The sequence below is a fragment of the Curcuma longa genome, chromosome 18, assembly GCF_044706935.1.
Source record: "Curcuma longa cultivar G26 ecotype Majalengka, Jawa Barat chromosome 18, ITB_CL_G26_1.1, whole genome shotgun sequence".
Lineage (NCBI taxonomy): Eukaryota > Viridiplantae > Streptophyta > Magnoliopsida > Zingiberales > Zingiberaceae > Curcuma > Curcuma longa.
The window spans coordinates 3,648,324-3,717,373 of NC_133878.1; the positions used below are offsets into that span (position 1 = coordinate 3,648,324).

At 37.0% G+C, this 69,050-nt stretch overlaps 2 protein-coding genes and 1 pseudogene across 4 annotated transcripts; 1 reads left to right on the top strand and 2 right to left on the bottom strand.

The window, feature by feature from the left end:
• Positions 1-29,625: 29,625 nt before the first annotated feature.
• On the top strand, positions 29,626-31,544 carry LOC141812371 (5-amino-6-(5-phospho-D-ribitylamino)uracil phosphatase, chloroplastic). Of its 2 annotated transcripts, none has more exons than XM_074700399.1 (2): positions 29,626-29,748; positions 30,034-31,544. In XM_074700399.1, exon 2 carries the CDS (start codon positions 30,120-30,122, stop codon positions 31,218-31,220), a length of 1,101 nt encoding a protein of 366 aa, XP_074556500.1. In that variant the 5' UTR covers positions 29,626-29,748; positions 30,034-30,119; the 3' UTR covers positions 31,221-31,544. The 2 variants fall into 2 exon arrangements, with proteins under 2 accessions (XP_074556500.1, XP_074556501.1); XM_074700400.1 differs by having other exon boundaries at positions 29,629-29,748; positions 29,908-31,544.
• A 1,936-nt stretch (positions 31,545-33,480) lies between these two features.
• Positions 33,481-42,084, bottom strand: LOC141812066 (signal peptide peptidase-like 1). Of its 2 annotated transcripts, none has more exons than XM_074700119.1 (4): positions 41,787-42,084; positions 40,665-41,608; positions 33,860-34,060; positions 33,481-33,701 (listed from the first exon to the last, which is right to left on the bottom strand). In XM_074700119.1, the coding sequence occupies exons 2-4, from the start codon at positions 41,463-41,465 to the stop codon at positions 33,585-33,587; spliced, it is 1,119 nt and encodes a 372-aa protein (XP_074556220.1). In that variant the 5' UTR covers positions 41,466-41,608; positions 41,787-42,084; the 3' UTR covers positions 33,481-33,584. The 2 variants fall into 2 exon arrangements, with proteins under 2 accessions (XP_074556220.1, XP_074556221.1); XM_074700120.1 differs by having other exon boundaries at positions 40,665-41,701.
• A 20,183-nt stretch (positions 42,085-62,267) lies between these two features.
• Positions 62,268-63,385, bottom strand: LOC141812111 (uncharacterized; annotated as a pseudogene).
• Between the last annotated feature and the right edge of the window lie 5,665 nt (positions 63,386-69,050).

Here is a 69,050-nt window from a genome sequence, read left to right on the forward strand (position 1 = left end):
CTAAAATGATTAAAGGAATCAGTCAACTAATGGTGGATCCAATCAATTGATCGGTGACAAATGAGTTACGCAACAAGTGAAGATTGAAGAGGTTGAAGGCTATATATAAAGGGAAGTAAAGTGATGCTTTGAAGGTTGGAAAATTAGTGATTCATTAGATATTATTGAGTCTCTCCTTGTAATTCTTTAAACTTTTCTCTCTAAGCTTTTTGTATGAAGTTTCTTCACCTCTGGAAGTTATATACAAAGGAGAAAAATAGTGAGTTTCTAGGAGTAACTCACCGACGAGTCATAGACCATGGAGTAGGAACGAGGGTTCCAAACTACTTTATATGCCCATGCTACTATCTAGTGATATTCTTTATGTTTTCATTTTTGTTGCTAATCTTGTTTATGTGACTTTACTAAGGTTGTAGGAAGAGTAGAAAGAATTGTACAATCGCTAATCACCCCTCTCTAACTATCCAACCATCTATTGCAACTGGTCCCAGCAATTCCTTCATGCTCCAATCTTACTAGAGAGTCATCTGCATCCCTTTAAACTAATTGAGGTCCTAACAGTCACACCCCATAACATCAGCGATTTGCATGTTCTCAAATAAATGTTTTAAATGGGGCTATCTAAATAGATAAGTACTACAAGCAAAGTCCTCCCATTTATACTCCATAGTCCAGCATGCAAATCTCTAAAAGGTTCTCCAATGTTTTGATGGTTGAGTGTTCTTTGTTATGTGAAAATGGTATTGAAAATTTTATACCCCATAACTCTTTGCAAATTCAACCAAAATGTCACCATTGAATGAGATCTTGTTTGCAAATGATACTGAGGGGCATCCTATATTTCTCTGCAATATAACCAAATAATCGATTGAGGGAATGCATCTTGGAAAGGGTAGAAGATAGGCCAATCTATTCAAACGAATGACTATCATCCAAATGGAATCATGTCACTTTTGGGGCCTTGGAAGACCAATAGTAACATCCATAGGACTATGTTTTTGTTCCTACTCTCGAATCTCGATCTTCCGCAACAACTCTCTAGCATTCTACCTTACTCTACCGACACAAAACATTGAGCCACAAATTAGCATCTCCTTCATGCCTCTCCAATAATAGAACCACTTAAGGTTCATGTACATTCAAATACTTCTTGTTCCCAATGCATGGCAAACTGAGAGCCACCACTCCCAAATACTCTCTGTAATCGTAGCCTTGTAGTTTATATTTTGCGTTGTTGTGATGCATTTCACTTTATACATATGTGGTTTGCAACCTATGGGTCATTATGTTAAATGTTAGACTACGGTGGCTGTGTGGGCCTTTGCTCATGTAGTTTAGTAGTTTACAACACATTGTATTCTTGAGTGCCTGGGTAGGCCTTATGTTAAACTATATTCAGGAAAAGTTAAATTATTACAGCAGAAATACTGTCGAAATTTTTTTAACGGCCGTCTCTTGGGACGTGACAGTATCCTTATCTTCAGGTGAAATATTGACTACCAATCAGCAGATCAAGAGATGTCCGTTCGATTTCGATGGTCATGGTCATATCCTCACGGTGGATCTTCAGGTGTTGGTATGGTGGAGTTTGATATTATTCTTGGTATGGACTGGTTAGCCACTTATTATGCTACAGTATATTGTTGAGCTAGAGTGGTTATCTTCCGACCTCCCGATCAACCCGCATGGGAATTCATAGGTACCAAAATTGATGGAATATCCATTATTTCGGCAATACAAGCATAGAGAATGCTAGATGAAGGTTGCCAAGGTTATTTACTATTCTTGAAGAAAGCAGAGAAAGATAGTATTTTTAGTATTTTCAATGTTCGATTCGTCCGCGATTATCAGGATATTTTCTCGAACGAGCTTCCTGGCTTGCCACCTCCTTGGTAGGTCCTATAACGTATGGCACCGAAGGAGTTAGAAGAACTTAAGATCCAACTACAAGAGTTATTGGACAGGGTTTTATTCGTCCTAGTGTATCGCCATGGGTAGCCCCAGTCCTATTTATGAGAAAGAAGGACAGATCCATGAGGTTGTGCATTGATTATCGTCAGTTGAATGTAGTGACAATTAAGAATAAATACCCTTTGCCACGTATTGATGATTTGTTTGATTAGTTGAAGGGCTCCTGCGTGTACTCTAAGATTGACTTAAGATTTGGGTATCATCAATTGAGAGTATGGGACGATGTACAAAAGATAGCTTTCCGTACTCGCTATGGACACTGTGAATTCTTGGTGATGTAATTCAGACTCACCAATTGATGTGAACCCAAAGAGAAAAATCTCAAGAACCCACAACGAATTGAAGAAAAAAAGAAGGAAAGTCTAAATTGATAAGAAAGATGAATAGAACCTCAACCCGATACTTAAGAAAGTCGAACCTTGGTATAGATGAAGAGGGAAGACGCCACAACCTTGGGATGGAGGTTGATAAGTCTTTGAACGCCACAAGGAGATGTCTTGATAAGTTCTAGTTCAATGAAGAATCAACAAGTGAGAGCCTCACCATGCTTTAAATTGAAAATATGCCAAAAGATACATTTGTGGCCGTCACCCACTTTATTTATAGCTATAGGGTGACCTAAAAACCTTAAAAGGCCAAAAGGAAGCCCATTTAGTAAAGGCTTATGTAGACTATTTAGCCATTTTAAGCTTATGGCATCATTACAACCCAAATAAAGCTAGAAATTGAGCCTACATATCTCTACTACATAAACATGAGACTGAGTGACTACTTAAGTCCATCCAAGGCTTGAATTAAGTTGACTAAGCCGTATGACTTGCTCTTGGTCAAACCTTCTTCAATTGCAACTTTGACCTTCACATCTTCAATTAGCACATTAAGTGCTTCCTTCATCTTCTTAGCCTTAGCTCTTGTAATTGGGCCTCCATTGATGCATAATGGATCATCAACAACATCAAGACTTGCTCCAACCGCATTTATAGATCTGATGAATCAGTTTTTTTTTGAGTAACTGGACCGGTTTGTCATAGTCTTTATTGATGACATTTTGATATATTTTCGATTGGAGGAGCATGAGCATCATCTTCGTATTATGCTGGAGACATTACATCTGATTACCTTCTGTGGGATTTCTCGGACATGTGGTGTCTAGCCAAGGTATTTCTGTAGGGCCTCAGAAAATTGAGGCAGTTACTAGTTGGGAGTAGCCATAGTCCGTTCAGGAAGTGCGTAGTTTTCTTAGTTTGATTGGATATTACAGGAGATTTGTAGAGGGTTTTATCGTATTGCTACACCGCTAACTCGTTCGACCAAAAAGGGGATGAAGTTCGCTTGGTCAGAGACTTGCGAGTCCAGTTTTCAAGAGCTTAAGCAACGGTTAGTAAGTGCCCCGATATTGGTGATTTCTTTTGGTGAAGACTGGATTCACACTTTACATTGATGTGTCGTTCTAGGGATTGAGTGCAGTGTTAAAGCAATGTGATCGGGTAGTTGCGTATGCCTCTAGGCAGATGAAGGACCACGAGAGGAATTACCCTGTTCATGATTTAGAGCTTGCATCTATTATCTTCGCACTGAAGATTTGGCGACACTATCTATACGGGATTACGTTCATTTTATCGATCATAAGAGTTTGAAGTATATATTTACTCAGAAGGAGCTAAATTTCAGACAGAGACATTGGATAGAATATCTGAAAGACTATGATTGTACTATTAACTATTACCTAGGGGTGGCTGATGCATTAAGCCGGGAATCTCGTGGGATTCTCGGTCTGATGGAATATCTCGTGGGAGCTAATGTGGTGGCTGATGCATTAAGCCGGGAATCTCGTGGGATTCTGGCTAGTCAGTGGGTAACAATTACTGATTTAGTCCGACAATTTTTTGAGTTGGGATTGGTGGAGCTTGACCAAATTTAGCAAGGAGTGTTGATTTCTATGATGGCGCAGTCACCTATAGTAGAGAAGATCAAGGTGGCACAGGCTAGCGACCAACATATTTAGTTCATCTGTAGTAGGGTGGACTTCGGATAGTAGTTGGGGTTTTCTTGTGACAATGATAGGATACTTCGATTCCGAGGAAGACTCTGTGTTCCAGAGCAACAATCGATAAAGGAGCAGTTATTACAGGAGGCACACCATTCTAGGCTTGTAGTATATCCTGGTGGTACTTGTTGGTGCGGGAAACACCAGATGATCGAACCTTGATTTTGATAATGGCATGAAGTTCAAGTTAAGTGTGTTGTTGGGCTAACAAGTTGATCCAGTGTGCAAGGAGCACAGGTAAAAGTTCTAGTTGAGGCTAGGCTAAAAGCAAAAGTCTTAGTTGTAGGCTAGGCAAAAATAAGTTCTGGTCTGGAGAATCAGACAGAAGACTTGGCAGGTCAAATGCACCAGGTGCAAGTCCATGCAGTGTCAGAGGACCGGGAAATATGGCCAAATTCCAAGCATGTGCGGTCAAGAGGACTAGAGATTTGGTGAAGTCTAGGGTGGTCAGGAGGACCGGGGTATCCTAGCAGCAAATTCCTGGGGGGCAAGTACCAAAGCTGACCAAAAAGTCCAACAAGTCTGGAGAACTTGGTTGGCAAAGTAAGGTAAATTCTCCCGAGAGAAGTGGGTCAGGACGCATTCCCGAAGTGGAATTACAAGCGTCGGTCTAACCCAAGATTTCATTGGAAACTTGAAATTAAGACAAAGAAACAGTTCATAGAACTAATTCTTTAATTTGTTTATTTGTGCTTTTGGAGCTACCTTGTATTAGATTGGAGATGTGAAGTCTTTGACTCTGGGCGACCTTATCCGAGGCTCGAGTCGATAGGATGGTCAAGTCCATCGGAGTGTGGATTCCAGGCGACTTGAGATCGGATAAACGCAGTGGAAGTCGAAGTCTATCAAAACCCTCCACGTCCGTATGGAGTCAACCAGAATGGTGATTCCAGATGACTTGAAAGCTAAGTCAGCCGTGGAGATAGTCGATTGGTGGTCTATCTGGGGCGACCTGAACGAGGTTCCAGTCAACTGGAAGGTCTTATAAAAAACTTTGAACAAGGGCTTCTCAATAACTCATTCAGTGCATTCATGATTAAGTCACGTCAAGCTGACGGCGCCCTGAGCAAACAGCAGCATCTGTCCATCCGTCGTAAAGTTGGAATCGCGCCAGAAAGATGATCCTTGAAGCTCTGGTGTTGGTAACGATTTATTTCTGTTATAGTTATTAATACGATAAAGTTGTGGATTTATCGTTGGGTTTTGTAATCGTTACAACTTTTTTTCATAAGGAAACAAGTTTCTTAGTAAATTGCCTGTACGTAAACGATCACAGATCATGAGCCTTGGAGTAACAGCCTTCGGCTGTGAACCAAGTAAAAACAAACATGTCACTTGTGTTGTTCTTGTGTTGTTTTACTTTACTTTAATTCCACTGCAATCTGATTTACGAGTTATTACGATCGAGATTTCGAAACCGAGGAAAAACCACCTTAAGCGCTATTCACCCCCTCTAGAGCTTATCCGATCCTACAACTGGTATCAGAGCGGGGTTCTCAAATCTAGTGCATCCACTGATCGAGAAGGTTTTTCAATTGATTTCGAATTCTTTCGAGGTTTTTTTCAAATTTTTTTTAAAATTTTTTTTATCTTGCACTACTAATCCAAGACCAAGTCTTGGAACGTATTTTATTTGTCTTTCTGTGTGCTAGAATTATAGATCACTAGGAAGGCTTCAGCCACCACAAGACCACCTCTGTTCTCAGGAGAGGACTTCACCTATTTGAAAGGTAGGATGGAGTACCACCTGAAGACTCAAATCTGAATAGTCATCCAGACGGGATTCATAATCCCGACTGACAATGATGGTCTACCACAGACTTGCGAGAGGTGGGACACATCCACAAGGAAAAAGATCGAGGCAGATGCAAAAGCCACACAAACTCCACAATGCAGACTGACCAAGGAGGAACTGAACAAAGTCAGATCATTCATCAGCACAAAAGACCTGTGGAACAAATTGATTAAACTCCACGAAGGCACATCGGACACCAAGGTAAGTAAAAGGGATTTGTTAATGAATAAGTTATATAATATCAAGATGATGGAAGGGGAGTCGGCAAGTGCACTACATGCCCAAATCCCGGACATCCTCAATGTCACGACCCAAGAGATAGCCATCCAAAAAATTTCGACAGCACCTCCCTAGTATCCCTGATAATTCCCTGAATACAAACATATAATAAGGCCCACACGACCTATCCATACTACAAAATATGGATTTATACATCTAAACAAAAGTAAAAGTGACCGACACGACCACTTACACATCCTACATAAGCATAGCAAATAGAAATTTTAATCCTACTCAACTACTAGCGAATAAACTCGATAATAGAGAAAATCCGAAATTATGCATGCAAAAATGTAACAAGTACAACTATGAATCATGAATTAGAAACATGCTAAGTTTCAAAATACCAATACGAAATTAGAAAATCCGATAGTGCAGAAAGTAAACAAACTATACATATAGGATCACATGTACTACAATACATCCACACACAAATATCAAAATCCTCGTCGTGAGATGGCATAGCTGGCAGATCTCTGGCCTCGTCTATAAGCTCCTACCTGATATCTGGGAAGACAGAAAAATCCCAGTGTCCAAAGATATGAGTACAAATACTCAGTGGGTAATACAGAAAGAAAGTGCATGACGAAGTAAATAGCAAGAGTATAGATACATACCAAAGGTCAACAAGGTATCAATAAAATCTCTGCAGGTAATAAACAGCTAAAATAGGTCTCATGTAATGTCATATGAGTGACATGTCACACAAAGTGCAAACAAACAGGAGTCAAACAAAGATACAATCAAGACACGGTATACGAATAGTCCATACATATATATCATGCACATGATGCACATATGCATGATGCAGCTGCCACACTCACTATAGCACTCAAGCAATCATCTGAGTCTGAGGGTGTCCGGCATCGGGGGATCAATACTCCGCTGGCCTACAACAAAGTAGTTCGGTGATCCAAATCAGGAGATCAGTGCTCCGCGCCCTACAATCAAGTAGTCATGTGATCCAGAAGTAGCTATGATAAGCTACGTATCCTATAGCTGATATTTGTCCTCTAATACTCATCCCCGACGTACCAACCATGTACTCTCCGAGTACCACCCCTATTCGGTGTCGAGGTAAATCATCGACTCAGCTGCATACTGCCATACAGCCACCATCACCGCGATGGAAATAGGGTATGATAACCACGTATATAGATATATCACTAAAAGCCATCTACCATCACAATAGACCCACAAGGGATTTACAATCGTTTATCATGCATCATGATGAGATGCTCAAATCATAGTAATCAGCATCTACCATACTAATCAATAAGCGTAGGTATAAGTCATAATGATCTCAGGTATCATAAGAAAAGAATCATACCAATAATGATCACAGATGTCATATCAAGGATAGAAACAACAGTCAAGAATAATAATCCAAGATCAACAGACATAAGGTCAAGCATGATATGAACATGAGTAACATAAGCAGTATACAAATAATAGTCAGGAATAGAATCAATGTATCAAACTACAAGAACTATCAAAGAATCATGCACTGGAAATGGAAAAGAACTGTATTGACCAAATACAGTAAATTACCCACCTGATATATCGCAAGTCCACAATAGAACCCCCAGAAAATATACTCCGAGTATAACAAGACCAATCAAGTCAAGGTCCTGTAATAAATGACAAATAATAAACAATATTCCTAAATACCATGATATACAATAGAACCCTAATCAAATCAAAGGTTAGTTTAATCCTATCTAATCAACCTAATTTGGATTAGATCAAACTACCCATTAGGTTTCTATTAACACGAGTTAGTTACTTAATTAATTATTCATATTAACCCATTAACACAATTAATCTTAGGTTTAATCAAACCTAAGATAACCAACCAACCATTAACCAACTTAATCATAGATCAAATCCTAACTAAATAGAATAAACCTAATCGGATTTAAACCTTACCTCCAAATCAGATCCTTTGTGCCCTAGATCAACTTTGACTCTTCCTCTTCTTTTTCTTCCCTTGCAGCCGAAACCCAAAGGAAGTCCACTGAGCAAAGCACAATCCAATAGCTTGCATGAACTCGACACACCAAGACCAGATCAAACACCTCTCAACAGAACCAACAACATCGGCCTGAACAGATCAAGAAATCAGCATTCTTAATCAATCTGTAACCAATTCATCTTTACGAAACTTCACAGAACAAGAATTCAGATCTAGGATAAGAACTTACCTCAAGGATCACTTAATCATGCTCTAGAATCTTCCTCAGTTCGGATCCCTAGCTCGACCTGAGCAAGCGGTCGGCCTAGATTCTTCTTCAACATTCGAAACCAAGAAATCCCACCGACTGACTAAAACCAACTCAAGCTTCTGAAGAATCATGGATCCATCTCAAAGCCCTATAACAAGATCCGACTCCAGAAAACAAATGAAACCAAAACCTAACTTAATCTTACCGATCTCCTTTCTTGTTTCCGTTTCTTCCAACGAACCCGCTGCTCCATCGTCGCCTCCACACCCGATCCGAGCTTCCTCCGACACGAACCGAGCTTCAGATGGAAGACTCCCGCCTCCGGTGGCCTCCCTTGTCATCGACACCGTCGAAGCAGCTGAGATCCGAGCATGATTGGCTGGATTGGGAACGAAGAAGAGGAAGCAGAGGAGTCTCGCGTGAGAACAGGGGAACGAATCGTGCAAGAGAAGGAGGAGTCACGGCTTTATGGCTTCTTATTGGGTTTCTTGGCTTAACGGGTTTGGTTAGATCCAATAAGTTTGGCTCCAATACCCTATTAGCCATTTAACCCATTAATTAATTTAATCTTTTAAATAACCATGTTTAATTAATTAATAGCTAGGTTTATTTATTAGGCTAAGAGGGTTAGCTTAATTTGGGTTCACTTAACCAGCTTAAGGACTAATTATATTTAAGGTTAATTTATTTATGAATTACCCCCTAATATTCGGTATTTTACACTCACCGTCTTACACTCAATCAGTCAAAAGATCGAGAATCGGGACATAATCGGGTACGCGCTGAAAGCGTTCTCTAGGAACACTTTGTGGGCATATACGGTGGATGCTTATAAGGCCCTCCAGGGGCCTTTTAAAAATTAAATTAGATAAACTCTTTTCTAAATTTGAATTATACGAACAGTCTAACGTTGAAATGGAAGAGAAGGGTATTGCTATTCTTGTAGGGACAAGTAAAGAAAAGAAGGCAAAAAAGACGATCGAAGACTCAAACTCATTTGGCTCTGAAATAAACGACGAAGTCACATCAGAGCTCGTGAACCTAGTAAGGAAGATGATCTAGAAAAATGTGGAGTACAGAAGTCGGAGGTGAAGAAGCAGGTGAACAAGACAAATAGTCCAACTTCAACAGACAAAAAGGAGCTTAGATGCTACAGATGCAACCGAAAGGGTCACTTTAAGGCTTACTACCCGAACCAAAAGAACGACCATCAAATGAATCTTAGTTAATTTAACAACAACCTTAACACTTAATTATAACCATTCCAACCAATTAACTCCTAAACTAGATCAAACCCAACCAACCATACAATCCAACAGTCTCACTCATTTTATAACATCCCAATCAAAACAAGAAAAGGAAACTCACCTTGCTGCCGAACCCAAGGGAGCCCCTTCAAGCTTAGATCTGATCTGTTCTTTAAATCTAGATTTCACTCTTCTTCTTCTTGCTTACGATCAGAATCGAGGAATATTTCACTCTGACCAGATCTGAGTTGATGCAAAGAATCTTAATAAGATTCAATTTACGAAGCCAAGAATAGTAATAACCCAACCCTTGCCTTACCTATTTGCCGCTGGCCAACTCCAACCTCTGTCTAAGCGAATCAACCCTTCTCAACGAGCTATGGAACGAACAAGCAAGATCCAGATTAAAGAAGAATCAACCTTCGGCTCCTTCTTCTCCCTTACTGCCGATACCAACAAAACTCCAATCGGATCGGAACGCAACAACCAGCTGTGGGAAAGAATTCGATCAACAACTTAAAGAGATTCAATGAATTCACAAGAACCCTAGAAATCCACTTACCGATCTCTGTTTCTTCTTCACGGCGAGACCGAATTCAACAGCGATCTCACCGACCGGCCATCCCAACTCAAGATCCAAGATCTGGAAACAGAAACCCCTAGATTTAAACTCAAAACCAAGTATAAACCGAAACCTAGCTTCGATTCTTACCGATCGGCCTCTTTTCCTTCCGATTCGCTGCCGCCGATCCGCCTTTGCCTCACGAATCAGCCCACTGCCGACGAGGAATCAAACCCCAACTCCAGATCTGGTCGCCGGCTTCTCCTTCACTCAAGCTCCAGCGTCGGCTGGACTCCTTCGGCGTCGACGGCGGAGGCTCCAAGCTGCGGTTGCGTCGGAGGCGAGCGAACAGAGGCGAAGCAGAGAAGTTGGTTCGCGATCGGGAATGGGAGTTTCGGCGACTGTGGCTTTCTTATAGGATTTTTCTTAACGGGTCGGGTCTCCTTTACTGGGTCCGGATCCTAAACCCATTAATGCTAACGGGTCGGTATTTTACAAGTGAGATTAGCTGCTTAGTAAATCAAGGAGTTTAAAACGTGCTAGTCTTAACAAAATCGATGACGTCCGTGCTTATCAATTCATCAACTAGGGATAATTTCAATATATTCATAATTGCATATGTAGAGATGCTCACTAGTTGTGATCTAATCATAAATTCTCTTATGCTATGAATTGTATTGCAGACATTCAGTAAATGAGTTTAACATCTAATCAAACACATAGAAAATGTATTCTCAAATAGTGAATTGCTATTATCTAATAAATAGTATAACCATAAGACGATTATCTTAGAATATCTCTCAAATATAACAGACTCTCCCTTGGCCTAAGATCAACCGTCATAGTATTCAATACCATGTGCCTCTATGTGTTCCTCAAACTCACTTTGAGGTAGAGATTAAAGGATCCGCATGGTTTCTTTCGATGGAAATCTTCTCAATTTGTATTTCTCTTCTACTAATGATCTCTCTGATTAAATGATAATGCTAAAGCACATATTTGGATAAATGATGAGACCTAGATTCCATTGCTTGCATGATTGCTTCATTATTATCGCAGTACACAGGTAATGCTTCAACAATGGTTGGAACTACTCTAAGTTCAGTGATGAACTTCCTGATCCAAATCGTTTCCTTTACTGCTTCATAAGCTGCAATGGTATCTTATTTGGAACTCTTCCAAATTATTACGCCATAATTTAAAGTGAATATGTATCTAGACTGTGACATGGAGTGATCCTTGTTTGTCTGGTAGCTGACATCAATATACTCGCGTATATCCATATCACTATCTCCATATACCAAGAACATATTCTTGTTTGTCTGACTCGCTGTTTGTTCCAGTTGGTTCATCTCGAGATGGAAGTGCTATGAAACTTGTGTTAGCTTCTTCTTTTGAGTCTTCGGATGATGACTCATCCCAAGTTGCTTTAAGCGCCTTCTTTTTGGACTTGCGCTCTTTGTTCTGGTTAGGGCATTCGGACCTGAAGTGCCCTTTTTCCTTGCATCAAAAGTAAACTTTATTTTGTTTGTTGGTGGTTTGTTGGAGTTGGCTTTCTGCACCACCTTCTTTATTTCTGATCTTTTCAGTCCGTGCTTCTTCCTTAGCATCTTCCAAACTAGGTTTACTAGATTGGTTGTGACTTCATCATTGCTCTCCGATTTTGGCGATTCATCATATTCTTCTTCAACTTATTTTTTGGACCTTTTCTCTTTGATTGGTCCTGCAATAAGAGTTATATCTTTCTCTTCCATAATGGCGTTAGTCTGCTCATGTAACTTAAATTTTGAAAATAACTCATCAAGTTTAATTTTTGAAAGGTCCCTGGAAACCTTGTAAACATCAACCATAGACGCTCACAAAGTGTTCCTAGGGAACGCTTTCAGTGCGTACCTGATCACATCTCGATTTTCAATGGGTTGTCCAATTGCATGCAACCCATTTAGCAGATCTTGGATACGCGTGTGCAATCCACTCACGGATTCTCCTTCATCATTTTGATGTTGTACAGTTTGTTGATGAGGAGATCACGCTTGCTGACCTTCGTGTCGAATGTTCTTTCATGAAGTTTTATGAGCTTATCCCTTAGATCTTTCGCATTGATGAACAGATTGACTCTGTTCAATTCTTTTTTGGTCAACCCACATTGTAGTGTTTGGGTTGCCTTAGTGTCGGCTTTAATTTTCCTCTTGGTGGTCGCATCCTATTTTTTCCAAGACTGTGGAAGACCATCATTATCAGTTGGGATTGTAAATCCTGTTTGGATGATGATCCACATGCATGTCCACCTGAGTCTTTAGGTGGTACTCCATTTTACCTTTTTAATAGATGAAGTCCTTTCCAGAGAACAGAGGTAGCCTTACAGTGTTATATCCTTCCTGATGGGCCATTTAAATCTTGCACACAATAAAAAAATGAAATGTACCAAGACTTGTTCTTGTATTAGTAGTGCAGGAGAAAATAGAATGAATTTTAAAAAATATATAAAAATTAAAAAACTTGCTCGACTAGTGGTTGCACTATGTTCGAGCGCCCCTTGCTCTGATACCAATTATAGGATCATTGAGAGCGCTAAGAGGGGGTGAATAACGCTTTCGTAACATTTTTAAATTTCATAAAATGTTCATAAATCTCTTACAATCAGAGAAGCATAGAAATGCAGCAAAATAATAAGAGACACAAAGAAAGAGCACACCGATATTTACTTGGTTCATAGCCATAGACTGCTACTCTAAGGTCTACAATCAAATGACCATTTTCTACGGGCAATCAACTATATAACTCCCCTCTTACGAAAGGGAGTTAGCAATTATAAAATCTAAGATCGGTAATAATGATACCGTCCTAATGAAAATTAAGTACAAAACACAATTACTGAAGGAGTAAAGATGCCAACTTCCTGTGTAGCTCTTCGACGTTATGACGACGTTTCTAGTTGATGCTTCGCGTACAGACGGTGGTCCCTTGTCTGTAGAATGATGCTCCAAGGGGTCTCCTTCGAGGCTCATTTATTAGGCTTTCCGAGTGCTTGGAAGTCTTTCCAGGCACCTCCACTCTGTCTGTCGATCCATCATCGGCACTGCTAACTCGGCATAGCCAGGCGCATGTATCCCTTTCCAGGCACCTCTATGCTGATGTGGAGGTTCTGGATAAACCTTTGACTCCGCAACGTCTATCTATATTCGGGGCACCTAGAACCGATCTGGGCGCCTGGAAGCTGAGGTGTCCCGACCACTGAGACTCTGTCATCTCACTACTTCGCTGGCCCTGTTCCTCTAATGTCCAATCGCTTGAAACCCATCCAGGCGCCTGGAGTTCGGTCGCCTGGATCCAGATAAGAGCGCCCATAATACAATGTTCCAACCCCTCCTTTCATGCATTATAAGTTAGCACAAAAGCAAAAGATAATAGGAAAGTAAAAGAGTTTCACAACTATTTTGGTCTTGACTTCAGATTTTTAGTAAAATCCTGGGTTAGACTGACGCCTACTGTTCTTCTTACTGGGAATGCGTCCTCACCCACTCTGCTCGTAAAAATTTACTTATTATCAACCAAGTCCTCCAGACTTGATGGACTTCTACTTAGCCTCGATTCTCGGCCCCTAAGATTTTTTCTAGACATCTGGTCCTCTGACCTGCCTAGACTTTCACTGTTAGACATTTGGTCCACCTGATCTGGCTAGACTTCCACTACTAGATATCTGATCCACCTGACCTGCCTACACTTCCACCTGGTGTACTTAATCTACCAAGTCTCCCTGTCTAGTCCTCCAGATCAGAACTTCCCACCTAACCCTCCAAGTTAGGCCTGCCTAGCCTCCAGCCAGGACTTCCACTGCCTAGTCTCCACTAGGACTTCCATTGTCTAGTATCCACTAGGACTTACCTGTGCCTAGCCTCAATTAGGGCTTTCCTGTGCTACCTGTACACTTAGATCAACTCATTAGTAAACACTACACACTTAACTTGAATCTCTTGTCATTATTAAAACTAAGGTTCGATCATTTGGAGTTCCCTACACCAACAATGAATGTGAGAGAAAAAAGAATGAGAAGAATAATGAATGTGAGAGAAAAAAGAATGAGAAGCAAAAAGAGTGTGAGAAAAGAAAATGTGAGGATGAGAGGAGTGGGAAAAAAATGAAAAAGAAAAAGAAGAAAATTTTCAAGAGGAAGAAAGGAAAAAAAAGATGCTTTGATGCAAAAGAAAGAAATTTTAAAAGAGTTTTTCATTCTCAATAACCAATGATTTTACTTTTGTACAATTATATTTGTTTCAACACTAATAATCTTAACCCTACTTTGCTTAGGGTTGTTAACTCTCTTTTGCAAGAATTTGATGATATACTTTATGATGGACACCAAATTGATTTCATTCAAGAAGCAACAATTCTTAATCACCAGGCTTATTGGAGCAACTCCAAGGAGATAAAAGAGCTTAAAAAATAACTTAAAGAGTTGATTAGAAAAGGAGTTATCAATAAGATTACGGTAAAGTATCATCATCCTATTTCTAGATTAGATGATAAGTATTAATGAATCATATCTTGCATGCCTATATTGAAAAGTTTGTTCTAGTATATTTTAATGATATTTGGATTTTTCAACTTGTTTGTGAAATGAAAGCTCTATGCTAACATTGAAAAATATTTTTTTTTTGCACTAGCCAAATTATGTTTCATTGTAATAGTGTTAGTGCTAAGGGAATAGTGGTTGATAAAGAAACATTAAGGATATTTGTGAATTGACAATACCAAAAACCATAACAAAAGTATGTATCTTTTATGGGTTGGCTAATTTCTAAAGGAGGTTGGTTAAAAGCTTTAGTACATTATCTACACCCTTGAATGAAGTTGCTTATAATGTTGAGTTTTATTGGGATCACGAGCAAGATTTTGATTTCAATTTGCTTAAGGAGAGGTTCTGTTTTGCATCATTAGCACTATTTGATCTTGCTAAAACTTTTAAAATTGTATGTGATGCTTCAAGAATAGATATTGGAGTTGTGCTAATGCAAGAAGGCCAATAGCACTACTTGATCTTGCTAAAACTTTTAAAATTGTATGTGATGCTTCAAGAATAGATATTGGAGTTGTGTTAATGCAAGAAGGCCAATATTTTTCTTATCATAGTGGAAAGCTCAATGGAGCAACTTTGAATTATCCAAATTATGACAAGAAGATGTATGCTTTGATGAATATATACCTTGGAAACTTGACAATATTACTTAAGACCCAAAGAGTGTTTCACAGTGATCTTTGAACCTAAGGGTTGGGTTTGTGTTCATATGAGAAAGAATAGGTCTCAGGCTAAACATCATACTAAGTTGCATCCACAAGGAGATAACCCATTTAAAATCATTGCTCGAATCAGTGATAGTGCCTACAAGCTTGACTTGTCAGGTGAGTATATTGTGAGTGCTACATTTATGTTTATGATCTTTCTCCATTTTGATGTAGGTGATGAAGATTCAAAGATCAATCCTTTTGAGGAGAGGGGGAATGATGGATTCAAAGATGGAGGACAAGTTGCAGCCCAATAAGCTAAGGATAGAGAAAGAGAAAAGGTCGTGGAAATATAGGAGCATCCCACTCTAGATCTTCTTGATGATCCATTACACATTAATGGAGGCCCAATTACAAGGAATAAGGTTAAAATTATGAAGAAGCATTTAATGGGCTAATTGAAGATGTAAATGTCAAAACTACAATTGAAGCAGATTTATAAAGAGAAAGTCATACGGCTTAGTCAACCTAATAAGTCTTAGATGAGTTTAATTCTCTTAAGTTCCATTTCTATGTGATAGAGATAAGTTTAATTTGTAGGCTTAATTTCTACCTTTATTTGGATTGTAATGATATATTAAGTCCAAACTATCTATGTAGTCTACATAAGCCTTTACTAAATGAGTTTTCTTTTGGACTTTTAGGATTTTTTAAGGACTATGTAGGGATCGAGAGAGGGGTGAATCTCGATCGCTTACTTCATGCTCATTTAATCATTATTTTGTTTCTAATCAAATTAGTAGTAGTAGAATAATAATAACAAGAACAATAGAAAGACTCGTGGAATTTACTTGGTTCCCAATACTCCAAGGTTGGTAATCCAAGGCCTATGTACAAAAGATGTTCATCCACTAGTGGTCTCCTTTCCAGAACTTCTTCGGAGGTAGAGAAACTAGTCTTATAGTTCAAGTACATGTACAAAAGATAGAGAACATAAATACAATGCTTATAAAAATAAAGACAAACTCTTCAAGTCAATCTGTAAGTCATTAGCATCACATGCCCTTCCTAGAGCTTCCTGGTTGTAGAGCTTCGCAACACGTTTTCTTCTAGCACAGAGTAGTAGAGGAGAAGAGAATTATTGTCCTGGATCTATTCCCGAGACCTTCTTTTATAAGGCTTTTTTTATCTACTAATAAGCCTTATTAGTATACCGATCTTAGATAAAACTTGATCCAAAGATCGAGCTCTTCACGATCTCATCTTATCAAGTTTATTGGTCTACTGATCCTTAAGATTGGTCTACCGAACCCATGTGACACCTCATCGATCCAGGTTTGGACTTGAACCTAGTCAGTCGAACCTCGATCGATCTACCGATCCTTGGGAGCGGTCTACCCAACTGGCTTGGGTCCAATTCTACCCGAGTCAAATTTGGTTCATTCTGGACTTAGTCCAACTGTGTCTAATTTACGTCTGTCTACTTCCTCAATCTTGTTTCCAGCTCTAGGTTTCTTCAAAATAAGCATACAACAAACATGCAACCTAGCGTACTCTTGTAGTCTGTCTAACCTACTAGGCTTATCTAATTCTTACCCTGTAAGTCTGACCTACTAGACTTCTTGCTTGAAGTTCCTCCAATACTTTACCACCTAGGGCTCACTCCCCTAAGATCACAAACCTAAGCCTATAGGTGTACCTGACCTACTAGGTTTGTATCACCACCTAAGGTGACCTTGTTAGGATTTTCCTTTGTCAAATATCCAGTCAAGACTAGTCTCTCGATAGACTTCTTACCCTTACCAAGCCTCTAGTCACCTTGACGCACTTGAACTTTTTCATACCTAACCTCTAGTTAGGACTAGTCACTTGGTAGATATCTCACCCTTGCCAAGTCTCTAGTCACCTTGACTCATTTGGATTTTCTGTTGCCTAACCTCCAATTAGGACTAGTCACTTGATAGACTTCTCACCTTTGTCTAACTTCCAGTTAAGACTTCCTTTATTAGTCATCTGGTCCTGACTAGACTTCACCTTGCTAGTCATCTAATCAACTTCGACCTGACTAGATTTCACTCACTTTCAAATATCAAGTTTTATTTAGAACAAACCTTGGTCAAACTGATCAGACTTATATATATTGTCAAACATCAAAACCCTAGAGGATAATTACACCAACAATCTCTCACTTTTTGATGTTTGATAATTTTCTTAAGTTAAGTATGGGTTATAAGGGTTTCATGACAATGAGAGGTTCACTAGAGCTCACTAAAGTCTTCATCTTTCCCTTTGTCATTCATCCAAAAAAATTTACTTAAGGTTCACCTTAGGCTTTGCACCAACAATTTAAAAGATTTTTCTATAGTCAAAATTTAGTGCCTAATCCTTTCTTTCTTGAAAGATCATAGTAGATTATTTTTGAAAATGTCCTTTTTGAAATTACCTTTCAAAATATTTTCAAAAACATTTGTCAGAGGATTTTTTAAAAATTATTATCAAATGTTTTATAAATTTTTATTTTTAAAGTAATTTTTGTAAGATAATTTTTAAAGAATAATTTTAAAATAATTTTAAAAGTATTTGTTAAAGCACAATTTAACACATTTTCAAATGAATTTTTAAAGAATTATTTTGATTATTTTTCTAAAAAAATGTTTCTCAATTTTAGCAAAACTTGATTTTCAATGTATTTTTTAAAAAAAAATCCTTTTTAAATATGATCTTTGAATAAGGGCATCCCCTTAATCTAACATTCTCTTAGGACATCTTTACTAACCACAAGGACTATCTGCTTATGTGTCTTAAGGTCTAGAAGTTAAGTGTTGACCTAAGGGTTTTATATCTATATGTTGGTTAACGAGCATGATTTTCAAATATATATATATATATATATATATATATATATATATATATATAATACACCCAGTCATGCATAAATTTTAATTAAATATCAAGTATTTAAAAATATTTTTAAGAAATTATTAATTTATAATTTTTGAAAACCTTTTTGGAAATTTTTTAATTTAATAGTTCTTATTATCTCACTCATTCTATTGTCTTAATACATGGAATACAAGGTTGTCTTATGAGTTTTGTGAGATAATTTATTAGTTTTACTTGATTTAAAAGTTGAGTTTGAGATGGGAGATTGTTTGACTTTTTGTTAGATTCAAATTTAACCATCAGTTTGTTAAGTGCATACTTGAAAAATCGACTTCCACGTCGTAGTGAGGCAAGGACCTTCTCGGTTATCGAAGCAACGATCACTTCTTTAGACAAAGTATTTTTAAAAAATTATACACTTAACCTACTTCTTGAAAAACCTTGGTTTAACTAGTTTATGATGCAATAAAGTAGCCCCAATTAGTTCCTCATAGTAGATTCAACCAAGTTGCATATTTCTTATTCAACTCGGACACAGACTAAATCTCCCTAACATAATATCATCGCATCCCGTCCTAATACTATACGGTTAAATCTCAAACAAACTTTTTTATATCTAACTGTTCTAGATTAAACAAGAAATTAAAGCTAGCATATATGACATAACATGACATAAATAGACAGTGAATAATTAAGCATATGCATGTTTATAGTAAATATGCATAGGTCAATCAAGATAAACAATTATAAATTGATTTATTATAATACATAAAAATTTTAATTTGATATATTTCATGTGAACTCATGAATGTGTCAATCCATTTTGATTTATATTAATTTTATTATTTTATTATGTATAATTTTATTAATTAATTTCATAATTATAAGGTACGTAGTTATAACATGGTTTTTTAATTTTAAAATTTAATTTTAGATTTTTTTTTAGAATTTAGATTTATTTTATTAAAATTTATAGATTTATTTTCTTAAATTTTAACATTTAATTTTAAATTTTTTAGATTTATTTTTAAATATTTAAAAGTATTCATTATTTCATAATTGAATGATAATTTATTATAATTAGTTTGATAAATTTTATTTAAATTTAAATTTTTATTATTTATCTTTGAATTAGTAATTTTAGTATTTAAAAATTTATTTACTAAATTTTTAAATTTTAATTTAAGTTTTAAAAATTTTTTAGATTTAATTTAAGATTTGATTTATTGAGAGATTAGAATTTATCTGTTTGAAATTTTATCTTTTAAATTTATAAAATTTTATTTTGAATTAAAATTTAAATTTACCCTTTTATTTTTTGATAAATTATTTTTTAAATTTATCTTTTTAATATTTATAATTTTTTAATTTTTTGGATTACATTTTATCTCATTAAGATTTGAGTTTATATTTTTAAAATTATCTTGATTATTTAATTTTAAATTATTTAAATTAATTGAATTTGAGTTACTTGTATTAGATTTATTCTCTGTTTACTAAATCTATGTTTAAAATTTTTAAATTAATATTTTTATAAATTAAATTATTTTTTAAATTATCTAACTTATCAAATATTTGAACTTTTCAAATAGATATTTATTTATTAAATAATTATTTAATTCTAAACTTAGCATGTGAATCACTATCAAATTTATTGTAAGGGAAATCTAATTTATCAAGCATAAAGGTGTTTTCATAAACTGCAAAACATACTAATTGGAATGATAACCCCTAATTTTAACTTTTTCTCCATCTTCTTCTTTGAACATTGATTAATGTTGTGTCTGGATTTTTGGCACTTAAATCAAGTGATGTGCTCTTTGTTCCTTTGGGCTCTTGGCATCAATTGCTCCTTTGCCATCGATAGTATCATACGAATCTTATAAATAGAGCACTTATTTTTTTAATGTCATCTCTCCTTTTACTTGAAACAAATAATATAAAATTTCAAAATTGAAATTAAATTCATATCTTCTCCCCCTCAACCTAGCTTCCTTGCTCCCATAGTAGTTAGTCCTATTGAGAGATGGTCAACTCTGATACCAATTATAGAATCATGTAGGGATCAAGAGAGGAGGGGTGAATCTTGATCGCTCGCTTCATGCTCGTTTCGTCATTCTTTTGTTTCTAATCAAATTAGTAGCAACATAATAATAATAACAAGAACAACAGAAAGATTTACAGGATTTGCTTAGTTCCCAACCTCCCAAGGTTGGTACTCCAAGGTCTATATATGAGAAGCGCCTGCCCACTAGTGGCCTCCTTTTCAAAACTTTTTTGAAGACGAAAAAATCCATCTTACCATTCAAGTACAAGCACAAAAGATAGAGAACGTAAATACAATGCTTATAAAAATAAAGACAAACTCTTCAAGTTGATCTGTAAGTCCTAAGTGTCACGCGCCCTTCCTGGAGCTTCCCCGATTACAGAGTTTTGCAACACATTTTCTTTGAGCACATAGAAGTAGAAGAGAAGAGAATTATTGTCCTGGATCTGTCCTCGAAGCTTTCTTTTATAAGGCTTTTTGGGTCTACTGATAAGCCTTTTCAATATACGGATCCTGGATCAAACTTGATCTAAAGACTGAGCTCTTTACAATCTCGTGATCTCATCTTATCAGTTTATCGGTCTACCGATCCTTTGGATCAGTCTACCGAACCCAGGTGCCACATCATTGATCCAAGTCTAGACCCGAACCCGATCAATTGAACCTCGATAAATCTACCGATCCTTGGGATCGGTCTATCGAACCCAGATGCCACCTCATAGATCCAGGTTCGGACCTGAACCCTGTCAACTAAACCTCGATCGATCTATTAGTCCTTGAGATCGGTCTATCAAATCGGCTTGGGCCCAGTTCAACCTGAGTCAAGATTGATTCACTCCGGACTTGATCTAGTTTGCATATGTTTGTTTCCTCATTCTTACTTCCAGCTACAGATTCCTGCAAGATAAGCATACAATAACAAACAAGCAACCTATCCTATTCTTATTGTTTGTCTAACCTACTAAGTTTATCTAAACCTTACCCTATAAGTTTGACCTACTAGGCTTCTTTCTTAGAGTTCCTCTAAGACTTTACTACCTTGGGCTCACTCCCCTAGGATCATAAACCTAACCTTGTAGGTGTACCTAACCTACTAGGTTTGTCTCACCACCTAAGGTCACCACCCCCTTAGGATTTTCCTTTGCCAAATATTCAGTTACACTTAACCTGCTTGGACTTACTTTTGTCTAACCTCTAGTTAAAACTAGTAACTCAGTAGACTTCTTATTAGAATCGATTCAGTGCATTGCATGTGTTTACATGTTTCATAAACGTGTGCAATGAAAGAAAATACAATAATTAAACCTAATTATTACAACACTCGCAACACATGCATGCTGGATACAACAGGTACATGACATAACTAAAATTTAAAATTTTTACATAATAATAATTTATTTTAAGCATACCTGGCAGATGTCGTGGAATGAGGTTGGCATCAATCGAGCGGCTCTATCAAAGCTCCACTTCTACTAATAATCCATGCCAAATTTTTGTCTAAACGGCTTCCAAAGCCACGAGTCGCGTCACCATCTTCGGTACTAGCTGATGATCGATAACGATCGATTTGAAAGAAAATCCTAATAATCAAAACACGCAACAATATTTATCACGATAGATTTTCAAAGTTTTCTAACTATCATCGATAATCGTATTTTTAGTGTAGTTTTCAGTGGTCAATCTTTGACCGTCGAATTAGGGCAAATAGTCATAACCTTTCTGACGAAGATGAAACATTCCTTGATCGCTTCACATGCTCCTTGAGGCAAACCCCGATAGCAAAATTCCACGTTCACTAGGGTTCCACGTTCGTGAGCCATGATTGCGAGCAGCCATCGCGAGCAGCCATCGATCGACGACGAGTTCCTTTTGCCCTGGTGTGGTCATCGGGCTCGAGAGAAGAGGCGCGGGGGAGAGAAAGGGGGCGGTGAACTAGGGTTCTAGTTCATCTTCCTCTAGCGGACGATGCAAGGGTTTAAATCGGGCTCCTCATGACTTTGTTGAGCAATGAAAATGGAGACCGTGTTGCCGGTAGACGTGGGTCGCGAGAAGCTGGAGACGTCGTCATTGACAAATGTGGGATCGCGAGATCCCTTCTAGCGTGCGGGCGTGCGGTGGTTGAGCAAAAATCGAACTAGGAAGAAAGGAAAAAGAATCAGACCGAGGTTATGTTTTTAGGGTTTCGGTTACTAAAGCAAACCGGACCGAGTACCATAGCAAATCGAGTTCAATTTGATTCAAAACTAAATCGTTTAGTTCAATAACCAAACAACCTCTAATTTGATCCAAATCAGTTTTATTCATTTTATCTTCACAAGACAAAGCTCCTCATTGCTTTTGATTTGTTAAAATATCTTCCATCAGGAACCAAACTAAGTTGGCTCATTTCATCTTCATAAGATGAAGTCCATTATTTTTTCTTTGCCTGATCCAATCAGACTTTATTTCTCTCGATCTAAGAATCTAATTCTCAAACTCATTTTAAGTCTTTCAAAGAAACTTTTAGTGCGTGTGACCACTATGTTTCCAATTATGTTGATCATCCGTGATTAATCATTAATTATAGAATGATCATAAGTGACACATAGTAGTACATTATGATCTCCAATTGATCAAAAAATCAACAATTAATTCCAGAACTATTTCTAAACCCTTCAGCAGCTACAATGAAACGTGTCTCGTTCCTTTCACCATCTTATACCCGCTTATTTCAGAATATGATCTATGTGTGTCAGTCCCCACTAGACTTACTATGTCACATCTAGCCTAGGCTTGTTTTCTTGTTTTATGGAGTCAAGTTACTCGTACATGTGCCCAAGAGTGTCATACTCTTGACATGTGATGCTTTGACCAAAGACTTTCAGTAAAAATCCTAATAAGTAGTCGTAGGATATACATCTTTTTTTACAAAGAGCAGTGAATCCTCTGTAGGCTATTCAAACATCTTAGACACTTTGACTTATACTCAATCATCCCGAGTCCACACCTCAGAGATGTTTACTTAAGATGTCAAAATATAAGTCTCCATGACCAATGTGACTTAAATACCGTAAGTTAAAGGAAACTCGCACTTAAGCTGTACTAAGATCTTCATTGATATATGCATAGAACCATATAAAATCTCAAGACAGGTCACTCCAATGAATTAATTACCTTTAACTAGCATTTATATTTAACTCTCAACATCCAATATCTCCGCCTAGTGAGATTGGCTACTTAGTAAATCAAGGAGTTTAAAACGTGTAAGTCTCAATAGAATCGATGACATCCTTGCTCATCAATTCCTTGACTAGGGATAATTTTAATACATTCATAATTGCACATGTAGAGATGCTCACTAGTTGTTATTCAATCACAAATTCTCTCATACTATCAATCGTATTGCAGACATTCAGTAAATAAGTTTAAAATCCAATCAAGCACATATAGAATGTACACTCAAATAGTGAATTATTATTTATCCAATAAATAGTATAACTATAAGGTGATTGTCTTAGGACACCTCTCAAATATAACACTTCTCACCCTTGCCAAACCTCTAGTCACCTTGACCCATTTGGACTTCTCCTTTCCTAACCTTCAACTAAAACTAGTCACTCGATAAACTTCTCACCCTTGTCAAACCTCCAGTCACTTTGACCCACTTGGACTTTCCCTTGTCTAACCTCCAGTTAGGACTAGTCATTCGGTAGACCACCATTCAAGCAATAGAGGGGGTGAATATAGCTCGTTAAACTCTCATTTTAAAACCATTTCTTTTCTTTTAGAAATCAAAGTATGTATGAAATGGAAATAAAAAGTGTAATACACAAATATACGATTTATTTGGTTCACAACCACCGGCTACTACACCAGTGCTCACGATCGTAGATCGCTTACGAGTGAGACAATTCACTATTTTTCTCCTTTTGAAAAACTTTTCGAAGGAGGAGAAAAACCTCTTATAAATGATCAAGTGCAGTAACAATTTATCGCCTTCTAGAATTGAAAGTACGAAAGAGAAAGCAACTAAAGGTTACCTAACAATGATAGATCAAAGTGAAGCTTCGGTTGTCGGAGGAGCACAGTGGAGTAGAAACATTGCTTTTGCACGAAGACGAAGGTTTAAGAGCTTGTATGTTGATTATTTAAAGTCTTTGGTCAACCTTCTTTTATAGGAATTTATTGATCGACTAATCCCTCAATCGATCGACTGATCACCTCGATAAATGGATCCAGATCCATTTGTTCATCGACAGTGCACAAGTTTGATTGACCAGACCTTATCTACAGTCAGATCCTCACAGCTTATCTTCTAACATGTCAATAGCTTGACATTTATCCTCAGCCTCGTCACCTAACATGCTAGCACTTCGATGCTTATCGTTGACCATGCAACCGACCACGTCAGCATCCGAAATCATGTCTAGCCACTTCTTCCGAAGCTTATCCCTTGACACCTCAGATGCTATGTCATCACTTCGAGACTTATCCATCTCATGTCAGCAATTTGAAGCTTATCCTTGTCCACATCAGATGCCATGTCATTTGGATGAATACTTACTCCACGTCATAATACTGTGCCACCTTAGCTTTTGGTTGATGAACCTTACTATTTGGTCACCTGAACTGTTCGGTTGATCGAACTTACCATTCGGTTGCCCGAACCCTGCAAAATAGAGTTAACACAAAAATATAGTATGATATGCAATTTCTAATTAGATAGTTGAACAACTGTCAAATCTCAACTTCATAATCCCAGTAGGATACTTAGTCAGATCGACCCCTAAGTTCGTCCCCTTAAAGATGACACATCCTTACTTGTCTTTCTTTTTAAAAGGACATCTCCACTCCAGGAACTTACCTTTACTTTTGCCTTTTGCTAAACATCCAATTACTCGAATCACTGCAAGGACTTCCTTTGACTCGGTGTCCAATCCTTGCTGACCCATCAAGTCTATCCTGTCTAGATATCTGATCCAATTGACCTATCTGGACTTCTTACCTTGTGCTCAATCTTCTTGATTTGCCAAGTCTTTCATTGCTTAGTATTTGATCAACCTGACCTACTAGGACTTTGTTGCCTAGTATTCGGTCCACTGAACCTACTAAGACTTTCCTGTTAAGTCCTGTACACTTAACCAAGATATCAAATCCACAACTTTAGTATCTAGTCCACCTAATCTATTAGGACTTCCATTGCCTAGTATTTGATCCACCAGACCTACTAGGACACACTTAACGATCCATAATAGCTTAACTTCAAATCATTGTCAACATCAAAACTCAAGTTTGATTATATGGTGTTCTCTGCATCAAATAAGATCTAATTTATACTCATTTGATAGCATATTAAACAACTATGGCTTAACCACTTGATGTTCTAACAAAGAAAAGAAAGACAACTGACAAAGAAAAGAAAGGCAACTGGAGTAGGAAATGGAAGGAGGGATCATTGAAGGAAAGGTCACTAAATAAAGCAAATTAAGAGGAGTAAATAGCTCATAAAAAAACTATTAATGCACTTAAGGGATTGAGGGTCAAGACGAGGTGTACTTTGAAGTGAACTCTAGAGGCAAAAAGAGAAGGATGATAAATTGAAGTAAATTTAGAGAGCTTGGTGAATCGAAATTACCAAGGTTTGGTGCAAGGTGTACACTAGAGTAGCTTGAAGCAAAGTGGACTCATAAGAAAATGGTGAAGGATGACACGTTGTAGTAAGTATGAAAGACTTGGCGCATTTGAGGATCTATATGGTTGAAAACCTAGAGACATGAAAGTTGTGAAAGATTACGAGTGATGTATAATCTTGGACTAAGACTTTTAGGCATCAACACGAGAATGATATGTGTACTTAAGTAGGGGTAGGCTAGCTAGTGGCTCGATAGAGTCTTCAATCAAGGGACAACATGTCTCAATTATAGATTGTGACTTAGCTCAATCCTAAAACTTTGTGTAGGATTATGAGCATGCAAATCTAGTGATGGAGGAATATCAACTCGATTTAATCAACTGGCAGTTGATCTCTTTCAATTGGACTATTCAATTAACTCCATAGTCGACTAAATCAAGGTTTTAATGTAACTAATTTTTATTTAAATAACAATTGATTAAAGGTTCAATCCAGTCAATTAAAGCCCCTACGGATATAGCCGAGTTGGTACTCGAATGGTAGATTTATAACAATGGAGCATGATTCAAATTCCCATGAATACATGTCATTGGCGAAATTAATTCCTCCCACCTAGGAAGTCGTTCGATACTATGATTTACCTTCCTTCCATAAAGCCTTGGAGCGAATACTAGAGGGGTGCCTAAGATGAGGATTATCACCTTTTTTGTAACAATCTAGTTACTTGAAGATTGATGAATAAACTAGTGATATAGTAGTTAGTTTTTCAATGGCTACATCCAGTCAATTAAAAACTTTTAGTCAACTAGAGACCGCACATAATAGACTTGTTATAGTTGTTCTATATAAGCTCTCTGGGAGCTTTGAGCATGCATGGTTCCACAAAATTGTTCTTGATTCTCCTCCAAACAAGGGACTATATTGCTCAAAGATGTCCAAGGGCTTGGAGAAGGTTGAAAGCTTCAATTAAAGTAGGACTACATTGCTCAAAGATGTCCAAGGGCTTAGATAAAGTTTGAAAGCTTCAGTTTAAACTGTTATTGGTCTCTTTTACTTGCGTTTCATTTTCTATATTTGAGAGGAAAGATAAATTGTAAACATCTCAAGGGTTGGGACAAAAAAATTAATTTGCTCCAAGGACTATTATGAAGGTAAAACTTTTGTAAGGGTGACTCGTCAGACAAGTCATGGTTGTAGAGTAAGAGTGGAATCTCTAAACCACATTTAATCATATTGGTAGCATTGTTGGTAGTTACCTTATTCTTGTTTTTGTTGCATGAATAATCGAACATTCATGAGCCAAGAATTTCATATTGGGGAGACGGATATGTCGTCGCTCCTCATTTACCCCCTCATCTGCCCCTCATACATCTACATTTCTTGCACTAAAAAATTAAGAGGGGAAGGCTGCCGTCATCATCCCCTCCCCTAGCTCCATCCTTGATCAAGATTTTTTTTTTAAAAAAAAAATTACTCAACTCTAATAGAATCGTTCTCATTCAATCAATCCTTTGACTAGTTCCTTATTGCCACGTTCTCATTCCGGTCAACTGAAACTTCCAGTAGACTTGAACCTTGGATAAGGTCGTCCGGAGTTAAAGACTTCACCTCTCCAATCTGCATTACAAGTTAGCTCCAAAACATAGATAAACAAATTGAAGAACAGTTCTTTGAACTGTTTCTTGGTCTTAACTTCAGATTTTCAATGAAATCTTGGGTTAGACCGACGCCTATAGTTCCACTTCGGGAATGCGTCCTGACGCACTCCTCTCGGGAGAAATTACCTTACTTGCCAACTAAGTCCTCTAGACTTGTTAGATTTTCTGCTCAACTGTGGTCCTTGGCCCCCAGGAATTTTCTGCTAAAACTCGGTCTTCCTGACTGTCTAGACTTCACCAAATCTCTAGTCCTCCTGACCGTACTCGCTTGGACTTTGGTCATGCTTCTTGGTCCTCCGACACTGCATGGACTTGCACCTGGTGCACCTAACCTACCAAGTTTTCTGCCTGATCCTCCAGACCAGGACTTGCCCTTGCCTAGCATACAACTAGGACTTTTGCTTTTTGCCTAGCCTCAACTAGGACTTTTCCTGTGCTCCCTTGCACACTAGATCAACTTGTTAATCCAACAACACACTTAACTTGAATCTCGTGTCATTATCAAAACCAAAGTTCGATCATCTGGTGCTTCACGCACCAACACTAGAGGGGTGCTTAGGATGAGGATTATCACCTTTTTACAACAATCCAGTTAATTGAAGATTGATGAATAAACTAGTGATATAGTCGTTAGTTTTTCAATGACTACATCCCATCATTAAAAACTTTTTCTAGTCAACTAGAGATCAGATATAATAGACTTGTTGTAGTTGTTCTATATAAGCTCTCTGGGAGCTTTGAGCTTGCATGGTTCCACAGAATTATTCTTCTGAATCTCCTCCAAACAAAGGACCATATTGCTCAAAGATGTCCAAGGGCTTAGAGAAGGTAAAACTTTAGTAAGGGTGACTTGTTAGACAAGTCATGGTTGTAGAGTAAGAGTAGAATCTCTAAACCACGTTTAATCATATTGGTAGCATTGTTGGTATTTGTCTTATTCTTGTTTTTGTTGCATGAATAATCGAACATTCATGAGCCAAGAATTTCATATTGGGGAGACGGATGTGTCGTCACTCCTCATTTACCCTCTCATCCGTCCCTCATTCCTCTACATTTCTTGCACTAAAAAATTGAGAGGGGAAGGCCGCCACCATCGTCCCCTCCCTTCGCTCCATCCTTGATTAAGATTTTTTTTTTTTATTAAGTTGCTCAACTCTAATAGAATCGTTCTCATTCAATCCATCCTTTGACTAGCTTATTACCGCCTTCAAATCTAATTTTAAGAAAATAAAAATAAGATTTACTTTTAAAAATATTATAAATATTTGGAATGGAAATTTGATGATTTTATTATTTGGATAGGGAGTAGTAAAAAGGAATTATAATACAAAATGAATTTTTGATAAATTTTCAAAATAAAATTCTCTTTTAATAATTTGGAGAACATGAACTTCCAAATTATTATAAGCATGTTGAAAAACAAAAGATAAACTTCCACATCATCGGCTTCTAATTATTTCCAATAATAATTAGTTATATGAAGCTTTACGTAAAATTAATGAATTAATACGTTTGTATAAAGAATAAATACAGAACTACGATACAAAGCATTTAAAATATAAATCAAAATTCATTTATATATATTCAAAATTCTCAAATCGATAAATAGTACAACATAGAAGAGTTTGATATGAGCAATTAAAATAAGTATAAATATAAAATATATACATATAAGAAGTTATCGGTCAACTCTATAATATAATATTTTTAACTAAATCTACTACAATTATATTAAAATAAAAATATTTTTAAATAAAAATATATTAAAATATTCTTTTAATATTTTTTTAAAAATAAGATGTATTTTGTGATAATAAAAATAAAAGGCATTTTTCATTTTCGTCCTAATAGTATTATCAAATTTTGGATAAAAAATCATCATGTGCTTTTAATTAATTAATCAATTATGCGTTTAATTCGGCATCACAAGATACGAACGAACGAACGAACGAACTCCACAAGTTCAGATTGCATGTCCTTTTTTTGTACGCCTTCCTTGGCAGGACGCGTGTCGGTCACAGCAACCATATACGACCGTGGCATCCCGTGGACTTTCCAAGCGCATGAATAACCAGAGGACGGCAAGGAATCCCAATCCCCACGTCTCCTTTTGTCCGCCTCCGCTCCTCTTCCCGGCGATCCTGTTCCGCCGCTGCCTGATCGCCCTCCGGAGCTCCCCGCTTCCTTCTATTCGCTCCAGGTAATCGTCTCATCACCTTGGATCTTTCTCTCTCTTGTTTCTTCTTGTCTCGAAAAGTAACCTTGCGGGGCGAATTACTAGGGTTGGTTTTCTTGTTTCCTTTCGGGTTCTTTTTCTAGTTTGTTTGTTTTTTTGATTTATTCCATGTGTTGGAGGTAGATTGAGCCTGGTGATTTGATAATTCATTGATTTGGGCCGTAAGCAAGATTGGAAATTTGCAGTGTGCTTTGGTTTGATAGGGTTAGCATTTGAAGTGTAAAGTAACTGATTGGCTGATTGGATTAGGGTTGGTTTCGGCCCCCAACGATCGCTTGGGTTTCTGGATTATTTGGAAGTAAAAAAAGTTCCTTTTTTTGGAATCTCATTCTACGATGGTTGATACCCTTGGTGCGAGCACATCCCTTGTCGGCCACCATCTGTTTTACCGAAGGCCCTTATCCAATGATATCAACTTGAAACGCCGGGGCAGCTTCTGCCGGCTGCCCGTATCTGAGTTCATGGGGTTGCAATTGTCGGTTGGTCCTTCGAATTCCATTCTGACCGCCAGGCAGAAATGCACACGGTTTGTGGATTCAACCATCAAGTTGCAGGCGATGGAGCTGACAAAGCAAAAGAAACCTTCAAAAGAAAACAAATGGAGGATAGCTCAAGATCTGCCTTACACAAGCAATACAGCAGGCACGAGTAGATTGTGGCCTCCTGCAAACAAGGCCGATAACCCTATGATTCACAATCCATTGCTCCGTCAAGAAAGGATGGGATGTGGCTGGTTCGCTGTTATCTTTGAATGGGAAGGGGTGATTGTCGAAGATGACCCTGAGTTGGAGAAGCAGGCCTGGCTGGTTCTGTCAGAAGAAGAAGGAAGGTCACCTCCACTAGCCTTCATTTTGAAGAGAATTGAGGGAATGAAGAATGAGCAAGCAATCTCTGAGGTTCTTTGCTGGTCACGAGACCCGACTGAGCTTAGACGTTTGGCCTCCCGGAAGGAAGAAATATATCAGAACCTTAAAAATGGCGGATTCTATCAACTTCGATCTGGGTCTCAAGAGTTCATGACTACACTCCTAACCCACAAAATTCCACTTGCGTTGGCATCCACAAGGCCACGAAATGTCCTCCGAGAGGGAATTGAGGCTGTCGGCGTGCAGAGCTTCTTCAATGTGATTGTTGCAGCTGAGGATGTGTACAGAGGAAAACCTGATCCAGAGATGTTCCTATATACCGCACAGCTACTCGGTTTCATACCAGAAAGATGCATTGTGTTTGGGAATTCAAATTCGACTGTGGAGGCAGCGCATGATGCACGGATGAAGTGTGTGGCAGTTGCAAGTAAACACCCAGTCTACGAACTCCGTGCGGCTAACCGTGTAGTGAATCATCTGAGCGAATTATCTGTTGTCGACTTAAAGAAGCTTGCCGACATCGATTGGTATGAAGCAGAAGAACCAGAGGTCGAGATGGAAAGGGAATAATAATCAGGGCATGGCGCATCTCCATTATTAGAAGTATTTTTAGTTGTACAGCTTATACTGCTTATTGTTTCCCTATTCCTGCAGTCAATCCATAATTCTTGATTCAAGTGGGAAATAGGACCTTAGTTCTTAGAATCATACATCATTCTCCTCTCATGTGGATGCCTCCTCCTTAAGACACTGTACATATTAAACCTGAATAAGGAGGGCAAATCATCTGCTGCTGCTCTTCATTGATCTTTACAAATCATCTGCTGGTGAAAATATATACTATCTCCATACTTGCAATGCTGGATTCTTCTAAAGTGATGTATCTTTTGTTGTTGTGTCTCGAGGCTTCCTGTAGCACAGTGTAGGTCTTGAAGGTTTAGATGGGGGAGAATAAAATTTCAATTAAACCGAAATAATCAACTGAATTAGGAAGTTTGGTCAATTTGGAAATTTATTATTTAAAAAAATAGATTATATTGATTTATTTAGTTTGATTTTGATTTTAAAATTTTAAATTAAGTTAAATTGATTAAATTGAATTGGTATCAATGTTGTAAGTAGTTGAATTTTTAAAATCAATTTTATATCGATTTGATTTATTCCATTTTAGTAATAAAATTCTGATATGTTTGATTGGTCCAAAACAAAAAGTTCAATTAATTTGTTCAATTCGAGATTTAATAAATAGTTGTTTATTTTAATTAAAGTCGAGCTGAGCTAAATAAATTGAATCTCAAATAAGATATTTTCAATTAGGGTTGTCTGGGTTATATCAAAGTAAAATTATTATTAAAAAATTTACTTAATTCTAAATCCGAATCACTCGAATAACTAAAAAAAAATTATTTTTTATTATTTTTAAATAATTTTTTTCTTAATATTTAATCGTTATCATATTAATATTCTACTAAAATATCTTAATTTTTAAATTAAAATTTAATTTAATTTTAAAAAATTCTTAAATTTTAAATTCAGATAATATGGATCAAACGGATTCAAACCGATTCAAATTCAATTCAACCCAAAATCTTTCCATCCAAACTCGACTTGAACTTGAAAATCTCCAACTCTAACTCGATAATTTTCGAATTGACTCCGATTGGATTGATAGATTTATTTTTACACCCCTATTTTTAATAGGATTAATATTTACTGGAAAATATACTCAGCCATCTTTCCTATTTTAAAAACACTATTAAACATAGGCATAACGAATAAAACTAGAATCTTAAATTTCAGTGAATATCTAGATTATTATTATATATTTATAAGATATTCTTTCACTATAGTGGAGGTCACGGAGGTAGAAAAAAAACTAGAAAATAATTATAAATTGTACAACAAAAGTACATTTGTACAATGCAGATATTTATTTTAAAATAGGATATGTAAATTTTATTTATTATTGATATTTAACAATTCATATATTTGTATAATTTACAATGTGTTTAGTTAATATAGGATTAATTTTACAAAATCAATTTAGAAAAACATATATAACAAATGAAATATTTTTGCCTAAAATTTTTGGTTCGATATATTTACATTTGTAAACATTTGCTATATTTGAACTTAAATTTATTTAAGTAATCGTCAATAGAATAGAATAAAATAAAATGTCAGGATTATCATTTGTGATAGTACAAAAATTACATAAATTTTCATTTAAAGTCATAAACTAGCAAAAGAATTTTTTTCCTTTTAAGTTCTTTATTTTAAAAATATATATTTTGTTTAATTGTTTCTTAATTTAAAATTTATCTTAATAATTATATATATATAAATTTATTTATTCAATTCAATCATATTCACATTGTTTTTTTTAATTAACACCGAATATCACTCTTAAAATCAACTAATGACTAATTATGAAGATGACCGACTCAATTCTATAAAAAAAATTTATCGATCATCAAAATAAATCTGGAAGGAAACATTCGTAATCTTATTCACGTGGTTGAATATTTATCAGGACACATCTACATCTGAACCGTAATAGAAATTAATGGCTAATTTCACCAACATTATCAAAATGTAACTGTAGGAAAAGGTCAGGATCATGCAAATTTTGAAGCATGTATGTGCTTTTGTTAGATGTGAGTTGTGTATAGATCATGCAAATTGAAATTAAATCGACAACTATCAGTGACTTGTAATAATGAAATAATTAATTTCCATGGATCATAACATCTTCCAATCTAATTGCAAAACAAGACACCATTTAAGCCATCTTAATTAATTTATGCAAGAAGAAAAAGCATTGCTGATATACTAAAATTTCTTAAATAGCTCTCAGGTTAAGCATTTCATCTGTGTTGCTTTAAAACAAATTACAAAAGTTTGGCGATGTAATAAAGACCTAATTGAAAGGATTTAGGGTTCCATCGAGTGGGATTTTTCATTCAAGACTGGGCAAGCTCCATCCCACAGCTCCCACAATTCATACCTTCTCCAAGAAAGGAAAATAACAGGTCCTAAGGTGGATGGCACCTACAATGATGCAACTTGTGAGAAGAGAATGCGTAGGACCTCATACAAACCAACCGGTAATTTGTATTACTTGTTAGAAAGGAAGTAGTATTTGGCTTGTAATCGAAACCCATAAAGATGAAGATTGACATAAAATAATTCTATCTTGTTAAACTTACCAGATAAAGAAGAGCAGGTTGAGGCAATTGGGTCAGTATTCCAGCAGACAAGGCGATAACCAATCCAATTGCATATCCGGAGAGTGCCCACCAAAAATATGTGCTCCTTTTTGTGGATGATTTTTCTAATGGGATAGGGATCTCTCTACTCTTTCTATGATCAAAACAGAGAACCAAAGCTAGAAGCATACCAGGAATAGCCTATCAAAATAAACACATGATTCACCAGATCAATTTTAAAAAATCATGTGAACACGCCAATTTAACTTGTCTAACTTCCAAGCATAGAAAAATTCAATGAAAAAGTGCAATATATTGAAAACCAAGGCCGGGATAGCTTTTGCTTCTCATGCAAAAGCATAAATTCAGGTTTCACCTTACATTATATTAAATTAGGCTCAAAAAAAAAAATTTAAGAAAAACAACTACAGCAATTGTACATGTATGTTGGTAAGAAAATGTAGAACCAATTCATTTTTTTTTCTTGAAGATAACATTACTGTTAAGCAAGGGGTCATCAGTTCACAAATGCATAGCATCTCTATCCAGCAAAAAGAATTTCTGTAAGTCAAGGGGGTTCACGACACAGCATGTATATTACTAAAATATAATTTACAAGGGGAAAAGAAATGGGCAATTTTGCTGGTTCATAAACTTGAAATTAGGCATTACAAATCTTTCTTAGAATTAAGAAAAGACCATCATTAACTAAATATAGCCATAGATGCCGAGATCAAAGATGGAAAGCAATAGTTATGGCAATTTCATGCACAGATGGACAAGGACTGAGTTAGTTTGTATATCTGTTCTGCCAAGTACCATAATGGTAACTAAAGAATCTTCTGAGCTATGCAATTTTAGGTTTATCAGGTTAAGGAAGTAAATTATCCTGCCAAAATTAGATTGCTGATTCTGGGATCAGAGTGAACCATTCCTCCCTGAATTAAGAAATTATTCTGCGGATTGGAAGTTTGGGTCCAAGGACGAGACAAGGACACCTCTAAGTGTTTCTAAGAATAAACTCACACATCATCACCCATCCCTCACCCCTAGTTCTTCAATGCTTATCTTTTATAAACAATTAAAGCAACCCAAGTTTCATATGACTACTAAAGTTCAGAAAAAATTTCTCAAAGCATATGTAGAAAGATTAAATAAGTAAAATAGGAGGAGCAAAATGCATAATAATGTTTATCAAGTCATAGGATTGAAGCAATAAGCTCCGTTCGCATGTTAGATCGCTATCAGCCATATACAGAGTGATTTCATTTCCCAACAAAGTATCCATACCAACAGTCCAAGCAAAGCAAACTAAGGAAATAGCATACACAATTTCAAATAAGGGAATCGAACAATTCTAAGAGAATCATCAACTACTAAGGGAATCAAACAATTTTAAGGGAAACGAATAATTTTAAGGGAATCATCAACTAATAAGGGAATCAAACAATTTTAAGGGAATCATCGACTAACAAAGGAATCCATTCAATTTCAAATGCACCCAAACAATTTTAAACTACACAATTCATTACTTCTTTTAGAAATTGAACCAAACTGAACTTCTAACAGAATAAACCCAATGAAAATTATGCTTCAGTGTGGTTAAAGTTGAAATGACTCCAAATAAATATTGATGTAGCAATCATTATTATTCTGAATTCTGAAATGATAGAATGAAATAAAAATAATTCCATAATATTAATAACAAAATATCAAAATAAGAACTTTTGCTTCAGTCCATTTGGGTTTACCAAAAAAGGACCAAACAAGAACTTTGTTTGGAAGTTCTAAAAGTTAACTGAATCAAAATTAATTAGCATAAAAAAACAATTTAAATTTGATTTGGTTTGATTTTCAATTTGAACAAAATAAGACACCTCAATCAGTTGCCATTGAGATCATATGGATGGTTATTTCAATAGAATGCTTCCTGAACAATGTAATAGCCTGCAACAAATATGTTGATAATGGCACGAATCATTATCTATAAGATACATAATAGTGACAATGAATGTTTAAAATCTTCCAAGCCAGGGTTTCAACCCCTGGCAGACACAAACGCCAAAATACACATTGATATGGAAGATGGAAAGGAAGAGATGGTGTCAGTCGCACCACGAAGGGAAGAAATTTTCATAATGCAGCTGGCACTAACGCCAATGAGGAAGATGAAAATGAAGATGAAGAAGAGATGGTGTGAGTCACACTATGGAGGGAAGTTCTCGTGACATTGATGAAGCCTTGGCATCTCCTATAGTGTCATCTCACATCATGTATCATGTATTGTGACTTGCAAGTCTCGAGTAGAGGAAAGATCATGCAGACGAAACACACTGATGAAGAAGAGTGTTAAGGAAGGCTTGCTAGGAAGAATCTCATTGTGCCGATGTAGTTCTACATCTAAATACAACAGCAGGATGGTAAATCTTAACAGTGCCAGTCGGCACAGTTTGAAGATTTTAATCCACTATGACAATATAAACATCCACTACCACAATTTTGTGCTTTTTCCCCAAATCCCAAATCTTCCACAAAGTCAAGGACAATTGTTATTACAGAAATCTAAGGCTAAAATTGACTAGTAAGTATGCAAACAAACTTAAATATCTGCTATCTCTAATTCTGTTTATCAACCAAGACCTCAATTGCACTTTGTTACTGAAACCAAAATCAGAACCATTCATCATTAATTTCTGAATGTTAACCATTATAGAAAGTGCAATTGAGTCTGCTTTGGTGAAAATATCTTAGCAGATATTTGAAACTTGTAATTGCAAGTTAAGTTTATGGGTCTGTTTCTATTGAGGAATCATCTTAACCAATGAAACAACCAATTAATGCAATTTCCTGGGATGTTAGGAGTCTATGTAGTAGCACAAAACAACAAGTCAAGATTGATTTAGAGAATAGAATTCATTGTGATTTTCTTATGCTGTAGGAATCAATTGTAACAAAAGGTGAAATCCGCCACCCTAGCAGCCTCACATAGTCGGCTCCACAACTATCTATGAGGAGGTAAATCGAGAAGTTGTAGTTGGTCACTGTAGGAGAAGGCATTTTTCTTGGCTTCGCCGAAATTCAACCCTTGTCCATTATAGCAGCATCTGCCCTGCAGTAACCAACTCAACCTTGCCCCGGGGGCTACTGTAGGAATCAAATATCATATGGATAGTCTCTGGAGATTATCACATCTCAGAAATGATGTATCTTTTCAATGGAAAAACATGTCAGCAGAAAGTCTTTCAGGGGGTCTATTTATTTAATGTCAAGGAATGGAAGTGTACTGATTTGGAATCTACTGTTACACTCAAACCTGCTTCTCTCAAAGGCTTGATGATAATTTAAGATTTGTTGTTACAAATGTTTATGGCGCTCTTCAAGATAGCCATAGGAACAGTTTCTATGATGAACCATTGTTTCTTACTTCTCAAGGTTGGATGGTTTGAACCCCGATTTTTCTTTCCAAGGATCATGGAACTCGATTAGAACTGACACATTCATGGTTTTCAATCAGTTTTACAAGGGGAAAATTCAATTTGAGAGACTAAATTACCCTAATGCTCAAGAGGGTGCCATTTCTCCACAAGATTGCAGGCCAATCTCTTTGCAAAATTGTATTGTCAAACTGATTTCTAAAGTACTAGCCACGAGATTGCAAGGTGTCATTAGCAAGCTGGTATTCAACTTCCAATTTGATTTTCTTTATGGGAGAGATACAAGGAATTGTTTTCTTTGGGCATGAAAATCCAAATTTGTCCAATAAACACATCAAAGAGATGGCTATGTTTAAAATAGACTATGAGATGCCTTTGATACAGTAAATTTGTAAAGTCCAATGGACTCTCTTAGCTTTGAGGTTTTATTCACTGCCAAGGAAATCCACTTTTATCTCAACTTTTTATTTTATTCACTGATTGCATTTTTCTCTTTCCTTTCCCAGATCTCAAGGAGTGTTGCATGGAATTTCTACAATTAACGATCAGGTGTGTGATCCCATGTTATTGCAATTTATTGATGATGCACTTATCTTTGCCAGAGCTGGAGGATTCAAGGTAATCTAGACTATTCTATCAGTATCCTCCTTATTCAGTGGATTGCAAATTAATCTTGTCAAATCATCAATATCTTACTTGGGCAAGAATGACAACAAAAAGGCATCACTCACTTAATGTAACTACCTGGATTTTAACATCAACTATCTTGGAGACCAGTTAGGGACTAAACGACTTTTGAAATATTTCTAGAACCTAGTGATCAAAAGGTTTCAACTTGCCTCTGCCATGGAGGGAAACAAGGCTCCTTGTCTATTTGAGGAAGAACCCTATTTAAGTGTTGAGCCACCTTACTTGATATCAAGCAGATATTTTTGTCTTCCCTATATGGGTTCTAAATGAGAAATATAAAATCCATGGGAATTACCCATTGCATTCTGAAGGAACGGCATTGTGCGCGATGTCTAGTCAAATTGGAGGTTGTGACCCGACATTTTCGTAATGATGGAACCAAAAAAATAAAGCCGCTCTGGTCATGGTGATGAAGCATATTGCTACCAAGACAACAGTACCTTCATAAACCTCAATTAAGGAATTCCATTTCAAAACATGCCACTAGTCAGAAGCATCTCCGAACAGATCCTTATATATGGAAAGATGTGGTCTACATCAAAGATTTCTTTCAGACCAGTTTAAGAGTTGAGCTGAGAAATGGATGTTTTACCAGGTCTTGGCTTGATAGGTGGATCAAAAGCTCATTGTTATGTTCAGATTTCAGTGTCTATTTGCAATCTTTCATCAAAAGAGTACTACAGTGGAGAAACACAATTTGCAAGCTGGGGATTACAACCTTCAGTTGATGAGTGAAATTACATAGATCTCCACAAACTGCAAGGCTTAGTTCCAAATTTATACACCATGGGTGGCACAAAGATGACAAAAATTATTTTCACCATTAAATCAGCGGAATAGAATATATATATATATATATATATATATATATATATATATATATATATATATACTTAGCTGAATCCAAAAAGCAGAATCAACACGAGATTTATTGATGAAAAAGAGACTAGGTTCAACAGTAAGGTACCAGCACAAACTAATAGGCCAAGTTTTCACTTTTTCAAGTTGTACTCCATGGAACATCCAGAATGGAAATATACCAGCACATTTCGGGAGTGCCTTGGCAGACAAGTATTGTATCATTCTTTTAAGGCATCAAGTCTAAATGCAATAAGAAATCCTCCTCTTTAATGTTCAATGCATTGTGCCAAGTGTGAATTTGGGTTATTTGGAATTAAATGAACCATCATACCTTTGGTCATTTAACTTCTGATGAAAATCTTCTAAACAGATAGAGTAGGTTCCTGAAATCGTGAAGTCGCAGCCACAGAGCATTGTGCCAGGTGTAAAAATGCACCTCTTTAATGTTCAATGCATTGTGCCAGGTGTGAATTTGGGTTATTTAAAATTAAATGAACCATCATACCTTTGGTCATTTAACTTCTGATGAAATTCTTCAAAACAGATGGTCTAGGTTGCTGAAATTGTGAAGTCACAGTCACAGAGCTCTAAGAACAAGGGGGGAAAATTATTCGTGAGATGTATCTAAGATACAGACAAGTGTGGGATTGGAATGAGTATAAAATTTCATGCTAATGGCAGGAGGTCTTGTTTCTCACACTTTTGACACTATGGAGTTTACCAGGTTGATGTAGAAAGCTGACTAATGTATAAGAATTCATACTTAATCATATCCATAGATATAGATGGTGCCTTTTTCAGAGAAAAAAAAATGCATATGGACTTAAATTCTATGTCTTCAAGTGAGCACATTATCAAGGTAGGTGTTCTTTGGTTTTTTATTGCACTCAAGCCAATCTAGTGATAGTCAATTAGGGTAAACAGTTAGTTAATCAATCAAAGCATGATATTTGCTCCATGATTCGTTATGTTATCCTAGGCAGCAGTCATTTTGGATGTACGTTATTTAGTTTAAACTTTAAACCAGAAAAATGAACCAAATTCAATGTTTTTGGCCAACATAATTTGGTTTGGAAGTCTCCTTACAAGTTTCATTTGATTTGTGGTTTTGTGCATTATTAGTCTCATTTTGATACAAGAAAAATAAGCATCATTTAGTTAATGTTATTTATATTAATCATATCAACCTGAAGAAAAGCAAACTGAACTGAACTGATGGTTGAGTTTGGTCTCTTTGAGTACATTTAGTTTAGGTCAGTTGACATACAGCCCTAACAGTAATTATAAGGAGCATTTTTCTGCTCAGCCTAAAACTAACAATTTTCACTCTAACTACTATTGAAATATCTACTCTTACACTTCAAAGATTCTGCTATTTCTTCTACGAATCTGGGAATGTCAAACATATGTTCAGTGGTGCAGAAACTTGTTAAACCTAATATGAAGTGGAAGAACATAAGAAAACCAATCTATTGTACTGCAATCCTCAATTGTATCAACAATTCGAATTAAATCACACCAATATCGAGCATTCTCCAGTTCTTTCTGTTTCATATTCAGATGTCCAATGTCAAATATCACAAACTTCAGGGTATAAATTATGGTATGTTACAAGATCACAAACACAACATCCTGATCTCAATGGAATATGATTGTGAAACGGAAGAGATTAAAACATGTATAGTGGACTGTTATAACAGAAGGTTTCCAATAACTTAAAGCACTCCAAGTCAAATATCCATCAGAAAAAGCAAACTAGAATATCCAGAGACAGTTATAAAAAGTCGCAGAGTTGTTAAATTGTGAGTGCTATAACATACCATGTCTCCTAAACCCAGCATCATGTATTCCCCGCCACCACTACCAGTGATTATTTGCCCACCCATCAAATTTCTTGGGAACACAAGTTTAACAGGAAGTTCCAGCTTCTTTGTAATTAGCTGTAATCCTGGAAGACTCAAGCTGGTCGCCACCTTGTGTACAGGGTTAGAGGCCTTTTGCGTTGCCACTGAGACCATAACATTTGCACCAAAGAACCTCTCAGAGAAGAAGACCCAGAAAATATCATACAGAAATAAGCATACAAGAAGCAGTGCACAGATTTTAATGTTTGGTAATCGCACATGACTGACAAAAGCAATGCAGATGCAGATCCCCAAAATATTGTTGAGAAGCCAATGCCCTGTAACTAGCCAAGCTGCCACAAGCATTATGCAAAAGAAAAGCAATACACCTTGGCTGCGTGTGAACGACTTGGAACAGCACCTAGAAACCAGAGGATCCATTAACCCAAATTGTGACCTGACATAAGCCATGCAAGGGGAGAGACAGAAGTAGAGAGCGGATGTTGATGCAACAGCCGTGAAGACAGTGATAAGTTGGGATACTGATGAGAATAAATAGAACATCAACAACAAGCTGCAAGAACTAGCAAGAGGTATCATAAGAGCCTGAGATCGGTCCAATGTAATTGACGCCTCTGAAAAATCCAGGTTCCTTTCCATCTCCTTCCCATGATCCAGGGCTCTGGAAGCTGAGGCAAAGGTCACAAAGATCGCAGTCGCAAAGAGGGTAAGTGATGCGGGTTCGAGTAAGTAAGCAAGCTTCCATAGAGACTCCATTTCACATAAAGAATCCAAAGTTCCCTTCTTTATCCGCTTTCACATTCTAAGAGACATCAATCCATGTAGATATACATTGGACAGAAAGCTCAATTGCATATTTAGGGAAAGCGATCTTCCAAAGTTACTTCTCGGTCTCACCGCTGCAATGACATGGAAAGATCTAAAAGTTCTCCAGTAACTTCGAAAGATCGGATTGAGAACTAATTGGAACAAAAAATGTGCACAAATCGATGCTGAAATTATCAAGAAAAACAAGATAGCGAGGGCTTGCTTGCTCTAACCGTAAGGACAAAAAAAAAGGATTCAAGAGGCATGTACCAGCAGATCCACAGAAAGCTAGATCGACCACCAGCGATGATTCGAGTAGGAGGCGAGAGGAGGACTAAAGATGTAATTTAGAATTTTTGGGTTAGGGTTCGTGAAGGGGAAAGGAGTTGGAGCACGATCGGGCTTCGGCCGTCGGCCCGCGGGCAGCGAGACGTCAGCGACTGTTCCGATGACCAATTGCTGAAATGTATTGACTCGTGTTTCCTTTATTGGATTGGGAAGGAAGGATGAGTTGAGGTGCCCGATATTATGACCACGCCTTCCTTCTTCAGCATAAAGGTACATACAGTAGAAGGGAAGGGAAGGGAAACCGAAGAAGAAAAAATTGGCAATTTATCAAAAAGCACATTTTAGATTTAGTATTAAAGAAAGTATCCCTCTGCATGCATGTGATAAATCTCACTCCATCTTCTTGTACACTGATATGTTGTTGCATTTTTAGTCATTTGATTGATATGCAAGGGATCAAATGTCTCTATGACTTATTTACATTATTAGCTAGTCTTTTGTCTATTTAGTGATTGTGAACTCAACATCCCCTTGCAATTATCCTCCATAGATATTTCTTATCATGACAAACAATCTTGACTCTCTTCATCTTGAAGTTTATATTGGAATCTTCTAGCCATGAACACATATCGAACAAATGTAACATAACTTGAAATAACTTCTTTGTGCTTTAGGTAATAATAAGCAACAATTAACCTGATGTCTTGTTTTGTTGATCGACATAGAACGATAGTGGACTAGTATTTGCCTTTGTTTCCCAACCCGCGTAGGTGGTTTTGCGATTTACCTAAATCACGTAGGTGGTTTTGAGATTGTCCAAATCATGTAGTCTAGCATGAGTTTATTTTCCATTTTACCCTTGATCCCATTGACATGATGATGTCACATGCATCCGAAGCACAGACCACTTCGAACTACATTCCAAATTATTTCTCAAAGAAAGCGACCTTCATTCGAACCAAAGGCGACAGTCAGCAAATAGTGCAATATAATTTTTGATGAACAGATCTTTTGTTAAGCGAAAAGTCAAATGGTGAGAAACTGACAAACGTCACAGTACCTAATATTTTTGAACATTGCACTTCTTATTAGAGAAAATGGAGAACGGAGCTGAGGTTAAGATCGTCACTCTGGTGGAGTTTCATATCCAACAAACTTTTAAACTTATTGTACGCAGAAAAAGCAATCGGAGAAAACCTAACAAACATAGCTCCAATGCAGATTCTTCTCCGACGAACAATGTGGTTTATGTCTCCGACGGTCTTCAAGAGGAAACTGCTCCCAACCACATGCCTCCCTCTTGACCATGAAGTTGAAACCGATGAAACCTCGCTCCATGCAATAGTTTTGGCAGTTCTCTATTATTGAATTAGAGCAAATTTCAAGTAAGGTGTTTGCCGCTGGGTGTAAGCAACTGTAAGGTCAACTTGAAAATTTTCAAATACTTATTAAATTTTGTCAACCAACATTTCAGATAATCAATAAATCAGATAGACAACGATAGCATCTCAAATTGCCCTTACCAATATTATAGGATGGGGCATCTTCGCAATATTGCCTAATACTTTTTGTTATTGTAGAAAAATCAATCACAGTAGCAGTAATAGTTAAAATCGTATTGTGGATGAAGTTTTACATTCTAATCAATCACTTGAACAACATGTAAGTTTTCTCTTACTAATCTGTAAATGAATTAATATGATGTATAGATTAATATTATATAAAACCTTACCAATGTGGTTTAGTAAAATATCGATTATTTTGTGTTGTTAATGTTATGCAAATGGACATTATTGTCTGCTCTTTTGTCTTTAAAGTTCCTTAATCAATCAATAAATTGTACGGTTACGAATTTAAAGTTGCTTGTTTGTGAAATGTTAAATTTTAAAATGTGTAACTACAAATTTAAGGACATGTGATGATGTATTAACTTCCTTCAATTAGTTAGTGTGTTATAAAAATATACACATTTAATAGAAGTGATTGTTATTTGTAGTTGCATCAATGCGAGGATCTATTTTCTAATGAATGGCTTTCACGTAAGATGGAATCGATTGATTCACATAAACAAAACTAATATGGTGATGGTACAACAAATATAAATCAGTGATAGTAAGATGTCATCTTCCAATTCTACTAGTGTTGTGGTGAGTACTGAAGAGAGCACGAATATTAGATATAATTTGAAAAAATAAGCTGTTAGTATTAAGGATGTCGTAGGCCAGAATTTGAAACAAATATTTGAAGATACATGGACTCAACTAGAATATTACGATATTAGAATGCTAGCAGAAATTGAAAGGGATATCTCCACTGATAAATTTATAGTGAATTATACGGACTATTCAATAGATCCGCAGTAATCTTCAATGAGTATAATGACCTTGAAGATGCATTTCTATTAGCTAAAGATGCTCATATAATGAACTCAACACTTACTGTGTTGTAAGGGCAAGAACCAAACGAGGGTGATGAATTTTTTATTGGTAAGGTAATGTAAAATTTAATCTATAATAAGTTTAAAAAATTATTTGAAAGAGTAGTGTAATGATTTTTTTTTACATTTTATAATGTAATCTGCACTAAATTGAAGTAGTGATGTAATGTAATTTTTTTAACTTTCATATTTTTCACTCCACTCAATGGCAGTAGTAGTGTCATGGAAATGGTTTAGATAGGATTGTGTTCTTGGTTTTTGGTCGAGCATGCAGCAACATGTTGTTGTTGGTCTTCAACATATCAACATGTTGTTGCTAGTATTTAATATAGGATCGAAGAGAGCACTAGAGGGGGTGAATAGCGCTATCTTGTAGCATTTTCTCAATTTTTGTAAACTCGTCGATTATGCTCGTAAATCAAAGATGAAGTTGCAGCGGAAATAATAATTACAAACACAAGAGACAAAATAGACACAGTTTCTTTTTACTTGGTTCACAGCCACTGGCTGCTACTCCAAGGCCCACGATCTTAATTTGATCGTTTATATATGGGCAATCCACTAATTAACTCCTTCCTTACGAAGAGGAGTTGTAATGATTTACAAAATATCAATACGATAGCAATTCTATTGTACTTTAATGAAAAGCATACAAGTAAATCGTTACCCAGATCACTGGAGGTTGAACAGATGTCCTTCGATGTGAACTCCGACGTTACGATAGCTTCTAGGGTTGTCGTTCGCGTGCAGACTGCCGTCGGCTTATTATGGAATCACTTGAATTATTGTGCAGAAGCCTTCTATCAAAGTTCTTTTATAAGGCTTTCCGGGCACCTGGAATCCCTTTCCGAGTGCTTAGAATCCCTTTCTGAGCGCCTCCATGACGTCCGCTGATCTACCATCGACGTTGTTGACTCAATACTTTTAGTTGCCTAGATTCCCCTTCCAGGCGACTCCATGTTGACGTGGAGGTTCCGGATGAACTTTGATTGCCACTGCAATTATCCGAACCTAGGCGCCTGGAACCAATCCAGTCGCCTAAAAGCTGAGGTGTCCCGACCATTGGGACAACACCACCTCATCGCTTCGCTGGCTTGGTTCGCTAATGTACAATCGCCTGAATTCACAATCCAGGTGCCTGGACCTCCGGTCGCCTAGATCCTGGATAGAGTCGCCCGGAATCAAAGTTTCTGCCTCTCCAATCCTGCATTACAAGTTAGTGCAAAAACCAAAGTTGCAAAAATGGATTAACAGTTTTTGAACTGTTAAGTGGTCTTAACTTTAGATTTCTAGTGAAACTCTAGGTTAGACCAACGTCTACTGTTCCACTCCGAGAATGCGCCCTTACCCACTCCACTCAAAAGAATTTACCTAATTTACCAACAAGTCCTCCAGACTTGTTGAACTTCCTACTTAGTCATGATCCTCGACCCTCAGGATTTGCTGCTAAGCTACCGGTCCTCCTGATCGCCTAGACTTCCACCACGCATTCGGTCCTCCTGACCTGCCTAGATTTCTGTCATGCTTCCAGTCCTCCTGACCTGCCTAGATTTGCACCTGGTGCACTTAACTTTTCTAAGACTTCTGCCTGATCCTCCAAATCAGGATTTGCCTTTACCTATCCTCAACTAAGACTTACTTTGTCTAGCCTCAACTAGGACTTTTCCTGTATTCTCTGCACACTAAATAAGCTTGTCAGTACATGACACACACTTAACTTGAACCTCATGCCATCATCAAAATCAAGGTTTGATCATCTGGTGCTCCCTACACCAACATTTAACATATCAACAATAACATGTCGCTGGTCTCACTTTGATCAGCAACACATTGTTGTTGGTATTTAGAAGAACAGTAACACAGTTTGTTAGTATAAACTAGCTAATGGACCTATCATCAATCTGCTACTTGTATCCTTTATCAGCCGGCAGGTAATTTGCACTTGTAATCAGTTGATGTACCTATCATCAATCTGCTACTTGTAATCTGCACTTAATTGAAGTAGTGATATAATGTATTTTTGTTTTACTTTCATATTCTCCACTCCACTCAATGACAGTAGTAGTAACTTAAAAAACTATCGATTCTTATGTAGCTATTCCTAACTGAATAACATTTTAAAGATGCACTTGTTAAATTTGTCATGAAGAGGCAGTTTATTTACAAAATAAAGTACTCGAGGAAAATCAGAGTTAAAATCATTTGTGATAGAGAAAAATACATATGGGCAATAATTACAAGGGGAGAAATAGAGTTAACTATTACAAATATTTAAGCGAACACCAATGCGGTCTTGGTTAGGAACGACCGATTATCCTACATGCACAACTTCTTTTACAACTTCTTAGATTGAAAGTAATTTTTTATTGCAAATGAATATAAACCCAGAATGATTTAGTGAGAGATAAGAGAACGATTTATAGTAGACATATCATATCGAAAAGCATACAATGCACATTAAAAAGATCTAACAAAGGTGATAAGTGATTTTGGAAAGGATTATGGTGACCTCCCCAGACTTTTACAGGAGCTAAAATATAAAGATCCAGAAACATATGTTGCATTGAAAACAAATGTTGATAAAAAATTCCAATGTTGTTTCTAGGCCTTTGGTGCATGCAAAAGAGTTTTCTAGATACACTTTCATAAACTAATGGGAATTGATGCAACATACTTGAGTAGCAAATATTCAAGCATTTTATTTATAGCCACAATAGTAGATGGTAATGCAAATCTTATGCCAATCGACTTTGCAATTATTGAGGTTGAGTGTGGGTCATCCTAGGAGTCGTTTCTAAATCACCTAAAGATATTTCTTCCAGTTAATCCATCAACTATGACAATAATATCCGACAGATATCGTGGAATATTATCTGCAATGAGTAAAATTTATCCTACTGCTCATCAGGGATTATGTTGCTATCACGTGTCTTGTAATATGGTAATAGACACTCAAAATAGACCTATATTAGGATTGTTTTGGGCTATAATTAGAGCAAATATAATTTTCGAGTATGATCAAATCATGTAGAGGATGTTAGAGAAAGATGCAGACACTTATAGATGGCTGCAAAATGTTGAATCTACAAAATGGGAAAAGACCTATTTTTCTAATAGAAGGTACACAATATTAACCATGAATTATTCTGAAAGTATGAATGCATTGTTCAAAGACACTCGAAAACTCCCAATAATAAGACTGATAAACAACATAGGGAGGAAAGTTGCATAATGGTTTTATAATCATAGGGAGGAAGTGTCTAATTCTACAGGTCCTTTGATGCCATTGATACGAAAGAGATTGAAATTAGGAGAGGAAGAATTATGTATTGTGCAATACATTCACATAGCAGAACAAAAATAGAGATAGTGACTTCTACATCCTCTTATATAGTTGACATGGAGAGTTATAGATGTGATTATGGTGAGTTCCAAATATAAGTCAGGGATTCCTTACTCACACACTATTGTGATGTGTGTGCTCAGAAAAATGGTCCCGTATTCATATTGTGATCAATATATTTTATTTAAAATATGGAAACATACTTATGTGGATCGTATATATCCATGTAAAGATAAAGAATTTTGGCCAGTAGGTGCACAAGATTATACTATCGTACCACTCCGTAGTGTTTTACAATCTGGCAGAAGGAAGAAAGTGAAAATCGAGTCAAAGCACAGCAGAAAGGTAAAAAAATGTGTAGTAGGTGTAAACAATTAGGGCATAATAAAAGATCATGTAAAAACTGTTGGGACCGGTGCGTTCGCTAGAGGGGGGTGAATAGCGATTTTCTTTCTTTCCTGCGAAATCGTTAGCAGAAGCAAAAGAACAAAAACAAAATAAAAGAAGACAATCGCTAACCCGTTCGATTTACTTGATATCCACCTCTACAAGGTGATTAGTCCAAGGATCCACACATACAACACCATTCCACTATGAAAAACATCTCTTTTTCGAAACACGCTTCGAAGGTGGAGAAACTCTTACAAATCAATATCATTGATTTCACTTTTTGTTGTGTTTATTAAATACATTGAGTTGTGTTTTTTTAGGAATGTGAGAAGGTAAATTTATAGTAGTGGTCGACGAGATTGATGAAGTAGGGAAAGAAAAAAGGCGTGGGAGAAGGAACTCAACATAATAAAATTGAAGGTTATTAAAATAAGTTCGGTTTAATGGGACACTTTGGGGTCCAAAAGACCTTAGAAATGCTGCATGAACATTTTCATTGGCCACAGATGAAGCATGATGTGCAGAAATTTTGTTAAAGGTGCATTGTGTGTAGAAAAGAAAATTCTAAGGTATCACCTCTGGACTTTACACTCCTTTGCCTATTCCTGATTCCCCTTGGATTGACTTGTCTATGGATTTTGTTTTAGGACTACCACACACTCAAAAAGGTAAGGACTCCATTTTTGTGGTAGTTGACAGATTTTCCAAGATGGCCCACTTCATACCTTGCCACAAAATGGATGATGCAACGCATGTGGCAGATTTGTTTTTCAAAGAGATGGTAAGACTTCATGGCATGCCTAGGAGCATTGTTTCAGATCGTGACACCAAATTCTTAAGCCATTTTTGGAGGACCTTATGGAACAAGCTAGGAACAAAGCTTCTTTTCTCCACCACATGCTACCCTCAAACTGACGGCCAAACTGAGGTGGTAAATAGGACTCTTTCTACTCTTCTTAGAGCGATTATTAAGAAGAACATTAAGTCTTGGGAAGAATATTTACCTCATGTTGAATTTGCTTATAATAGGGTTGTCCATTCTACTACTCAATTTTCTCCTTTTGAGATTGTTTATGGGTTCAATCCGCTAACACCTCTTGATTTGCTTCCTTTACCTAACACTTCTTCTTTAGTTCACAAGGATGGAAAAGCAAAGGCAAAATATGTGAAGAAGCTTCATAAGCAAGTTAAAGCTCAAATTGAGAAGAAAATGGAGCAATATGCGAATAGAGCCAATAAAGAGAGAAAAAGAGTTGTCCTTGAACCTGGTGATTGGGTGTGGGTTCATATGAGAAAGGAAAGGTTTCCTGCCCAAAGGAAATCAAAGCTTCAACCAAGAGGAGATGGACCATTCCAAGTGTTGGAAAGAATTAATGACAATGTTTACAAAATCGACTTGCCTGGTAAGTATGGTGTTAGTGCAACATTTAATATGGCTAATTTGCGTCCTTTTGATGTAGGTGATGAAGATCTAAATTCGAGGACAAATTCACTTAAAGAAGGAGGGAATGATGTGGACCAAGGAGGGAATACAAGCTTACAAGACAAAGCCAAGGAGGAAGAGGCATTGAAGGGTATTGGAGAACCCATGACAAGATCCAAGACTAAGAGAATGAAGCAAGCTTTGGAAGGCTTAATAATGAAGCTCAAGGAAAAGGAGGATCAATACACAATGGAGGCAACAACTAAATGGATCACATTCCTTCAACTTGAAAGTGAAATTGGGCCAACATAAAGACAAAACTTGAGCCCAAATCTACATGATCCAAGATGCATTCAAGGGCTACAAGTGTCCAATTTTCGTAGGTATTTTTGGGGGAATTTTCTGAAATGATTTTTGATATCTTTTGGTGGGTTTTTAATGCTTTTTGGGAGTTCCTAAGCTAGTATTAGGGAATTGTGGGAAATAAATGTCATGCATGCATGCATGCATGATTAGTGCCTAGTGGGTTTTAGTGGATATTAAAAGCTTAGTGGGAAGTGTGGTAGAGGTTAATGTTTCAACCTCCACTAAGTCTATATATAGGAGAACTCTTGTATGGCTAAGGCATGTTGAGTTTGAATGAAATCAGAGTTTTCTCTGTTGTGAGAGCTTCCTTTGGTTGTTAGGCAAAGAACTAATCTTGATCTTATCAAGGCAACTTATGGCGATCAAAACTCCCATGACTTATCACTCACCTTCTCATCTTTCTTGAGTGTGGCGTCAATATCCTTCCCTACATCTGAATATCAAGGCGATCCGTTCCAAGATGCTTATCAAAACGACTAGAGAACAAAGAAGAAGGCACTAAAATCAACATGGGACAAATCATTGTCAGAAGACTCGGACGAAGAACCAATGACGAGGATCTTCCTTGCACTTCTGGCATGGAACAAACTGACCAAAAGTCACAGTGACTCAGACACCAACGAAAGCCACGGATCTGCATCCGTTTCTGAATGTTCCAATACCACTGTAAGTACTGAACGCTTGTATTCGATAATAATTAGTCTTTCAAAGAAATTAGCGAAATCCTATGCTTTAGTTGAATCGCTCCAAGAAGAGATAGTACTCCTCAAAGAAAAAGTCAACACTGAGTCGTCAACCAAGGCTAACCTAATTGAGAATTAGACTCAAGTTTAACTTAAGAAGGAGAATTCCCAATTAAAGCTTCAAGTTGACGACCTCAGACCATCGCTTGAGAAATTGACGTCTAGGTCTAAGTATTTTGACATGATACTTGGATCTCAGAAAGCTAGATACAACCGATCGGGCATTGGACACAAATCAAAAATAGGTCATTCATAACATTGTTACACAGAACACACAAACCAAATAGACCTAGAGCCCAAGCATGGGTTCCCAAGTCCAACTTGGTTAATCCAGTTGGAACGAATCGATTCTGGGACCCCAAGGATCAAATACATTTGATCCAACCCAACAAGGGTCACGATCCCGGGGGATCCAAATTCAATTGATTGCTCTTTATTTTAGTTTTTTTTCCTTTCTGCATTAGAATAATCTAGGCTAGATAAAAATGAAATATTTGATTAACTCTTGCCAACCTAGTACTAGGGTGGGGTGAGATGATAGTACGTTAGTGAGACTTGGTTTAAGTAGTCAAGTGGGGTAAGGAGTACCTTACTTGGTTTACTTAGCCAGGTTACACTAGCTAAAGCTACCTTGCCACATCCTAGACTAGTTAGACCAAAGTTTTTCCCTATACTAGTTAAACTTATAATTTCTTGAATCAGTTTTGTCTTAGAACGTGGTCGTTGTTTCGATACCCAAGAAGGCCATGTGCCTCGCCACTGCTTGGAAACTATTTCTTGAATTGTAGGTTTAGAAAGTCGAAAGGTTAAATTTGAATCTAACTCAAGGTTAATCAAATAATAGATACCTAAAATAATAAGTAATAAGATAAAATTGAAAAGTTATCTCACAAAAATCTATAGGATTAATTGTTTGATAATTTAGAAATGGGTGAGATGAATTAGGTAAAAAAAATTTAACTTTAACAGGTTTACCTTAAATAATTTTTACCTAATCTAAATAATTTTTACTTAATAACTTTTACTTAAATTAATTTTAATCTCAATAATTTTACTAAATCAATTTTACTTTAATTAATTTTAACTTAAACAAATTTTAAATAATTTTAACTTAAACAATTATACTTAAATTAATTTTATCCTAAAATAATTTTACTTAATTAATTTCAACCTTAAATAAATTTTACCTAGATAATCAAGTTAATATTAAATTGATTTTATACAATATCTACAAAATCCAATCAAGTGTTTCTTTATGTAGGAACATAAGGACCTGGACCAATGGATGTTTGATAGTGGGTGCTCCAGACATATGACTGGAGATCGATCCAAGTTCACCAAACTTAGATTCAAGGACTTAGGATCTGTTGCCTTCGGAAACAACGGTAGACTGAAGGTAATTGGATCTGGTAACATTGAATTAGATTCTAATTTTATTATTAAAAAGGTGCTCTTGGTTGATCAATATCAATTTAATTTATTAAGTATTAGTCAGTTGTGTAACTCTGGTTACACAGTTAGGTTTACAAAGTCTAAGTGTTTAATTGAAACATAGAAAACCCTGAAATTAAATTAATAAGAATTAGAAAGAACAATATCTACAATATTGATCTACCCATCTCCTCAACCAAGTGTCTATTAACACAATAAGAGGAAACTAAGTTGTGGTACAAAAGATTGGTTCACACTCATGTCAGACTTATCTTAAGGATAAGTCAAAATGGACTAGTAAAAGGACTACCAAAATTAATAACCTTAGAAAATGAAATCTGTAATGCTTATCAATAAGGTAAACAAACCAAGTCAACATATAAGGCAACTAGTTAAAATCAAACCAATTCGATTCTTGAACTTCTACATTTAAACCTCCTTGATTCTCATGGGGTTAAGTCACTAAGTAGAAACCTGTACTGCTTGGTAATAATAGACGATTACTCAAGAAGATTTACTTGGGTAAATTCCTAAAAACTAAAGACAAAACGTTTGACAAATTTACAAATCTATGTAAATTACAAGAAAATGAAAAAGATATGAAAATCAAAAGAATTCGTAGTGATCATGGTGGTGAATTTGAAAATGCAAAATTCACCAAATTCTATCAAGATAAAGGATACCACTATAAATTTTCCTGTCCTAGAATCCCACAACAAAATGACATTGTAGAAAGAAAAAATAGAACTTTACAAGAAGCTGCTGGGACTATGTTAAATGAATACAAATTAACCAACAAATTCTAAGTTGAGGCAATAAGTGGTGTCCTAAGGCAATCACCTTATGATTGTATTATTTATCGAATAAATAAAGTTCACTGTTTAAGTGCATATTTTATATGTTTGATTGGATCTTAAACTTGTTTACTGAATGTCCACAATATATTTCATAGCATGAGAGAATTTGTGATTAGATCACAACTTGTGAGTTTCTCTACATGTGTAATTATGAAAGTATTGAAACTATCCCTAGTCGATAAATTGATGAAGACGGACGTAATCAATTCTGTTGAGACTAGCACGTTTATACTCCTTAGTTTACCAGGTAGTAGTTCTCACTAGCTGGAGACATTAGATGTTGAGAGTTAAACGTGAATGCTAGTTAAAAGTAACTAGTTCACTAGAGTAACCTGCCGTGAGACTTCATGTGATTCTTTCTATATGCTAATAAAGATCTCAGTGCAGCTTAAGTGCGAGTTTCCTTAGACTTACGGAATTCAAGTCACCTTGGTCGCGAAAACTTATACTTTGACATCTTAAGTAAGCATCTCTAAGGAGGTGTGGACCCGAGATGATTGGGTATAAATGGAAGTGCTTGAAGGTATTTGAATAGCCCACAGAGGATTCACCGCTCTTTGTAAAAGAGACGTATACCTTACGGCTGGTTGTTTGGATTGTTATTGAAAGTCTTTGGCCAAAGCAACACATATCAAGCATGTGGTATTCTTGGACAAGTGTACGAGTAACTCAAATCCGCATAACAAGGAAGCAAGCTTGGGCTAGGTGTGATATAGTCAGCCTAGCAGGGACTGACAGACACAGACCATGTCCTGAACCAAGCGGGTATAAGACGGTGAAAGAAACGAGACACGTTTCATCAAAGCTGCTGAAAGGTTTAGAAATTGTTCTGAAATGCATTATTGATTTTCCGATTAATTGAGGATCATGATGTACTACTAGGTGCCACTCATGATCGATCCGAAATTAAGGGTTAATTGTGGACGACTAACATAACCAGAAACCTATTGGGTCACATGCAATACAAGTTTCTTGGAAGGACTTAAAATGAGTTTGGAAATTAAATTCTCAGAATAAGAGAAATCCGATTAGATTGAACAAAGGCAAATGATGAATTTCATCTTATGAAGATGAATTAAACAAAATCGGAAATGATCTGGTTGTCGAACTAGACAACCCGATTTTGAACTAAAGATTGAACCAACTTGGTTTGATTCTTGATGCAAGGCATTTTGGCAAAACGGAAGGCATGATGGGTTTCAACTTGAGAAAACGAAACAAATGAAACTTATTTTGGTCAAATCGGAGTTCATTTGGATGTAGAATTAGGCGATTTTGGTTGTGAACCAGTTTGAACCAGACTTGAACCCGGTTCAAGCCGAACCGGGCTTGAACCAATTTAAGGAAAACCCTAACCGATTGATCCCGGTTCAGAAGCACACAGTGCTTCTTCTCAATCCCGCGATTGCTTCAACCAATGTCGTCCGCCCGCGAGCAAAGAAGGCAACCTCACCGTCTAATATGAAGAAAGGAAAGGAATCCTATTCCTTCCCTTATGCTTGCGCATCTCGATTTGTGGATTGCAAGTAAATGGGGAAAGAAATCATGGGAAACCTTCTATGATCGAGTGGTGAAGAAAGAAGGTTTGGCCCTAGGTTTTGGCTTGATCTTCTTTTAAAAAAGGGGTTGCCGGTGGTTGTGAAGGAGGTGAGAAACCTTAGCTTCTTCCTTCTTTGATTCGGTTACTCCTCTGCCCGATCATGCCACATCAGTTCTCTGTTGCTGCCGCCCCTTTTACCCAGTCACAAGAGCTTGAGGTGCCATCTGTTGGCTTACCACCAGCTGTCGGAACTTGCTGGTTGCTGATTGGAGGGCTTCGCCAGAGAGAACTTCATCTTACGGAGCTGCTGCCAGATTTTGTTGTGTACTGCCAGAGTTCACTACTTACTACCGGAGTTCACTGCTCATTTCCTTGCTGCCTAAACTTGCTGATTGCTACCGGAGGCCAAAGTTATGGAAGATACCATCATCATCGGAAGAGTTTCGGGAACTTGTCTTTGTAACAACACCGGAATCAGATTATCGGAGATCGTTAGAATACCCCGGAAACGAACGCCACATGTGTTGATGCACGTTTCCGATATTAGAAGTCTTCTCTTGTATCGACGATTGCTAATTCGACTACTATTACCACGACCAGCAACCTGACTCTCGCTTGAGAAGTTGTCTCGACAAAGCTTGGCGTGGATCACCGATGGGGACAGACTTCGAGCAAGCTGTTCAGTACATACCATTTTTGCTGACCGTCATACGTCAGGTATACGTAGAATAAATTTGTTATTCTAAAATTTTATTTTCTCAGCAATTCCATGATGTGGACCAAGGAGGGGATACAAGCTTACAAGACAAAGCCAAGGAGGAAGAGGCATTGAAGGGAATTGGAGGACCCATGACAAGATCCAAGACTAAGAGAATGAAGCAAGCTTTGGAAGGCTTAATAATGGAGCTCAAGGAAAAGGAGGATCAATGTACAATGGAGGCAACACCTAAATGGATCACATTCCTTCAACTTGAAAGTGAAATTGGGCCAACATGAAGACAAAACTTGAAGGCCCAAATCTATATGATCCAAGATGCATTCAAAGGCTACAAGTCTCCAATTTTCGTAGGTATTTTTGGGAGAATTTTTTAAAGTGACTTTTGATATCTTTTGGTGGGGTTTTAATGCTTTTTGGGAGTTCCTAAGCTAGTATTAGGGAATTGTGGGAAATAAATATCATGCATGCATGCATGCATGATAATGGTGCATAAGCGATCAAAACCCCCAAGACTTATCACTCACCTTCTCATCTTTCTTGAGTGTGGCATCAATATCCTTCCCTACATCTGAATATCAAGGCGATCCGTTCCAAGGTGCTTATCATTCCACCACTGTATTGTATCTTGCATGCATGCGATGTGGGTGTTGAATAATTTAGATTATTATTATTTTCTTCCACTGTGTACGTTTTTGAAACGCATAACCACGCGCAACGCACTAGGTCGATCTCAACAATAAGCACAACCTGTTATATTCAGAATAGAGTCCTAATTAATAAAAATCACAACAAAGCTGCATATAAAATATTTTATAATAAAATACCTAACCTAAACTACTTAAAAGTATTTAGATGTAAAGTTCACATTTAAATACAAAATACTACCTAGGAAAATTCACCTCTAAATCCTGTCTAGGAATCTTTCTAGGATATTTAACAACAAGTAGAGCTTATAGAGTATATAACAAAGAATCTTTAAAAGTTAAGGAAACAACCAATGTTGTATTTGATGAAGATAATACTCTAATAAGTGAACCCAATCAACCTAATTAAGAAAACGAACCCAATATTCAAAATAATAACTCTAATCAACAAGAAGAAGAAGAGACAAACAAATACTAGAGTCCCAGATCCTGAAAGATAGGTCTGACCCAAATGAACTTGAAACCACTCAAGCACCAAGACTAAGAGCTAGTCACTCAACTGATCAAATTTTGGGTGATCCAACTTTAGGAGTCTGAACTCGATCATCCTATAGAAACTAGAGTCAAATAGCCCTCATTTCAAAAATTGAACCTAAGACACTAGAAGAAGCACTACTAGACCCTGAATGGATCATAGTTATGCAAGAAGAGCTAGCTCAATTTAAAAGAAATCAGGTATGGGATCTAGTTCCCAAACTTGAAAACAAGTCCATAATAGAAACCAAATGGGTCTTTAAAAATAAGACAGATGAAAAAGGAGAGGTAGTGAGAAATAAGGCTAGATTAGTAGCCAAAGGGTTCATAAAAGTCCGTCGCTAGACTTAAATCTATCTGAATGTTATTAGCTTATGTGGCTCATAAAGGATTCAAGCTCTACTAGATGGGCGTTAAGTCCGCATTCTTAAATGGGTTCATAAAAGAAGAAGTCTATGTAGGACAACCACCAGAGTTTGAAGACAAAGACCACCCTGATTATGTCTTCAAACTCAAGAAGCCTTATATGGACTTAAATAAGCCCCTAGAGCCTAGTATGAAAGACTGTCAACCTATTTAGTATCAAATGGCTTTCAACAAGGATAAATTAATCCTTTCTTATTTGTAAAAACCATAGAAATAGACTTCTTCATAGTCCAAATATATGTAGACATAATATTTGGATCAACTAATACATGATATTTAAAAGAATTTATAGAATTAATGAAAAGTGAGTTTGAAATGACTTGGGTAGGAGAATTATATTTTTTCTTAGGGTTACAAATAAAACAAACTAATGATGGAAACTACATTTATCAAAGTGAATATGCTAAAGAATTAATACATAAATTTGGAATGGAACATTCAAAAGAAATAAAGATTTCAATAGCAACTAACACTAGTATTGACAGTGACCAAGAAGGAAAACAAGTAGACTTAAAATACTATAGAAGTATAATAGGAAGTCTACTTAATAGGATCGACTCTCCGGAAATTTGAATGAAAATTCAAGACTCTGCTTAGAATTTTATTCTTCCAGAAAGATTTACAATAAACTCTAAGACAGACTTACAAACTCAAAGACAACTAAAACTCAAAACTCAAACTTCAGAATAGATCACTTGGTAGTGCTCAAGTGTGTCTAAACTGATTATACAAGCACACTTATATAGGCTAGAAGGAGATTGTGATATGTATGAAGCGGGTGCTCATTGGGCCCCATCGTCCTTCATGCCTATCACTCTCTGTCTGCCAATTACATTCCTTCACTCCTAAGGAATAACAGCTGTATACACTTTGAGCGGCTCCCCGGGGCTCAACTCTTAGTGCCAGCGAATAAAGTAGCAATAATTCATAAAGCATCGAATAAAGTACAATAATTCACATAAAGTAAGATATCAGAGGACGATTTGATTCCTTACGGGCTCCATCACGCTTCACGGGCGAATCTGCTTTATCTCCGAGCTTATCCTCTTCATTCTTTCAACCAGATTCCAGAGATCTCGTCTATTCTGCTTTAACTCTGGTAAATTTTTCTTCCAGTAATTTTGATCACTGGGTTGAGGTCTTTGCGCACTTTGAGGGAATAGGTCCCGCCTTCCTCCTTCAGCATTTGCTCGGTGTCCGAAATCCACTTCCTTCATTTGGAGGATCAACTCCATCTCATGCATACTGGTCAGAATATTGAGTAGGCCCTGCTCTTCAATGCTTGCCATCTCATCTCGTTTGTCATGGTCCTCCTTGTACAATATCTGCTTAGAGGTTTCACAAATAAGATCTTCATACCTTGTTAGTAGCGGATATTTAGTAGATGCAGAAGCTTCTTCTTGCTGAGCAATTGATGAGCATCCTTCCTCAGTAAGAACTGCTACAACTTCAGGCTCCATCACTAGCCTGGATAAAGTATCTGCAAACAAATTTAATTTGCCATCTATATGTTCAAAATGTACCTTTACCCCAGTTCCTGTAATGAAATCAGTGAAGGCCAGCCATCTAACCCTTGAGGGTTTATTTCTTGCAGTTTTATTATGAAAAGGAAATTATTGCCTGACAATCTGTCCTGAGCGTAATTTCCTCTTTGTCAAGAAAATGAATTTTTAAGGCTGTCATAGTTTCCATTGCTGCAAATATTTCAGCATCTATCACTGATTTTACTGGTTGGAAATTTTCCATGCGCATAGGCACATATTTTTTCAGAACTTCTGGGATCATACTTATTTTTCTTCCATTTACAAATTCCTCCCCATCCTGTCATTGATCCGTCTATTTCCAGTATAATATATGCTCCTTCCGGTGGTATTTCCAGATCAGGCAGGGTTTTTACTTGCTCCTTAATCTGTCTGATTAATTCCCAATCTGATCCCTTCATCCTTTTATCACCATGTATTGAGGTTTTCTCATAAAGAGGACCTAGTTTAGAACTTAGGTTAGGTATATAAGTCCTTGCATAATTCAATACTCCTAACCATGACCTAAGCCCCTTCTTTTCTTTGAGCTGATCATCTTTTACCTCAGTAATCTTTTTGATTATATGGGGTTGAAGCCTAAGCTTTCCTTCCCCAATTTCAGCTCCTAGAAATTCAATCCTTGGTACTGCTAACTTACACTTAGTAGGTGATAATACTAGTCCATGCTCCTGACACAAACTAAGCATAGTTTCTAAATGCTTAATATGTTCTGCTTCAGTTTTGGAGAAAACTAGTATATCATCAATATATACTGCAATAAATTCTTCAGTACCTTTAAATACATGGTCCATCTTTCTCTGAAATATAGCAGGTGCATTCTTTAATCCGAAGGGCATCACCAACCATTCGTATAATCCTTGTGGGCAAATGAATGTTGTCCATTCCACAGAATCCGGGTCCATTGCAATCTGATGAAAACCCGATTTTAAATCAAACTTAGAATAAATTCTGGAATTACTGACCTTCTTGATGATTGTATTAATTCCTGGGAGGCTGTACTGGTCTTTGTAGGTATTATCATTGAGTGTTCTGTAATTGAATACCATCCTCTCCTTGCCTTTGACTTCTTTGCCTGTTTCAGGATCTATGGATGTACCAGATTGAACAATCATAGCCATAGTTCGGTGCCTGCTTTTACTTGGCCTAATCACCTTTAATTTCAACAGCTGATTAACATGTTTTTCAAAGATAGATTTCAATGCAGGAGTTATGTGCGAAAGAGGCTTATCTTGTATGGTAATATCTGGATTGATCAGGTCCAATTTGCACACAACCTTATTCTTGGCCCAATGCAGTAATGGGTCTTCTCCAATGAATCCTTGCCGCTTCAATCTTTCTATCAAATTACCATGTCTCTGCAATACCTTTGAATTATAAGGATTAGCGACAAAACATACCTGCTCTTGAATTTCCATATACTCATATTCATTCAGCTGAAGTTCTTCAATTGAATAGGCTGCAGCTTGATTAGTCACTATTGAGGTAATGTTATTATAAAAAGTAACATTATTTCCCTCAATGCGGACTCCTCCTTTTACGCTTCTAATGAAATTGCATCCTAATACCATTTGTATACCTTCACCCAAGGTCATATCAAATGAATAAGTAAATGGTATTCGGAACTTACTTTCACCAATCTTCATGTAACCTCCTTTTAATTTCAAGTTTGCTGTTTGCTTTGAATTCACTCCACTGATCATTACTGTATTAGCACTCTTTTCCAGTGCTTTGTCAGGTATTGATTTTTTGTCTATGCAACATGTTGATGCTCCTGTATCAAGTATAGCATTAATTGAGAATGGAACAACTTCAGGTATCTCGAAGGTTACCTTCATGTTATATAATCTGTTGGTCACCCTCTTCTGATGATACTGCCCTTCACTAACCTTGGAAATCATTATCTCCTCTAAATACACAATCTGCTCTTTGCCCTTTCTTTGGTCATGCAGTGTCAACTGATTCAAATCTTCTTCTAATTCCTTCTCAAGATCTCCTTCTTGACCTTTTCTGAGCATTTCTAACTCCATCTGCAATCTCTGAACTTCATATTGCAAATAGGAAATATAATTGAGCAATTCTGGGATTAATGATTTACCATCAAACTTTACTGGTGGTGGTGCTTCCACTTTGATTTCCAATCCCAAATAATAGTCTGCACATGGTGTACAAACTGTTAATAAGCATACCTTGCAATGTCCTCTAGCTCTTTGGCTAGTATTAGATCCACAAAATCTGCATCGGACATACTGAACACTGATTTCTGTATTGAACTCCCAAGTATGTAAACATTTATATTGTTCTTCTGGGATATCCACTTGTACTTGCCACCCAGTCTCTTTGCCTAATAACACAAATAATGTTTCTGGCAGAATACTGGTAGCAGAATTACAGTGCTGCTCAGTTGCTGTTTCTCCCTCTGAAACACTGCAGATAGCATCAGAATCACTTTCTTCTGGGTCAATAGAAACTACATCAAATTCTTCTGGAAGTTCCAGCTCTTCAAGCATAGCTATTCTTTCTTTATTTCCCACCTTATTTCTGCATTCTCGTGCAAAGTGACCTTCTTCTCCACATATGAAACATTTGCACTTCCGCACCCTTGTTCTGTCATTTTGATACTTCTTCTTGATTACCCGAACATGGGTTTTATGTGGCTTACCTTTATAGGTTTGGGCCTTTCTGAGCCCAAATCGCCTTCTTTCTGGATTATGCATAACGCCTGGTAGAGGCACTTGGGAACAGAACTGGTAGTCCTTCGCACTCCTTTGTAAAACAGCTTGCTTACACATTTCTAGCATTTCTTGATTTGCATGATAAATTCTGGGAAGAATACCAATTGTGTTTCCTTTGTGTGTTTCTTGAAATCTCTTCTCCAAATATTCTCCAATTAAAGGTGGCATCTTCTTGTAAAACTTTGTTGACAATTCTTCATTCATAAAGGCTCTTCCAGTCTTTGCTGCAAGCTCTTTATACATGTTCATGTAAGTATTTAAATCTCTTGTATTATGGCATACCAACCTTTCTAAATCAAGGTAGGCCTGATTTTGCTCCGCCGTTGATCCGGAAGCAGGATCTTCAAGAGTAAACATCCTCCTTATTTGAGAGAGAACATTCTGTGTTTCATCTGCTGAGTTGACCAATTTATCATACTGGTCAGGAAACATCATTCGCCATTGAATAAAATACTTCTTTTCTGTCTCTCCAAGAAGATTTTCTATAAACTGAACTTTGGTTCTCTTATCAGTCCATATCTTTGAATCCACCACATTTGTTGTTATAGACTCCCATCTAGAAATCACATCATTGTAAAGACTTATATTTGTGGGTAACACAAGCATCGCACCTGTTTGCTGTTGTGCTGATGGAAGTGTCCATTGCTCCGAGTTATATGCTCCTCGAATTTTTCCCAGCTTTGCCCCATGTAGGACATATTCCCATAAGGATTAGAGGTAGCTGGTCTTTCAGTAGCCGGAGCATATTGAGGAGGACCCATCATAGAATCCTCTGGTGGATTATATGCTGCTGATGACGCCGTTGAAGCTAGAACTCTTTGCACATGATCCTTCATTTGGACTGGATAATCTGTTGTTAGATCTAGCTCGAGATGAGCTATTTGAATTTCCTCATCCTGTTGTAAGTTAGTTTCAGCAGAAAAATAAGAAGAGTCAGAATCAGAGTCATACCCACCACCTTCCGTGGAGAATGGGTTGACCCATTCATCTTCTGTATCATAAACAGGATCTTCGCCATTTAGAAAAGCCACTGTTTCGTCATCTTCACTGATCCAACCATAACAAGGCTGGCATTGGTTCTGAATATTAGAATTGCCTTCATCTTCTTCATCACCCCAGCTTGGTTTTACTGCTGGTTCAAAATCAATATATTCAGGAGGATTATATTTTACCATATAATCATACCTGCCGCTTGGTTGTCCCAAAGTATCCCAAATATCATTTTGCATAGATTGGCTTTCCTGATGATTGATGGCCAAAATATGCTCTTTACCAATCCAATCCATAAGCATTTGATCATATTCATCTAAGGCTGGTTCAGGTAAAGCAGGTTGTGCTTCATTCAGATTTTTCTGGTGGACACAAATTTTCCATAATTGCATTCCATTCTGATGAACCAATGGACATTTGACTTGTTGAGGCTTGATTCTCAACGGATGTAGATCCAAACCCACTCGTTCCTCGTCGTGTTTCTGGTAACTTTGGAACCTGCATCAATGGTGGAGTAGCAATCTTTGTAAAAATAATTTGAGCGATAGCTTCACCCCTTTTGAATTGGACAGGTTCAAATGTCAGATTGAAGACTAAAATTTTTATTTCTCCTCGGTAATCACTATCAATTACTCCTGCTCCAATATGAATACCCTTCTTCCATGCAACTCCAGATCTTGGCGCAATTCTTCCATAATATCCTTCTGGAATAGCCATAGCCAATCCTGTGCCAAGTAGATCTCTATCCCCTGCACCAATTTCAACATTAGTGATTATATGGAGATCATACCCTGCAGCCCCATAAGTAGCTCTTGTTGGTATAGTTGAATTTGGACTTAATCTTGTGAACTCCACTATTGGTAGAGCTTCTTCAATTGTTAACACCGCCAAAATTTCTTGCTCAGGAGAATGAATTTCTTCATCATGCTCATTGACCTGATGGGTTGCTGCTCAGGAATTGCAGTATAACCTTCAAATTGTAGCGAAACAATGCCATCCATAAGAGCTCGGGATTGAACTCTTGTTGGAGCCATTGGATTTCTTCTCAGAGTTGGCCTTAATATCCATCTTTGATTTTGTAGTTCTTCAGTAGAAAACCGATTCCCCGGTAGAGCAATAACTCCTCTGCTAGCTAGATAGTCTGCAACATGTTGAACATTATAGGAAAAATTTGTAAAACTTGTATTTGTTAGCCTGCCCAACATCATTCGAGTAATTAACAAATTACTCGTGCCTCCCTGCCATTCATTATAACCATGGGTTTGTATTGATAATTCAAGATGATTTGAAAAGTCATCAATACTTATCATTAAATCTGGTATGACATAAGTCATTTGGGTTCCCCTGGAAAGATCCATTTCCATTGTTGCGATGATTGCACGATCTCCACGCCATCGTGTATCCTGTAAAACAACTAGCGCCATGGTTCCTGCATCACGTCTATGAAGAGTGTAAACTCTTACCATTAGGAGGCCCACATGGATGTGGTGAAATCCAGCCTCTCTTAGAGCTCTATGGCTCTGTGTAGTGACAAGTGGCAGATCCACCTGTCCATCTTCTACGCACAAAACATCTTCCTCCGAGTAGTGTTGATATACTCGGTGTTGAGTTGGTCTATAACCTGCAGAATAAAGAATTTCTGCTGGAACCATTGTTGCTCTTCTGGATCTAGAAATTTCCAACTGTGCTTCTGGATCTAGTTGGCTTTCAATTGTCCTTCTAAAACATCTTTGACTTGGAATTATTCTTCTTTGCAAATTATATAATCTTCGTTGATTCTGCTGATAATCCCGAATCTGGTCTTCAGCTGTTGGTACTTGAGTTGTAGTAGTAGTAACGGCTGGTGGTCTAGAAGTCATTTTAACTTCCTTTTCTCTGCTTCTAGAATATCAGAAGGATTCTTATAAATCAGGATAGAACCTTTCTTTTTAGGAATAATTGTTTCACCTCCCAGGTTTAGGCCAGAAAGCCTTTTTGTCAGCTGCTCAATTGATACTTCAAGTTCTTTTGAAGGAGCTTCTGGAGGCTGCTGCTGCTGCTTCTTTAACTGATTAATCTGGTCTCGCAAGTCCTGTATCAACTTCTCCTTGTGATATAAGCAAAGAAATTAAAGTATTATTCTGTTTGACCACTACTTTTAGCAAATCAAAAGTTGATGACGAATGTTCACTTGGTTTTACAAATCCTTTTGCAGGAGTTTCAATATTATCTGTTGATTTTAACGCCTTCAAATAATTATTATCTTCCAACTGCTTAGAAAACTCTGTCATCCACCGATTAACCTTTTAACTTCCTGCAGAACACCTTCTACTTTTCTGACACTTTGTCTCAATTCCTCAATTAATTTGACTGCCTCTTCCTCTATTAACTTTGGTTGCTTAGAAATTTCAATGACCAAACTTCTAACTTCTGTCTTAGTCAGGGGTTTATTTGACACAAAATCCTTTTCCAAACTTCTTACAGAAGTCCGTAGCTGAGCTACTTCCTTCCTAAGAATTCTATTTTCTTCCTCAAGGACACAGAAATGTTTGAGAGTTACTTTTGACAAAAGACACACCTTACTATGGATTACCCCAAGATTATTTGCTAGGTCTTTTGGTTCGAGTTTTGTGGTATCAGCTAGATCAAGGTATTCAAGGTTTTGGTTTCGGGTCTTTTCATACCATTCTCTTATATTTTGCTCAATTCTTTCCGACATAAAGGAATTTCCTTACCATTAAATTTACTCTTACGGCTTAGGGATTCGTAAAACTTTCACGCTCATCCGACTGGCTAACGACCTCTCTTTTGAGGACTTACGTTGCTCGGCGGTCTTTTGCGATCAGTTAACTCATCCGGTCGCTTTATCAAATAAATTTATTAGTAAAGATCCTCATCCCAAGCTTTTCAAATGAAAACTTAGACTATTTTGAAGAATATCCTCAAATAAGATCTCCAGGCTTACCGCCTTACGCACTTACTAGCCTTGCGGAATTCCGGACCAAGGATGCTTGTCGGGTCTCCACCTTCTGATCTTGTGATTCTTTCCTTCAGAAATAGTCTCAGCTTTTCTGGAAATGCTTTGATAAAATATTGAGCATATAAGAAAACTGATATGAATTTCCATAGTAAGGTGTGTCTTTTGTCAAAAGTAACTCTCAAACACTTCTGTTTCCTTGAAGAAGAAAATAGGAATCTTAGGAAGGAAGTAGCTTAGCTACGGACTTCTATAAAAAGTTTGGAAAAAGATTTCGTGTCAAATAAACCACTGACCAAGACAGAAGTTAGAAGTTTGGTCATTGAAATTTTTGCATAGGAGTGCAAAGGACTACCAATTCTGTTCCCAAATGCCTCTACCAGGCGTTATGCATAATCCAGAAAGAAGGCGATTTGGGCTTAGAAAGGCCCAAACTTATAAAGGCAAGCCACATAAAATCCATGTTAGGGTAATCAAGAAAGAAGTATCAAAATGATAGAGCAAGGGTGCGGAAGTGCAAATGTTTCATATGTGAAGAGGGGCACTTTACCGAGAATGCAGAAACAAGGTGGGAAATAAGGAACGAATAGCTGTGCTTGAAGAGCTGGAACTTCCAGAGGAATTTGATGTTGTTTCTATTGACCCAAAACCGGGTACAATTGGGTAGCTGAGTAACCTAAGGAGAAGACAAATTGATGTGTCCATGCTACGCTGTCTGGAAATGACGTTTACACTGAAGTCTCTGTTTCTGAAACGCTAGGAAACGTTTCCATCCGTGGAAACTTACAAGAAACGACCAAATTTGATGAATTTTGACTTTAAGTTTGAAAAATGTCCACAATCAAATTTTTTCATGTGCAACATGGTCTTACTTATGCCACAGTCTAGGAAATATTCATAGTATTTGATGAGGTCTTCGACGTTTCCAAAATCTGAAAACTTCAACTATTACCGTTTCCCGTTTCCGTTTCCGCATTTCCCGTTTCTTGTCTCCAAGTTTCTAGACAACGCAGGATCCAAGACTAAGAGAATGAAGCAAGCTTTGGAAGGCTTAATAATGGAGCTCAAGGAAAAGGAGGATCAATGCACAATGGAGGCAACAACTAAATGGATCACATTCCTTCAACTTGAAAGTGAAATTGGGCCAACATGGAGACAAAATTTGAAGGCCAAAATCTACATGATCCAAGATGCATTCAAGGGCTACAAGTGTCCAATTTTCGTAGGTATTTTTGGGAGAATTTTCTAAAGTGACTTTTGATGTCTTTTGGTGAGTTTTTAATGCTTTTTGGGAGTTCCTAAGCTAGTATTAGGGAATTGTGGGAAATAAATGTCATGTATGCATGCATGCATGCATGATAATGGTGCATAATTAGTGCCTAGTGTGTCTTATTGGATATTAAAAGCTTAGTGGGAAGTGTGGTAGAGATTAATGTTTCAACCTCCACTAAGTCTATATATAGGAGAACTCTTGTATGACTAAGGCATGTTGAGTTTGAATGAAATCAGAGTTTTCTCTATTGTGAGAGCTTCCTTTGGTTCTTAGGCAAAGAACTAATCTTGATCTTATCAAGGCAACTTGTGGCGAACAAAACCCCCATGACTAATCACTCACCTTCTCATCTTTCTTGAGTGTGGTGTCAATATCCTTCCCTACATCTGAATATCAAGGCGATCCGTTCCAAGGTGCTTATCATACTGGTTTAGTATTCATCTAATTGAATGTTCTGGAGTTAACCAATACAAATAACTATTATTTTTGCTACAACTTATTTTTCAAAATTTATGATTTTCAAACTTATTTTTCAAAATTTATGATTTTCAAACTTATTTTTCAAAATTTATCGTTACAAACTAATATTTGAAACTTATGTTTTTCAAAATTAATTAATTGACATATGGACTTAGGCTAGGCCTTCCTAATAGAAAGCATAAACCTATAAATTTAGATAACCATCATCTCATAAGCACATTAGGATTAATTTGCATGTGTACTGAACCACTTAAAAAGGTGTGAGATGCTAGGGTTAAGCTTGAATTTCAGATGCTTATGTTAGTGCGTCACCATAAATCTAGGCTAAAAATACAAATAAACATAGATCAAGTTAAGTATTTCTTTATAGTAATTTGACTAATTGGAAACCTACACTTAATTTAACTTAGTGAAAATTATTATCTTCTGATAGTCAGCTAGGAGCACAAGTTAGACATCCTTAGAAGGACAATTTCATAAATATTTTATTTTTATAATTATATATATAATAAACTCACTCATCATGCTTGGACTCTAGGGTCTATACATATCTTGTCTGTCAAAACAACTAAGTATGGATACTACTACTTTCATTATTGCAAATATTACATCTCCAAAGTTTTTTCTAAAACTGTTGAAATTTAGCTTTGGTTATTAACTTCAAAGCTTATTATAAAATGGAGGAGAACCCATGAAAAGCTTGTTGCAAGAAAGAGGAGAAAACATGAAACCTTTTTTAATTATTTTGAAAGTAAACATACAAGGTGATTTTATAGTGTGTTACATGGGCCACTTGAATGTTGTGGCTACAAAATTCATGTTTTGGAGCATTTAATACATTTAATGCACTTAATCTTTTTGAATATTCTAGCATTTAATGCATTTAATGCACTTCATCATGATTGTTTGAGCTAAGTTTAGGATACCATGCCCTTGGAGATTGTTTGAGGCCCCCTTCATATCTTTTTTGAATTCCTTGCTTCTTCCTTAGTTCTCCCTGCAGAAAAGCATTAGCAACATCCATTTGATAAAGTGGCCAATCCATATTTATTGCAAGGGCAAGTAAGACTTGGATAGTGTTCATCTTGGCTACGGGTGCAAATGTCTCTTTATAATCAATTCCATAGGTTTGAGTGTATCCTTTGGCTACTAGTTTAGCTTTGTGTCGTTCAATGGTACCATCACTTTTGTGTTTGATCTTGTATACCCATTTGCACCCTACAGGTTTCTTCCCTTTAGGTAAATTGGTGATCTCCCAGGTGTCATTCTTTTCTAAGGCATTGATTTCTTCTTCCATTGCCTTTTGCCAAGATTGTTATTCTTTTGTTTCCTCATATGTTCTAGGTTCCTGTGCTTTATCTATGTCACTCAAGAATGCTTGGTGACTTGACGAGATATTATTAGTGGTATAATAATCAGAGATAGGATGACATAACATGCTAGAGTGATAGTATGTTCTACGATTAATCCATTCAGATGGAGGATACCTTATTCTTGTTGACCTCCTTAGTGGTGCAGAAGAGGAGGGTAGATGTTCAGTTCCTCCTGATCCACTATTGTTGGTTAATTGAGACGGAAGTTCATTTTCTCCCCCTTGTCCTAGACTCTCCTCAGTTTCTTCAGTATTGGGATTGGTTCCTTCTTGTGAGCTTTCTAGAGACTCTAAGTTGCTACTTTGAGACGGATCTTGTCTTTCTTCAAGAAATAGAGTGTTGGGTTGCAAGGGTGCAAACATAGTCCCACATCTAAAGCACATGGAAAAGATCATGGGGTTAAAAGGATGGAAAGTATCTCCATTGGCATGAGGCCTTTTGGGGAGAGCCCAAGAACAAAAACATGAGGGCTTAGGCCCAAAGTGGACAATATCATGCCATTGTGGAGATACGAACATCCTTTTGGACCTAACAAGTGGTATCAGAGCAAGACAGCTCTTCACCGGACTAACCGCCGGATGAGCCATGATCCAGATCTAACCATGTGCTTTGAACCTTAAAAACAAAGGAAGTGGGTGCTCCCGTGTCTGAATCAAGAGGGTCAGACACCAGGTGAGAAGTCCTAGTAGGTCGGGTGGACCGAGGGGCAAAAAGTCCTAGTTGCGACTAGGTGAAAGTTCTAGTAGGTCGAGTGGACCGAGGGGCAAAAAGTCCTAGTTGCGGCTAGGTGAAAAAGTCCTGGTGGGTCGAGGATTCAGGGGGGCCTGTGGTCCTTTGTTTGAGGGGGGGATTGTTGGGTTGCAAGGGTGCAAACATAGTCCCACATCTAAAGCACATGGAAAAGATCATGGGGTTAAAAGGATGGAAAGTATCTCCATTGGCATGAGGCCTTTTGGGGAGAGCCCAAGAACAAAGCCATGAGGGTTTAGGCCCAAAGTGGGCAATATCATGCCATTGTGGAGATACGAACATCCTTTTGGACCTAACAT

What these genes read in the sequence shown, in the direction of transcription:
- LOC141812066 (XM_074700119.1), bottom strand. Translation starts at nt 41,465, where the DNA reads ATGGAGTCTCTATGGAAGCTTGCTTACTTACTCGAACCCGCATCACTT. An exon ending in TGCTGGGTTTAGGAGACATG is followed by an intron (nt 34,061 to 40,664) that starts GTATGTTATAGC and finishes TTATTTTGATAG; the next exon opens with GCTATTCCTGGTATGCTTCT. An exon ending in AACCTGCTCTTCTTTATCTG is followed by an intron (nt 33,702 to 33,859) that starts GTAAGTTTAACA and finishes GCATCATTGTAG; the next exon opens with GTGCCATCCACCTTAGGACC.
- LOC141812371 (XM_074700399.1), top strand. Translation starts at nt 30,120, where the DNA reads ATGGTTGATACCCTTGGTGCGAGCACATCCCTTGTCGGCCACCATCTG.